A 71,192-nucleotide genomic window follows, 5' to 3' on the forward strand; every position below is an offset into this window, starting at 1 on the left:
CACTCATTTATGCACTGCAGCCTTTGTGCAGGGGCTGCAATGTCATTTAATTAGAGAAGTTGGGTGGTCGAAGTGGCTCTACACAATGACTGGCAGCCAAATGGATGTGTATTCTAATTCCACTCATTCATTTGATCTCCTGTCTAAATGAACTCAGTCCATTAAATCTATTTTTTTAATAATGCCATAAAAGCACAAGCCTTGTTTGCAAAGCAGCCACATAATTTGAATGGGGTTGCCGTTTAGAGATTCATCCTCAGGAAAAAAATGAACTTTTCTCCAATTTAATTTAATCTGCTCACTCTCTGGATTTGCAGCTGCCTCCCACCGAAGAGCAGAGAGAGTTGTGGATTCTCCCTAATCCCGCCACCATTTCAGTTTGAAGATCAGCACGTTTGTCTGGATGGCTCTTTAGACACACCTCTTTTTTAGACAAGTTGTGGCAATTGTCCCTTTCCGACGTAATAACCATAATTCTTACTCTGAGAGCAAACTACAAACACTGCCAGTTCCTGACATGTGCAGACAGTACATCTGCATCTTGGTTTGTTGGTACCAATCCCGCCTTTGACTTCATTCACCCCCCTGTCGATCGCCTCACCTTCCTCCATCCTCACCCTGTCCCCCAGCAGGAGCAGGATGGAGCCAGGAGGGTTCTTTTCCCCTCTTCCCCACCCCCAGGAAAACACCTGCCCAAACCAACAATGACCGCCGTGTTTGGCGACACAGGGGGCATAGAGATGCAGCCTCAGGAGCACGGGTGCCGGGTGGTTTAGCAGGGCTGAGCTCCAGCCCGAAGAAAGGGGAGCTGCCTGCTCTGCTGAGGGCCAGGCATGGAGGCAGTCATGAGAATTCCTGGCCTCCAGGTTCACCCACGTTCGCATGCAACATAAAGCCACATTCCAGTGACTGATGCCCCACCGGTGGGACAACTGGGCTCCATGCGGAATTCACGAGGCTCTCACTCATCTGTCATGTGTGTCAACATTCCCAAGGGATGGGACTCTCTCCCCAGCCCCAAATCATCTGGCACTGTTCTCTCCAAAGCCGGTGCCACGAACACGTGCGGTTCAGTATCTTTCCATCTCTCTCCACCCTCCTTTCTCCCCCCACTTCTCTCTTTCTCTTACACACACACACACGAAATACTGAAAACAGGTCTCCCTTACCGGAAAGAGTGGGGGAAAAAAATCCCAGCAGTACAAACTGGAATAGATAACAAATAAAGCCCAAATTTTGGAAAAGATGGGAAAAGAGATTCCATGTCGGGACAAGGAAGGAGTAGAAATTGAGTGTCCCCAAAAGTGGGAAGGAGAGGTGGGAAAGAGATGACGAAGAGGCCAGAACATGAGAAAAGTAAATAAGGAAAAGCGGCAGGCTGCTGTACTGTGGAAAACAACGGTAGTAAAAGGAAGGAGGAAACTGCAGAGGGAGAAAAAAGGATGAGAATTACAAGCGAGCCAAGTTGGGAGCCCGTCTCTCTCGTCAGTTATTAATCTGAGCTTCTCCCCCCGGGGAGTTCTCTAATCCCAAACTGTGATAGATTATTTTCTTTGGTACCCAGGCTCATTTTAACTAACATAATGATTTCAAAACGAGACAAAGACCCACAGCCTGGAGTAAACCCAATAAAAAAAATTTTTTTCCCTACTGATACAGGGCAAGAGTGTTAGAATGAATTATTGTGGCTCTTCCTTATGTGGGACCAATAGACCTCAGAATTTATCAGTGTTACAACCTCCACAAATAAAATCAATAACAGAGAATTATAAACACCAAGCAGTCCCCATGCCAAGAGACAGGAAGCTCCTTGTGGCTGAAGCAGACTGGTAACACCTGGAGGGGATTGGCCAGCCTTTTTTTTTTTTTTTTTTTTCGTCTTTTGTCTTTTTAGGGTCACACCTGAGGCATATGGAGGTTCCCAGGCCAGGGGTCTAATCAGAGCTGCAGCCGCCGGCCTACGCCAGAGCCACAGCAACGCTAGATCCAAGCAGTGTCTGTGACCTACACCACAGCTCATGGCAACACTGGATCCTCAACCCAGTGAGCCAGGCCAGGGATCAAACCCACAACCTCGTGGTTCCTAGACGGATTCATTTCCGCTGCGCCACAACAGGCACTCCCAGCCGTTGTTGTTTTTTTTTTTTTAACTTGCCGTATCTCTACAGTGACAGAACAAGGACTTGAAATAATAAAGGTTTACAGAAGCCTTTCAGTTCCAGTGACCCGAGGTGCAATTAGAAACACAGTTCAGGACTTGGGAACATAACCACTCAAATTTAATAGCTACAACAGAAAGGTCATGGTTACTTTGCCTTTTAGGTCCCATCTTCAACAATCTATAACCATTTATCTACATTTCTGGGTTAAAGAGACAGGTGTTTTACTACCATCTCTTTTGCCCTCCAGAAAGTTTCAGAACTTTCAAAATTCCTAGGAAAAATTGAATTTACATTTTCATTGAACCCAACAATTAGATGGTATCCAACAATTAGATGGTATCCATCAATTAGATGGATCCAACTATTAGATGACATTTTACAGTAAAACTACCCTCAAGGTCTTTCATCATTCTTTCTTCTGTTTTTTCCCCCGCCCCCCCCCCGCCCCCCATCTTCCAAATCCTGCTACGGGAAGCAGAGAGTAGAGAACCAAAGGTAGGAGACACACACCCAAATAAAGACATCTCACTCTTGTTAAGCTAAATCAGTGTCCTCCCAACAGCATCCTTTGGAAAAATACACTTTAGAGATGAAAAGACTTCTTATAAGCAGTCGTATAAAAAAAATCATTTACATTAAGAATAGAGCATAATTTTTCAGTATGTTAGAAATCAATAAAAACACCCAATTACTTTGACATAAGCCAATATTTTAGAGTATGTGACAAGACACAGTGAGAATCGGCTATGGAGTACATTTTCTAGCACTTATTTTCATTCAAGCAAAATTCCACAGATACAAACTGTATTCAGAGACCTCACTACTCCAAGTGTGGTCTGAGGACCACAGCCTCAGCATCCCCTGGAAGCTTGTTGGAAATGCAGAAGCTCAGGCTCTGGCCCAGACCTACAAACTCCAAATGCATTCAATCAGATTTAATCAGATCCCCGGCAGATTTGAAGGGTCACTAAAGCCTGAGACCACTGTCCTGATAGGCAGTGGCTTCTAATGACTCTTTTCTGAGAGCTAGAAACACAGAGTTTTAAATTTCAGAGAGGTGAGCCTGGTTTATACTAGCCATCCTAGTAAAAAAAGAACACAACGTAAGCGTTCGACACTAGGGCACTGGCTAAACGAATGCTGGTACACTTATCCATACAGAAATACTACACCACTGTCAAAACCAATGCTGTAGAAGAACAACATGAGAATATATTCAGAGTTTATCATTAAGAGAAAAAAGTTAACTATAGGTAAGATGAAGACGAAAGGAAATGCAGAAATCCTGATGAAAGAAAAGAAAAGGTTTAGGAAGGTTAGGCGGTGTAGGTATGATCATTTCCTCATCTTTCCTAACCACAGGTAAAAAGACATCATTTCAGGCTAGCAAACGAAGTAATAGGTTATCACTACATTTAAGGATGTAAAATCAATTCAATAACCAACAGGTCAATAGAATTGAGTATTGAGGGATGAAAAGGAGAGGGAAGAAGTGGAAATATAAACGTATTACATTCAACTTTTACAGGATATTAATATATGCTACCTGAATATATGAAGGATTAAGTATTTGACTTTGGAACAGAAATTTAACCTCAAATTTTCAAAAGAAACACACACATAAAAGGGAACAAAATAGAGAAATCATATGGTAAAAGAAGCAATATAAACAGAAAGCACAACATAACATGTGAGGAGATAAATAAGATTTCCATAAATAGGAGTTCCCGTTGTGATGCAGCGGAAACGAATCCGACTAGGAACCATGAGGTTGTGGGTTTGATCTCTGGCCTCTCTCAGTGGGTTAAGGATCCAGCGTTGCCGTGAGCTGTGGGGTAGGTCGCAGACGTGGCTCAGATCCCACGTTGCTGTGCTCTGTAGGCCAGCAACTGGTGGCTACAGCTCCGATTGGACCCCTAGCCTTGGAACCTCCATATGCCACGGGAGCAGCCCTAGAAAAGCCAAAAAGACAAAATAAATAAATAAATAAATATTCTCATAATAGATGATAAAGCAAAACCCAATTATTCTCTACATGCAAACAACACATCTATTAAAAATTAAAACCCCATTGTGGCTCAGCAGGTTAAGAACCTGACATACTGTCTATAAGGATGTGGGTTCAATCCCTGGACTTGCTCAGTGGGCTAAGGGTCTGGTGTTGCTACAAGCTGTGGCGTAGGTTTCTGATACAGCTCAGATCCAGCGTTGCTGTGGCTGTGGTGTAGGCCAGCAGCTGCAGCCCCAATTCAACCTGTCACCCAGGACCTTCCATATGTCCCTGGTGCTGCTGTAAACAAACAAACAAAATCTTGGGCTGAAAGTCAAAGTATGGACAGAAGCACATGTGGCAAATGCAAACAAAGAAGCAGGTGACCCCATCTTAATAGGAATGGATAATACAGAAGTGCTCCTCTCCACATGACCGTTCGGTGACCTTTTAATGAAATTAGGAGTTCCCCCTGTGGCTCAGTGGGTTAAGGGCCCCACATAATCTCTCTGAGGATGCGGGATGGAGCCCTGGCCTCACTCAGTGGGTTAAGGATCCAGCATTGCTGCAAGCAGTGGTGTAGGCCAGCAGCTATAGATCCTATTCAACCCCTAGCCTGAACTTCCATATGCTGCAGGTGCGGACATGGGGGGAAAAAAAAAAGAGCTTGGACCATGTCATTCTTTTACGTAAAAACTTCAACAAATGCAAGTAAACAAAACCCAATCTCCTAAAAAGGAAAGCAAAGGGCAGAATCATATGCTACCATGCGTGAGCTTAAGAAAGAAAAAAACTTGACAGTGGGAGGGAGAGCTTCTCACTGTATATCCAACTGACCTCTTGGAATTCTGGAATACACGCATATTGATACAAACATAAAGCAGTTTTTAAAATATTATTTCCAAATTTTCAAAATGAACATGGGCTTCTTTGCTTCTTTTCGTAGTTGTTCTTAAAACTTCAAAAATAAAGCATCTTTCATTATTATAGTCTTTGGAGTTAAGCCCTCATCCTTTAAAAGCCACATGTGTTTCTTTTTCTCTAGCTTTGGTTTCCAATGAACAGCGTGAAAAATGGCAACCTTGCTGCTCCCTTTCAAAATACACGCCCCTCTGTCTTTGCTTGGTTCTAATAATCGCTGTTTTCTTCCTCTTTTAACATTTATGATTTATATCACTGGCTCTTGATCTTGAGGGAGCCGAAGATTACTGCAGGGGGGCTGTTAAGATGTAAACTCCCAGGGTCCTACCCACAGTCATTTTGAGTCACAGGTCTGGGTGGGGTCCTCGAACCTGCATTTTAACGTTACCACAGGAGATGCCCAAGCAGGCGGTCCATAGACCACTTTTTCCAAACAGTTTTTGCATATAAAACTGACAGTCCTACATAGCATGGAAGTCAGATTGGAAAGTGATCTATCCTTCTGAGGACTATTCCCCAGTACAGACGTGGACACACACACATACTGCTTGTATCTTCATAAACTTGTGTCTTGTTATTCGCCTTAGAATGTGGCTCTCTGTGCACTCACTTTTCTTCTCTCTAGCATTTTGAGAGTGACTTCCATGTCTTTCCCCGATGTTGGGAAATAAAAGTATGCATGACAGAAACCAGAGTATACAGTTCAAATTTTACTTCCTTTGGCTTAGGGATCAAGTTTCTCTGCCATCTGTATAAGCCCCTCGTCTTTTTTCCTCCTACAAAACTCATATATGGACAAGCGCAGTGCTGACTGCCTCAACCGTAGTGCTGCCTGCTAAGTCCAGAGAGGGGTTGTTTTATTTAAAAATATGTGTATAAATCATTCTGGTAGCTTTCTGTGCCTTTCCCAGGACCTCTGATGAGCCCTTTCCTCTTTATCCTAATGTAAAAAGAATGCCTGAAAAAGTGGCACAAGTAGTTCAGATGAACATCCCAGTGGGTTTTCTATGCTACATAAATTATTGTGTGATGCAAAGAGACCTACGACTTAAGAGTGGCAGCTCTATGCTACCCCCTGGCGGCAAGATGTTCCACGGCACCCCCAGCCCCACCCTGAATCCTGGCTCTGAAGGTGGCGGGCACCACCTCATTTCTGTGTTCCAGCAGCGCCAGGCTCAGGTCGCCTCCAAATATTTTCTGGCAAATAGGTTAATACTGTGAGTGGTAGGAAACAAAAACACCTAGTTAGGATTTCACTTTCTTTTTTCTTTTCTTTCTTTTTTTTTTTTTTTTTTGCTTTTTAAGGCTACCCCCGAGGCATATGGAAATTCCTAGGCTAGGGGTCAAATCGGAGCCACAGCTGCTAGCCTATTTCACAGCCACAGCAATGCCAGATTCCTGACCCACTGGGCAAGGCCAGGAATCGAACAGCATTCTCATGGATACCAATTGGATTCATTTTCACTGAGCCACAGCAGGAACTCCAGGATTTTACTTTGCCCAACTGAGGATGAGTGGTTCTGCCAATTGTGCAACTTCCTAATTTTTTTTCTTAGCACAGAGGTTGTGAGCCACAGATCAGTCAAAAGGCAAATGTCAAAGCCTTGCTAGACTCAAAGCACAATTCTAACAGCATAGAATACATACACCTACATCATCATTGGCCAAACACCAGAGCATTTGAGAAATGTCCCTGGGCCTTTCACCCTCACCCACACCTGGAACCCACAGAACTGGTTGATGCTGGCTTGAAAGTGATTGGTCCAGAGCTATAACTTGCTAAGGAGTGCCTGAATCTCATACCTGGATTCTTCTTTAGGGATCACGAGGGGAAGAAAATTTTTAGGCAGGAGTAGGTGTGGCCCTGCCCAAGGTGGGGAGGGAGGGATGCATTTGATGGCACTTTGGGGTCTCTTCCATCCCTACAAACAGAGGCTCATTCACAGTCCCTGTGAATAGGCAAGATGGGATAATGTGAATAAAAGCAAAAGCCAATTTACTTGTAAGGTTCGGACAGAGACGACCTCATCTGTGCACACAGCTATCAAAGGGACGGAACGCAGCCTGGGATTTCAAGTTCCCTGATGACTGAAGCAGTGTTTAATGGAAGCTGCTTGCTGGGCTAATGGTCAGGCCCTGAATGGAAATTCTGAGATCAATGGGCCTTTCTAAATTCAGAAATCAAGGCTGCACCTAAAGTTTAATGGGCTGATAAGAACAGCAAATACATACTGTCCTTTCTTCTCTTCCCTGCCGGGCATTTAATTGGTGCACGGCCCACTTTTCCTAGAAGTTAATGCTGCCATTTCATGAAAACCTTGGGAAGAGGTGTGCAAGGACAGGTGACGAATCACTCACAAAAATCCCATGGGAGTGGGCCTAAGAAGTCCCGGTTCCACCGGGTTATAAACGGCCACATTTTCAAAGAATGCTAGTGAGGTCCACTCATAAACAGAGCCTCTTCTTTGCTTAAGAGGAGTCTCTGCTTTGCTGGGATAACTAATGGGAGCAAATGTTCCAAATTCGGAGTTACAGGCATTTTGTTTTAGGTAAAATTTCAATTATCCATTTTTTAAAACACAAATGAATTCACTCCTAGAACACTGCTTATTGCCCTGGGCTTTATAGTGACTCTTTGATTATGGAGGGATAATTCTTTTCTGTCTTTGGCTTTTATGAAATGGAAAAGCCCAAGTAAAATATCAAGGAGACGGAGAAAACCTTAAGAAAATAAATCAGGAAACAAAACCACCCATGAGTCCGAAATACAGTCGAAATGTGCGTGTTTACTAGCTATTCATCTGTTTCCTATACTTTCTAAGGTCCAGTGCAGACAAGAGTCACGGAAGAAAAGACTTCTTTGGGAGCTAAAGGGACCTTCTGCTCAGTGGATGATCCTGAGGAACAAACTACCAATCAGCAAGGAGCTAGAGGGAGAAGCAATGCACATCGGATGAATCTTCCAGAAGGGCTGAAACCCACAAGGTTAACTGTCTGCCAAGTGTGATGCATGGAACTCCCGCACTCCTTCTGCAACTAAAACTTACCCTTCGCTGTGATTGGCCTTGCTTGATTTATTGTGTCCACCGCCCTGTTCCCAGTTAGACTCTATGCTCCGAGAACTGGGAAAATGCCTGCTTTTTGTTTCATTATTTTACCTGAAGAAAATATTTTTGCCTTGTAGGAAGTTGACGTTCAATGAATAAAAATTAAGTTTAAATTAAGATTTTGCTATAAGCAAATTGAGCAAGAATGAAAAAAGACCTCCGTTATTTGTAACATCTCATAAACATTCAAGTTACTTTTACAATAGGAATTATCTGAATCCTGAAATAGAAAACCTACTGAGGAGTCATTAATTTCTTAAAATCTGAAGTTTTGGAAGAAAAAAAAAACCTACTGCTTTAGGGGAGTTCCCCAGTGGTCTAGTGGTTAGGACTCGGTGCTTTCCCTACTGTGGTCCCAGTTTAACCCCTGGTCTGAGAACTGAGATCTCACATCAAGCCGCCACACACAGCAGCCAAAAACAAACAAATAAACAAGCAAATAAAACAACTACTGCTTTAAAACTAGAGTTCTCTTACTAATCAGTGTAATTCATTTTTTTAAAATGTATTTAATGGTTTGGAGTTCCCGTTGTGGTGCAGTGGGTTAACGAATCTGACCAGGAACCATGAGGTTGCAGGTTCGATCCCTGGCCTTGCTCAGTGGGTTAAGGATCCAGCGTTGCCGTGAGCTGTGGTGTAGGTCGCAGATGCAGCTCGGATCCCAAGTTGCTGTGGCTGTGGGGTAGGCCAGCGGCTACAGCTCTGATTAGACCCCTAGCCTGGGAACCTCCGTATCCCGGGGGATTGGCCCTAGAAAAGGCAAAAAGACAAAAAAAAAAGTATTTAATGGTTTGCTTTGCCCAATTTTAATTTACATCATTTCTCACCTGAGGCCCACAGTCAAATGCACTACTGGCTCTAAGCCCATAGTATAAGAAACAATCCAAGAAGCCGAGAAATTCCACTTCCAGAGATCCCTTGTGTACACACTCAAGAGTTTTTGCTTGCTGAATTCATCACTGATAACCACTTATCAAGTCTACCAATATTGACTCTGTGGAATCTCTCTCTACACCTGCCACTTAGATTATTGTCTAAGTGGGGCCAGAGTAACTGAGGAGCGTGGAAGATGGTGATAAGCAATCAGGGTCTCCTTCCTTTTCTTTCTTTCCCTCTTTCTTTCCCCCTCTGTCTCTTCTGTCCTTCCTCCCTTTCTTTTTTATTTTGGCCAGCCCCCGGCATGTGGAGGTGCCCCGGGGACTGAACCTGAGCCACAGCAGCGGCAATGCTGGATCCTTAACCCACTGAGCCACTAGGGAACTCCTGGGGTCATGATTCTGAGAAGTAGATGTTTCAACAGCATTTAATGACCAAAAAAACAAGATTTAAGGCAGGAAGGAAAGGTTACCCACAAAGCAAAGAAAAAAAGAAAGAAAGAAAGAAAAAAAACCCAACTTGCCACTTACACTTTTCAAGGAAAATAACTGCTATAAATGATATGAAAAGACTTGAGAAGATTTACTTTTAATACACGGTCCTGATGCATGGAACCATTACTTCAAACAGCTGGATATTTTCAGCAGTTATCTCCCCGAGGCCCTTCTAGTGCTCTAAAAAATCACCTCTCTCAAAGAAACAAGTGGATCTCCTTTCTTGAGTGTGGAATTTTTATAAATTGATCAGACCCACAGTAAGTGTCTTTCAGGGAGCTTCCCCCAAACCAGGCAGAAGCTCTTTCCACCAGGGAAAGAAGGTGGAATGGTGGGGTCACAGAAGCGGCCCGCAAGCTGTCCTCGGTCTTGGGCACCTGCGATCAAACCCACAAGCGGGGGCCCTGGGAGTGGGAGGGCGGCGCGGGGCTAGCCGGCCGCCTCCATGGGTCTGAGATGCAGCTCCCGCTCCAGCTGCTCGGCCCTCAGGGTGCCCTGGATGGCCTCGCAGCCGGGGTTGAACACAGAGTAGGCGCTCTTCTCCCCCTCCGTCCTCTCCTCCGGGCCTCGCATCCCCACGTACATCCAGTAGAAGAGGGACAGGACAAAGTAGGCCAGGCCGAATTCCAGTTCCACGAACAGGCCCAGCAGGACCAGCCAGAGGAGCCCCTTCAGGAAGGCGATGTTGGTCAGGAGGGACTGGTCCTGCGGGGCCGGGGGCTGGGCTGGAGTCCGGGCTGGAGTCCGAGGCGGCCGAGTCGCTCCCTAGGACACACAAACAGACCACAGTGAGGTGGAAGGGGGATGGGACAGCGGGGCGGGGGGGGGGGGGGGGGGGGGGGGGGGCTCTCCTCCCTGGGGAAGACTTCCGGCTCATGGGTTTCTATTTTCCTGCTCTACAAAAATAAAAATAAAAATAAAAAATAAAAAAGATCAAGGAGCTCCCTCGAGTCCTGCGCCGTCTGAATCAAACGGATCAGCACTGGATGACCCTAGGAAAACCTTTCAGCCTTTGGAGGCATCCGCCTCTGAGACAGACATACCCCCGGGTGAGCCTGCGGCTAACAGATGCTAATTCGGGCCCCATATACAACCCGCCCCCCAACTAATAATTCAGCAGCCACACACAGGCTTCCCACACTGAACCAATATGTTCGTTGACTGGATTCCATGAGCTAACATTCTGTTGAGTGACATGATCCAAGATGAGGCCTACCCCGGAAAGAGGCAAGGAAAATCCCTTCGAAAATCACTGTGAGTTCCCACTGTGGCTCCGTGGGTTCCAGACCCAACTAGTATCCGTGAGGATGCGGGTTCGATCCCTGGCCTTGCTCAGTGGGTTAAGGATCCAGCGTTGCCGTGAACTCTGGTGTAGGTGGGCAGGCAGCTGCAGCTCGGATTTGACCCCTAGCCTGGGAACTTCCCCATGCCACAGGTGCGGCCCTAAAAAGCAAAAAAAAAGAAGGAAGGAAGAAAGAAAGAGGAAGGAAGGGAGGGAGGAAGGAAAAAAGAAAAGAAAGAGAAGAGAAAGAAAGAAAAGAATTCACCATGATAGTCTCTCCATCGCTGAGACCATCCTGCATGTCCCCCAGCGCAGGCAGGGTCTCTCAGCGGGACTCCCCACCCCCTGACTCTCCCTACCCCGAGGCTATCTGTACAGCTACTAAAATCTCTTAAAACACCCACCGACCTCCTGCTCACAAACTTGGACAAATTTTTATTGCCTACAGGTTAAAATTTAAACTCCTTGGGCCGGCATCCAAGGCCTTGCATTCACTCAACAGACAGAAATGCCAGTAGGCAGGTGCCCATGTGTACTAATGGGAGACACAGAGCTGTAGGAAGCTTGGTTTCCAGTCCAGTAGTTTCCAAAGTTTTCTGGGAATGACCCACAATATGACATACATTTTGTGCAGCTTATATATAAGTAACAGGGAAAAAGTCACACATCAGGAAATACCGTCTTTACATATGAAACTTTGATTTTCTATTTCGTAATGTGTTTTAACAGAGGGCGGGATTCTCTAAACGGCTTTCACCACCCACTAATGAGTCATGACTTGCAGTTTGGAAAACAGTGGTCTAAAAATTTTCCTGAACAACTCAATCCACAATCTGCTGCTCTAGAAATGAACCCTCTACTTCAGTTCAACTGGTCTCACGACCCAAAGATACTGCCCCTCTATGGCCCCAGAACAGCTTCTGCTTCCTCTTAGTCCTCAGCCCCTGGCTTCCTCCAGACGGGCTCAGCTGGTGCACTGTGTATGCCCTGACCTCTGGGGCCGTCAGGGACTGTGCCCCCACCTCTGCCTCCCAGAGCTCCAACTGGCTCTCCAGCTTACTGAGCACCAAACTATTTGTCACTCAACTGTCTCTCTCTCTCTCTTTTTTTGCTTTTTAGGGCTGCACCTGCAGCATATGGAGGTTCCCAGGCTAAAGGTCAAATAGGAGCTACAGCTGCTGGCCTGCACCAGGGCCAACAGCAACTCAGGATCCGAGCCGCGGCTGCAACCTGCACCACAGCTCATGGCAACGCCGGACCCTTAACCCACTGAGTGAGGCCAGGGATCAAACCCGCAACCTCATGATTCCTAGTCAGATTCGTTTCTGCTGTGCCACGACGGAAATGCCCCAAAGCCCTTTCAAAGGCCTTCGTTGGGAATGGTAAGGGGAAGGCTTAGCGAGCAGAAGGAGATGAGGTGAGGGTAGGAGTCTCAAATTAACTGGCAAAGGGAATGAACAAGGGAGAAGGGGGTAAGGGAAATGCCTCTGCCTCATTTTGCATTTGTTTTAGTACCATTTGTTTTCTCTGCTGTAAAAGCTGTGTGTGGAAGCATCCGTGGTCAACACAGCATCACTGCGGTTTAAAGAGGGCACTTCTGTTCCTCCAATACCAAGCTGCCTCCCACCTCAGGGCCTTTGTACCTGTGGTTCCCTCTGAGAGGAAAGGCCCTTCCCCTCACACTACCTGGCTAGCCCCCTCTTCTACAAACCTCAGCAAAAAGTCCCCACATGTGCCCTTGGCCTTGGCCCAGGTTTCTGCAAGAGTGGCTCCTTCTTAGGAAAATGGTGAAGTCACCTCCTCAATGAGCCCCCCTGCCCCCCCAGTTTAAAGTGGCACTTTGCACCCCCCCAATCCAGTATCACGACACCCTGGTTTCTCCCCCTTCTATGGCATTCATCATTCTGTTCTTTAATTTCCCCTGCCTCCCCGACTCAGAGGCAAGGTCTGTGACAGCAGGGCTTTGTCTTCATCACACTGTCTCCTGGCATATATAGGACAGTAACTGGAACACGGTAGGCATTACTGCAGCATTTTACTGAATGAACAAATGATGGTGAGGGTAAGGGAGAAATTAAAAGCTGACTCCCAGGAGTTCCCGTCGTGGCTCAGTGGAAACAAATTTGACTAGTACCCATAAGGGCGCAGGTTCAATCCCTGGCCTTGCTCAGTGGGTTAAGAATCCGGCGTTGCCCTGAGCTGTGGTGTAGGTCGCAGACGTGGCTTGGATCTGGTGTTGCTGTGGCTGTGGCACAGGCCTTCGGATACAGCTCCAATTTGACCCCAGCCTGGGAACCTCCATATGCTGCAGGTGGGGCCTTAAAAAGACAAAAAAAAAAAAAAAAAAAAAACCCTGACTTTTTGATTTATGTGGGTGTTGCAAAGGCTGTGCTTGGTCAGGTGATGTCAAGGAAGGGAGCAGTTGAGCAGTGGGCCCACCTGAGCCAGGGCTTGGAGGGGAGGAGTTGAAGGATGAGTGTGGGCAACAGACCTGGGGGCTAGATGGTGCACTGGGGGCTGGTGTGGGAGGGGCCTGGGGAGGGAAACAAGGGAGGTGGGGGTCGTGGGTTTAAAAAAAAAAAACTTACAGGCATTTTTGACCTAATGTGGTAGAAGCTTGTCACAGAAAGAAGTATTTTAGGGGATTGGTTTTCCCTGAGCTAAATTTGAGAATGAGGGGAGGAGGAGTGGATGCTTCCTTATCAATGGCGAGCAAAAAGAAGGATTTGCAAATAGATTTGCTAAAGAAGTCTCCGACAAGCCGCTGTGTGCCTCCAAAATTATGAGGTAGAGAGAGATTGTAAATTAGAAACAAAACAATTTAATGAGAATTTCACACCAGAGCAAACCTAGGAATGATAACTGAGTCAATGAAAATGAGCTTAAGATAGAGACCCTTATGAAAAAACAGAGTAATTGATAAGAAGCACTGGAAATCCAGCATTTCTTCTCATCCTCTTGGTCAGGCCATCAGCTTTTGGACTTTTAATAATGGAAACTTTCTCCAAGTTCAGCTTCTCTAGAACCAACTCAGTGATCTCATATTCCTTCGGAAATGAGACATACAGTCAAATACTTATTGTGTGGGCTAGATACTGTTTTGTAACTGCAGGAAGGAAAAGGGGTAAGGAAAAGGATTCTAAAATCTAAGACATTGTGCTCAGTGAGTTCAAATCAACAATAAAGTCAACCTGAGGCAAACTACATGCAAGGAAATGGATTGATTAAACCCTGCTGCACACTCTCTTTCTGCAAGTCAGTTGGAAACTTGCATGTCATGGAGAGTAATATCTAATCCAAACTGGGTAACAGTGAGTTGTCCTTGATTTACAAAAAAAAATTTTAAAACCTGGAGTTCCTGACGTGGCTCAGCGGAAATGAATCTGACTAGGATCCATGAGGACACAGGTTCGATCCCTGCCCTCACTCAGTGGGTTAAGGATCCGGCGTTGCCATGAGCTTTGGTGTAGGTCACAGACGAGACTCAGATCTGGTGTTGCTGTGGCTATATCGTAGGCCATCAGCTACAGCTCCGATTTGATCCCTAGCCTGGGAACCTACATGTGCTGTGGGTGTGGCCCTAAAAAGACCAAAAAAATAAATTGTTAAAACCATATGTGGTGCAATTTATCATTTAACATTATGAATGAACTTGAGAGAAGTAATTATAAGAGGAGTCAGATACACTTCTCCTCCAATACATTTTAATTTTCAAAAGGCATTTTTAGTTCTTATTGCACTTGAGGTACAAAGGCCTTGTCACACAGTGCTTCACAGCGCTGATTTCCCCTTGATGTTTTATCCTGTATTTCCACATAGATACTCCAATTTCACATGCAAGTCACCTAGCCACTTCCCTCATGAGTGAAAACAGTGAAGATACAAAGAGATGTGAAGGAGAGATTACCAAAGAATCACAAGGTGAAAAGGCTGTCATACAATCTATAAATTGTTTTTGCCTTGAACACTGGTTAAACTGGAATAGACAAGTACATGCCACCACCGGCAATTACAGTTACCGCACTTTGGCAAGTTTTCTATTCAAATGCCATTTCTAAAGCGCGGGCTATTTGGGCGACTGGTTGCATGTGGCCCAGGTGAGAAATCAAATGATGCCTTAATTAATGCCACTTTTTATCAGTATCCAATTAGACCTTTTACCCTCCATTAGCAGAGGGCTGTGTCTCAACACGGTTATGGAGAGGTTTCCCAAAGCCACCGAGTCACAACGATAACTCAACTCGCTATGAATAGCTCAAGGGCAGAGGTGCTTTCTTCCAGGTCCCTAGACCCTCGCTTCCCACCCAGGGTCGGAGCGGAGTGGGTTGCCGGCTGGAAAGAAAATGTCAAAGCCACTTATCAGCGTCATAGGAGTGGCTGGAGACGCGAGGCCACGCCCCTGAGATGGTGCGTGGTGCCGCAACCCCGCCCCGCCAGCAAAGGCGCCACAGGAAAGCAGCGGGGGCGTGGCCTGCGTACCACCACGTGGTGACGGGGGCGGGGCCTCGGCCAGAGTTGCCCCCGAGGCCAAGACAGCTGCCCTGAAGCCCGGTTCGCGGGGGGTGGGGCGAGGCTACCTTCCTCTCACCTGCGTGAGGCTGGGCTGGGCCTGGGCACTCGCAGGCCTCGGTTTCCACGCCAGGAACCGTTTGAGCCAGCCTGGGGCTGCCTTTGGAGTCGCAGCTGCTTCCGCCTTCTGTCCTGAGGTTTGTGCACTCTGACTCGAAGTGCTGGGTTCGGCCGCCAGCCCTGCTCTTTTCCGGGTCGCCCGGAACTCAGCTAACCGCTGCTCCATGGCGCGCGCCCGGTTTCCCGCGCACCCGGGAGCGCGCGCCCGCCCGCAAGGCCCCTGTCCCCGCTTTGCCCGGCGCTAGGCTGCTGTGCGCCTGCGTAGCGGTGGCTCTCTGCTGCGCGTGCGCGCTTGGGGGACCGGGACTCAGAGTGCGCTAGGTTTGTGACGTTCCTTAGGCTCTTGGGTACAGCTGGTTGTCCCCTCCAAAGGTGTAGACGCGGTGTTCGCCTCCTGAGGCTATGTCGTTAAGACTCCAAAGCATAAAGACTGTCTCATTGTTCCCCTCTCTTGCCTCAAGCTAAGCTCTGCCGTGCTCCACATCACTTTGGGGATCTGCTCCCTAACAGGGGTTGCATCCTCTAACAGTCAGGCACCAGACTGAGAAGGTGGTCCCAGGTTGTTGAAGAGGCCCATGATCTGTGGGAGGTTCTGGTGGCAGAAGAAAGGCAGGATACAGCCTAACCCTTTTCCTTTTGATGGGTATGCCACTCCTAGCTCCTTGGACTGTGGCTTTCTCGCTGCTCACTTGGCAGGCAGGCTGTGCAGATCTCTCATTGCTCTGCCTCGTTGGAAACTACTGCTAACATGACTAGGTAGGCCACAAACTTAAAGCAAAACAAAACAAAACCTTTTGAGGGTGCAGCTTAAAATACACAAACCTTAAGTGTTAGAGTCAATAGGTTTGGACTTATGTGTATACCTATATATAACTGCTACCCAGATAAAAAAACGTTTCTAGTACACTGAGGGCTCCCTTGCGCCCACTCCCAATCACTGTTCACCCAAAAGGTCACAGTCGGGGTCAGGGACTATTAGATTTTTAAAGCTCTAGGCATGGAGCTAAGTGCCATTCACATAATTGAGACTCAGAGACTTGTTGAGTTTGAGTCAAGAAACTAGATGAACTAGAATGGAGTCTTTCATTCATGTAGCGAATATTTACCAGGAGCCTGCTGTGTGTTAAGTATGGAACCAGGCACCAAAGATGGTGGGTGAAGGAAGGAAACCCTTGTTTTCATAGTGCTTAACATTCTAAATGGAAAGACAAATGCATAATTCAGTGCCAAGACCAGCTCAGCAGGATGGGGCTGAAGAATGGGTGCTATGGAACTTAAGGAAAAAAAGTTAACATAAAACAAGACACAGAGACATTTATCTTAAGTAAAGGCGGGAACCGGGGGACTCAAGGTCTCAGGGACCAAGATCCCTGCCTCAAGAAACCACACTGCTTTTATTGTGCTCTTGAGAATTATGTCAAGTGAAAAGGGGGTTGTAGGTACAGGATATAGGGGTTTTTTTTTTATTATTTTTTAAGTTCTTTTATTATTTTAAAAGTCACTTAGCTGGTAGATGGTTAAACTTTTACTCTAAACTTTAGGCATTTAAGAATCATTAGCATTTGAGTTAGCTATCTATGCATAGCATTTCAGAGAATCCTTCCTCACTGTGCTTCTGCAAACCCTGTGTGCCTAGGTTTGCACCTTGGTTCTCTTTTCTAATGCATATTCTGTTAACAACCACTCATAAACCACTTGGCCATGAGGTTCTTCTTTCTCTTATTCTTTAGAGGACATATCATGCTTGTGCAAATGGCGTGCCAATCTGCACAAGTCCAGCTTACCTAGACCAATGTATTATGTCCTCATTCAGCTGACCCCGCGAATCACCCATGCCTTTAGGTCTTTGTTCTTAAGCTTAAGTCATTTACCATCACTGTGACTGTTTCTCAAGCAGGAAGATGGGACAAAGTAAGGAAGGACAAGATGGAGTTTTCAGCAAAGAGGCTAAGACAATATTATAAAAACATGTCTCGCAACAATTCAGTATTTATATTTAATGTAATGTCAGGCACTGGTGAGCACTGTGAAGAAAAGTAAAGTAAGGAATGGAGATGGTGGAGCTGTTTAGAGCCTTTGACCAGGGAAGGTTTCTCTAAGGAGTTGCCATTTGAGCAGAAACCTAAATAAAATGAGTGGAGGGAGGCATGTAGATATCTGGAGAAGACTGATTCAATCAGAGGAAACAGCAAGTGCAAAGGTCCTGAGACCTCAAGTAGTATGTTTGACCTGCTCACAGAACATCGAGGGTCAGGTCATATAAGGCCTTACAGGTGGAGACTTTGTACTGCATCCTGAGTGTGATGGCAAGTGATTGGAGGATTTTGAGTAGGAAATGACATGATCCGACATCTTGTTAAAGGATCACACTGGCTGCCAGAGGTGGGGCCCTTGAAGAGTACAAGTATAGAAGGCAGAAAACCAGAAGTGTAAGAGAGACCGCAGTTGGGCTAGGGTGGTGATGGAGGTGGTGAGCACTGGTCAGATTCTGAATAGATTTTTGAATATCTGAACCAACATGTTACGCAGTTGGATTGGCTATGGAGCGCAAGAGAAAGGAATCAAGGATGATGGATTTCCACCAGTCCTCCTCCCCACCGTTTCACACACCCGAGCCACCAAGTGAAAGATGCTTCAGTCTTCTATTGAAATGGAGGAAGACCAGGAAGAGAGGACCATGCAATAAATGTGGAAAGTTTTGGACATGCCCAGAGTTCGAGGTGCCTATTGGATATCCAGTGTTAAGCAACTGGATAGTGAAACGTGGAATTTAGGGAAAAGTCAGGACTGGAGATGTGTATTGGGAGTCATTAACATGTGTGATATTTAAAGCCATGAACTTGGAGTTCCCATCGCGGTGCAGTGGTTAATGAACCTGACTAGGAACCATGGGTTTGAGGGTTCGATCCCTGGCCTTGCTCAGTGGGTTAAGGATCTGGCGTTGCCATGAGCTGTGGTGTAGGTCGCAGAGGCAGCTCAGATCTGGTGTTGCTGTAGCTCTGGCGTAGGCCGGCAGCTACAACTCTGATTCGACCCCTAGCCTGGGAACCTCCATATGCTGAGAGTGCAGCCCTAGAAAAGACAAAGAGACCAAAAATAAATAAATAAATAAAGCCATGAACTAGATGAGATCGACTAGGAAGTTAGTGTGGATAAGGAGAGAAGATATTTGAGGACTGAGCCCTGGATCATTAGAGATGGCCTATAAGACGGAAAAGAATGGGGATGTTATACCACAATGACCTGTCATTGAGAAACTGCAGAAAATTTCTTGCCCATCATGGGTGTCTGGAGTAGTTCTGCTTCTCTTGAGGGACTGGAGATTCTATTGGTTATGTTTCCCACTTGATCATCACACTAAGACCTTAGAGCTGCATTTATGATCTACTTCTAGGAGGCGTTTAGACTTAAGGCATACCCTCTGTAAGCTATTGCAGTCAGGGTCTCTGGCAGGAAACATGGCACCTTCAAAAGGGAAGGGAAGTAAAGGGAGCCGTCCTGCACTGTTGGTGGGAATGTAAATTGGTAAAACCACTATGGGAAACAGTCTGGAGGTTTCTCAGAAAACTAAATATAGAACTAGCCTAGTGTACTGAGTGTGTGAATTTACATTTTATTGTGGAATACTTTGCACATACCAAATTTTATACACACACATATATATACACACAGAGATAATAAACATACACATAATGTGTGTACTTGTAACCACTATAAGTAATAAAGTACTCATATACCCTGTGATATAGTAACTCTTTGGCCTCAATTCTTCACTCTACCTAGTATCCAGGCCATGGAGAGTAGACGTGCCCATTCCTTGATTTTGAACTCAACTATGCAGTTGTTTTTGCCCAATAGATGATGGCAGACATGGTACAAGGACAGGGCTTGAAGTGTGCTTGTCCTGTTGAGTCGCCCTCTTAATACTCTGTGCTGCCAGGAGATGAACTTGCAACAACCAGCCGGCTGTTCCAAGAATAATGAGAGTCCTGTGGATGTGGTCACCCAGCTGACTCACTGACCAGCTAAGCCCAGCCTTAAATAGCTGCCCCTGGCTTACCTGAGATGTATGAAAAAAAAAATGCTTATTTTGTATCACAGAAATTTTGTGGGTTTTGTTACACAGAAAAAAATTACTCAAAAAAACCCCCCAAAAAACAAAAAAAACCAGAAAATTTCTCTGTGTGCCTGTGATCCATTCCTAACTCCTACCCACCTCTTCAATCTATTAATGTACTAAGTTACATTAATAGACTTTCGGTAAAACCATCCTACATTTCTTGGAATAAATACAACTCAGCTGCTTTATAAAACAAAAATTCAAAGCTAGATCCGGTTTCATAATCTTTAAGGAATTTTGTATCTATATTCATTAAGGAGGTGTTCCTATAATTTTTTTTTTCATGTACTCTTTTTGAGAGGTTTTGGTTTTAGGATAATTCTAGCTTTTCAAAATAAGCTGAAGTCTCCATCTCCTCCCCTGACCCCCCATTTTCTCGAACAGTTTGAGTAAAATAGGAATTGACTGGTTCTTGAGTATTTGATAAACCTTAACAGTAAAACCATCTAGACCTGGTGTTTTCTTAGATCAAATAAATATGTGTAAGCTACAGTTAAGTGGATTCATAGCTGGTCAGCACAGCCTTACCCAAAAAGTGTTAAGAAATGGATCACCCTCAGTCTGCCCTGTCTGATGGGTTTAAGAGTAGCATGGATGAAAAAATAAAAGATAATTTATCATCTTTCAGGTAACAAAAATTTGATAATCTCTAGTTGTGTCTTTAACATAAAAAAAAATTATACTAAAACAAATTTGCTTTAGTCTCTCATGATTAAAGGGCTGTGTAGATGCCCAGAGGGAACTCTGCCTCCCAGATTTGCATTGATGTTTCGGTATCATTGTTTTCATCCCCTCATTGTTTGCTCGAGAGCAGTTTGTTTCAATAGGACTTAGAGCTTTTCCCTGACCCCAGACTGGGGAAGAGGGGCCTGTGTGGGGGATGTTGCAGCTGCTGCAGTCAATCCCATTGGCAGCGTCGGGGAGGACCCCATGCTTTCATGCTGTCTTTGGTCCTGTCCCTGCAGGTACCACATGGAAAGATCTGAGCACCAGATGCCATAGGAATGTCCAGGGGAGAGTGGCCTGGATAATGATGTTTCTCGGCCCTGATACTTTAGACGTTTTGGGGCCAGATAATTCTTTGTTGTGGGGGCTGTCCTGTATCTTGTGGGATTCTTTGCAGCATTTCTGGCCACAGCCAGTACTTGCTAGTAGCACCCCCTGGTAGTTGTAGCAGCCAAAAATGTCTTCAGACAGTGCCAGATGTACCCCCGGACACAGATAGGCCCCCAGTTGAGAACAACCAGCCTAAAGACCATGTTTTAGTAAGAGTAGTAAAGGCACTGGATGGTTTAGGCCTGAGAAGAAGAGTCGTAGTGAAAACGTACCAGTTGGCTTTCACAACGATTAAAAGGGCTGTTGCGAATGGGGGAGCCGAATCATTTTGTGGGGCTCTGAAAGGCAGAACTAAGGCCAACAGTTGGAAATGACAAAGTGGCCAATGTGGAAACTCTTTTTTTAAAAAGGAATTTTTCAACAGGTCAGTTATTCCAGGAATAGCAAGTTGCTGGAATAATTTCAGTGCAACGAGTTCCCTGACATTAGCAGTATTCAAGCTGAGGCTGACAAACCACTTGTCAGGAATGCTGTGGAGGGGATTCTGGACTGAAGAGAGGGCTTGGTTCGTGTAGATGATGACCAAGTCTCTTCCAACTGGAGAACTTTACGGTTTAAGTAGAGCACACGGGGCTGAGAAAATGGAAGACTTTGGGGCATCGGTCCAGACATGTTGTGTGAGGCATTGGTGCCTCTGCCCAGACCCCCTCAGATCTCACTATTGCTGTGTACACGGATGGCTTGTTTCTGCAGCCCCCCGGGGGCTTCCTCTGGCTGCAGGAGAGTATTCACTAGTGCAAGAGGCAGACTAGCAGTGGGATGGGGGATTCTTCCCCCCAGTGCTCAGATTGCCTTCTACCAATGGTGGATGGGAGTTGGTGCCTAAATGCCCCAGCTCCCTCACTTCTCCTCAGGATCGTGCTGAGGTGTGTTCCCCAGGGGTCTTCAAGGAGGAATGAGCCGCAGTTGCTCATAGCAGAACCTGCTCAGTAAAGCATCCTGTGTCACCTCTCCTCCCTTTCCTGTCTCACATCCTTGCTCCCCCATCAGTGGTCCCAATAAGCCTCTTCCATCAGGTTGTTGTCTCAGAATTTTCTTCCAGGAGAATCTAGGGTTAAGATCTAAGCCAGGTCTGTAGAACTGGCTGCAGAAAGGGAAGTAAATAGGAGGACTGGTCAGTATTTCACATTCACAAGACCCCCCCCCCCCCCCCAGTCTTGATGTTTGAGGCAGGCCAGTTGATTTGAGGATGGCACAGCCCCAGGAGAGTGATATTTGAAGGTAGGAATAAAGAAGTTAAGAAAAAGAGTTCCACTGTGGCTTGGGTTAATGAACCCAATAGTATCCATGAGGATATGAGTTTGATCCCTGGCCTCGCTCAATGGGTCCAGGATCCAGCATTGCTGTGAGCTGTGGTGTAGGTCACAGATGTGGCTCAGATCTGGCATTGCTGTGGCTGTGGTGTAGGCTGGCAACTGCAGCTCCAATTTGACCCCCAGCCTAGGAACTTCCATATGCTGCACGTGTGGCCCTAAAAAGAAGAAGAAGAAGAAGAAATTAAGAAAAGAGAAAGGAAGGGGAGGGGAAGGCCATGGGGCCTCAGCTGAAGCAGCCAGATCAGGACAGCTCCTGGGGAGGCGATTTGGCCCATACTCTATATGGAGGATGGAGTCAGAGCCGCTGATCCAGTCATTCTCTGCTTCTGTTCCCTAAGGACTTTAGGGACCATTCAGTCAGTAAATGTTGATTGAGCACCTGCTAAAAGCCAGGCTCTGTGCCAGGCCTTGGGGATGCAAAGAGGAGTCAAATGCAGTCGCAGCCTTAGGAGTTTTAGGTCTAGTTGGGAAGGCAGACTCCTTGACAAACAATCACACACGGAGGTCTGAGGGAGCGGAGGGTCACAAACTCACATTGGGAAGTAGTATGACTTCTTCGGATTTAAATATGGGGAGACCGAGGCCAGAGAAGGAAAGCTGATGGGGTTGTAATTCCTGGGCATTGCTGCAGACAGTAAATATTTCTGTTGGTAGTTCATTTCTTTCTAGCTCTTATCTTTTACATTTGCCTTGGAAAGTATGGCCCGGTGACCCCCTGGCCTCCACCTACTCTTAGCTTGACAGTCAGGGCTTGCTTTGGCCTGACAGCCACTGCTGGATTGAGTTTTGCCTTTTTGTGCCCTCTACCCCTTGCCCAACTACAGGGATCTTATTGCCCCCAAGAGCCCAGCAGCCTCTGCTGTTTTTCCTGCTCTGTCCTGCCTGGTCCCATTATCTGAAGCTTCCTCATTAGACTTATGAGGAAGTCATTCCTTTAACTCCCTTTAGGTTCCAAAACCTCAGGTTATGACAGTACCCCACCCACCTGATGTGCCTTACCTTTTCCTCTTTTGAGTTCATTAGTGTTTTTCGATGATGCCCAGAGAAATGCCTCCTGCGACTTGCAGGATGATGCTTGGACCAAAGCCCACAGAGTCACAGCAAAGATCATCTGTAGGTAAATCCCATCCCACAACTTCACTTTTTTTCCCTGAAACTATTTAGAGAAGAATCCCTTTGCAAGTTGAGAATGGGCATAAAGAAAGCCAGAAGTGTTGTGTTTCAGATGAATTTGCACAGTTACAGATGGGAGTTGAGTTGGAAGGAAGGCAAGCTTTTGCCCTTTAAAGTCCTTTGAGGAAATGGGCTCTTGTTAAAATATGCAAACACACCCAGAGTGGCATATTTCCTGATTCTTGGCAGCTGCTCAGCCTCTACCCTGGAGACTCTTGCTTCAGGCCTTGCATTTTCTCCCCAGCCACTGAGCTTCTGGAGTGCCTGAACATGAAAGTTTGGGGCCCAAATGGACCCATCCTTCATCCTAACAGCGAGAGCTGCTACTGAGGCTCTGAGGTGAGACTGGTCTCTTCTGCGTGACTTAGTGGCAGGAACACAGCCAGGGCCCCTGACTCTGCTAGGTTGTCGCCTGCTCGGCTGTTAGTCACTTCAGTGCTCTGCACACTGGGGAGCCGTTGCAGCTTCTGTACTAAGGTGGACGTGATGGAGGGGAAGTGAGGCAATTCCTCCCCAATATTTGGCCTCCTTCCAATTAGTGTGCTGCTTTTCTAGACATGTGTCCTATGAAAAGGAGATTTTCTTAGTTCGTTCTTAAAAAAATATTTTTTAACCTTGAGGTGACTAATTCACTATCAACAGTAAATATTTGTTGGGTTCCAATAATAGTTGACCTTTGCAGAATGATTAGTGTGTACACGATGCTACACCCCCAAAATCCTTATGGACTTTAATTTTCTCAGCAACCCTTCACACAGGAAGGCATTTGGACAGAGATAAAGTAGTTCAATGTCACACAGCAGGCCACTAGCAGGACCATGATTTGAACCTGAGTCTGACTCCAGAGGCCAGGAATCCACTTATTCTGCCTCCTTCTCTGTGCAGACCACTTTCAAGGGTCTGTGACTACAAGCAAGTGTAAGTTGTGATCCCTGGCCTCCAAAGAATTCGAAACTCACAGGGAAGATGAAACATGAATGTGAAATGCTGCGGGAGTTCCCTGGTGGTCTAGTGGTTAAGATTTGGTGCTTTTACTGCTATGGTCCTGGTTTCAGTCCCTGGTCTGGGAACTGAGATCCTACATCAAGCCACTGCAAAAAAAAAAAAAAAAAAAAAAAGGCAATGCTAAATAATGCCAAAAAGTATCTGCTAAGTGTCCTATCAGTAGAACAGACAGTCAAGGAACTTACCAGACAGAGGAAAGATCCGTGAGGATGGGGTGTTCTAAAAGGCCCTGTGGAGGAGTGTGGCATCTGATTGATCTTGAAAGATGGAAAGTACTGAGGTAAGCCGAGAGGAGGAAATCAATCAAGCCAAAGAGAACTTCAAACATCTGGGTTCATGTCCCAGCTCTGACATAGAAGGGAAAGTCCTTTCCAGTCATAGGAAAGTCCCTCATTCTCTTTATTGCTCCATGAAGCTAAGGGAGGTGGTGTGGAGTCAGGGAGAGAGCAGAAGTTTGGAGCCAAAAGAGGCTTCACAGAAGCAGGGAGGGAGGAGGTAGTTATTTGAGGAGGAAGGGATATTGACAGAGTTCTCTCTTGACTTTAGAGGTGGTTCCACAGGTAATTACTGTGATAGTCCATTGAGCTGTGGAAGGAAAACAAACCAAACCCCTTATCTTCTGATTTTTATTTGCCTTGGGCAAGGTACTTTCCCTCTATTTCTTCCCCTGTAAATGGGGATATCTCACAGACAGATATCAGGATGCGGTAAGCTGATAGGGAGTGCCTACCAGGACCCAGCTCATCATAGACCTTTGGCTAACCTGAGCAACCAGGAAGGTGAATCCAGCGTGGTCCATGCTCAGTGGGTAACCAAAGACCTGAGAAGAAAGAGAAAAGATTTCCTCTCCGATCTTTATGATTTCCTTCCTTCTGCTGACTTTAGGTTTTGTTTGTCCTTCTTTTTCTAATTCATTTAGGTGTGGGTTAAGTTGTTGATTTGAGATTTTTCTATTATTGAGGAAGGCCTGTATCCAGGCCTGTATCCTATGAATTTCCCTCTAAGCACTGCTTTTGCAGCATCCCGTAGATTTTGAATGGTTGCGTCTAAGAAACAGGAAAGGGAGTTCCCGTTGTGGCGCAACGGAAATGAATCCGACTAAGAACTATGAGGTTGCAGGTTTGATCCCTGGCCTTGCTCAATCGGTTGGGGATCTGGCGTTGCTGTGAGCTGTGGTGTAGGTCGCAGACGAGGCTTGGATCTGGCATTGCTGTGGCTGTGGTGTAGGCTGGTAGCAATAGCTCTGATTAGACCCCTAGCCTGGGAACCTCTGTGTGCTGCAGGGGCAGCTGTAAAAAGACAAAAGACAAAAGACAAAAAAAAGAAAAGAAAAGAAAAGAAAAGAGTATTGTCCTAACCCAGACAAATTAGAATGTGTGTGGAGAATTTGTACCTTGGTAGGTTTTTTTTTGTTTTTTGTTTTTTGTTTTTTTTTAATTAAAGTATAGGGATTTCCCCTTGTGTCTCAGCCGAAATGAATCTGACTAGCATCCATGAGGACACTGGTTTGATCCCTGGCCTTGCTCAGTGGGTTAAGGATCTGGTGTTGCCGTAAGGTGTGGTGTGGTTCACAGACACGGCTTGGATCCTGGGTTGCTGTGGTGTTGGCTAGCAGCGGTAGCTCTGATTCGACCCCTAGCCCAGGAACCTCCATATGCTGCTGGTGTGGCCCTAAAAAGACAAAAAAAGAAAAAAAGAAAAAGAAAGTATAGTTGATTTACAATGTTTTGCCTATTTCTGCTGTGCAGCAAAGTGACTCAGTCATTCATATATATATATACATATATATATGTATATATATATACGCATTATTTTTATATTATTTTTCATTATGGTCTATAATGGAGATTGGATATGGTTGCCTGTGCTATACAGTAGGACAATATTGTCTATCTACTTATTGGTAGGTTTTTAAACTAAAAACCATCTGAGATGACTGAAGCGAAATTGTTTCCATATCAAAAAACTGTCATACAAGTTTTGCTCCTGCCTTCTTCCTGATTCCTGTTACTCTCCAGAGCTTGTGTGAACCAAAATAAACCTCTTGCTCCCATTACCTTGATAGGCTTGGGTGAAATTTACTCAGCCATTGACCTCTTGAGGCGGCATTGATAGGCCTTTCAATCAGCCAGCCTCCCACAGTGTGTTTGTAGGAGCCACTGGGGATGCCTGTCTGCCTCACAAGAAATCCAGTTGGTAGGAACAACAGACTGAGCCTGTCTCTGTATCTGAGATCTCAGTTATGAAGTTAATAATAGGAGAAACCGGAGTTCCCGTCGTGGCGCAGTGGTTAACGAATCTGACTAGGAACCATGAGGTTGCGGGTTCGGTCCCTGCCCTTGCTCAGTGGGTTAACGATCCGGCGTTGCTGTGAGCTGTGGTGTAGGTTGCAGACGAGGCTCGGATCCCGCGTTGCTGTGGCTCTGGCGTAGGCCGGTGGCTACAGCTCCGATTTGACCCCTAGCCTGGGAACCTCCCTATGCCACAGTGTGGCCCTAAGGAGCAAAAAAAAAAAAAAAAAAAAAAGAATTTTCATCATGCCACCAGCCATCTTTTTTTTTCCCATACAAAACTCACTCTCAAGCTCCAGCCTCATTACCTCCCATTGCCCATTCAGACCCTACTCTAGCTATGTTAACCTACAATTTTCTAAACATCCTGTCTTGTTTCCTGCCTCTGTAATTTTGCTCACACCTTTTCCTTTCACCTGAGGCATCCTTTCCTCCCCTTCCTTGCCCACCTAAATGCCTCTCATCTTACATACTTGACTTAAATATCTCCTTTTCTAGGAGGCTTTGCCTGCCAGGTAGGGTTTGGTTCCCTCAGGCATGCTTTTGAAGCACCAGGTGCATACCCTATGGCAACCCTTATCATCTGTATTAAGTGGTAGGATGCAGTACAAGGTTTTTGAACAATGACCAAAAGTGGTAGTGGTTTGAACAAAATGAAAGTTTATGTTTTCCTTCTAAGCATCACTTGAGAGTGCCCTTGAGCAGTGACCCAGGCCCCTTCTATCTTGTTGCAAGATGTAAATCATTAGATCTCAAAATCTCCAATGGCCCCTGATAGAGATTTTTTTTTCCCCCTTACATGTGGCCATCCATATGCCATTATTCTCACCTCATTGATCCTCTGGACCAAACTTTCTGTTTTTAGAAAATTACCTGGGCAGAAACTGAGCCCAATGTTGATAATAGAACCGTTCTTTAGTGCATCATGAGCCATGCGCTTAATAGACCCCATCTCATGTTAACCCCCTTGACAAGCCGGGCGTATTAGCATTATCAGTTCCAATTTATAGGTGAAGACTCCAAGCCTCAGAAAAGAAGCAGAGCTGGAATTGAAACCTGGATCTCTTTGAGTCTAAATTCTGAGTTACTTAACTACTCCTCCCCATGGTGTTCATGCGGGGTGGGGGCAGGAGAGAGGAAGAGGACAAGGAATAGAGGTGGGGAGACAGCTTTTTCTCGTTGAGACCTGCTGTCTGTTGTCCTTTGCTGCCCTCACCCCTCTCCTTCATGTTCTCATGCCAGTAGCAGCCAATGCAGGAACAGCCTTTGATGCTCCAAGGCAGACTTTAGCAAAGAAAGTTGAGCTGTTCCTGCAGAAACAAGCTACCCCTCTGCATCATTTCAGAGCCTCAGTGGACCCACAAATATCATTTCCAGCTAATCACATATGCACCAGGCAGTTATGATATACAATAAATGATTAACACATTCAGCTGGTTCCCTTGAAGACAATTCGTTAGATTTATTGGAAGGCACTTTTATTCAAGATGATACACCGATTCTTTTTTTTCTCCCCCTACATTTCCTCCCTTTGCTGATTCACTGTGTATTGTGTCTGAATCATTTGGCTTTTCTAAGTCAACAGAGCTGAATGGAAGGAATCCAGGCATTGTGATGACTGCTGGGAAAATGGTAGACTTGCCTCTTGAGAGGTATGATGGGGGCACTCTTTGGGATCAAGAGCATTCTAAATCTGAGCTGCTTAAAGAGGGAGATAACCATCACTTTTGGTCCAAAGCTTCCCTTGGAGATTGAGGTCATCTCCCCCAAATGCTCTTATTTGCCCATGGGAGGAAAATTACACTGGATCCCCTCAGTTTGTAGCAATTAGAACGAATTCTCCTGTGGCAGGCTAGGCCCTCCAGAGCTTTAATTGCTTCTAATGTTGAGTGACTTAAAATAATTCACTCTTCCACGGGCTAATCTCTCATTTCCCGGAGCAGATTGAATTGTTCAGAAATGAGCCCTTTGAGAGAATCCTTGCTTCTCATTCAGCCCTAGATTTGTGGCGTATATTTTTAGGAAAAAAAAAAAAGTAAGGAAGCTGATATGGGGGCTGGGTAAGGGTAGGAGGACACTGGCTGGGCCTATTCTGTGACTCCAGAATTGGCTTCTCCATTCTGAACAGTCTCGCCCTTGTCCCTCAAATCTAACTGATGAACCGTGGATAATGTGCATTAAGAAAACCATTCTAGGAGTTCCTGTCGTGGCACAGTGGAAATGAATCCGACTAGGAACCATGAGGTTTGGGATTTGATCCCAGTCCTTGTTGAGTGGGTTAAGGATCCAGCATTACCATGAGCTGTGGTGTAGGTCACAGATGAGGCTCAGATCCAGCATTGCTGTGGTAGTGGCATAGGCCAGCAGCTGCAGCTCTAATTCACCCCCTAGCCTGGGAACCTCCATATGCCATGGGTGCAGCCCTAAAAAGCAAAAAGAAAGAGAGGAAGGAAAGGAGGGAAGGAGAGGAGAGGAGGGAGAGAGGGAAGGAAGAAAAAGAAAGAAAAAGAGAAAGAAAGAGAGAGAAAGAAAGGAAGGAAAAAGAAAGGGAGGGAGATTGATTCTATCCTTTCACCACTCAGAGTACTAGATGGCTGAAAAATAGCCAGGTGCAACAGTATGGAAAGACAAGTTCTTGCCCTGACCCTTCGACCAACTAGCTCAGTGTTTCATCTGTAAAATGAGCCAGTTGTGTCTCTGCTCTCTGAGGACTCTTAAATTTATTAAAGAAGAGTTTGATTAAATACATTTTATTATTCAAAAATAGGGTTTCCCAACCTCAGTAAAAATAGCATGTGGGGTCAGATCAGCCTTTATTGTGGGGGATGTCCTGGGCATACTAGGATGCTGGGAAGCATCCACCGTCTCTACCTACTGTATGCCAGGAGCACCCCCCACCCTCAGTTGCAACAACAAAAATTATTTCCAGACATGGCCAAATGTCCTTTGGAGGGCAAAATTGTTGATAACCACCTTCAGTAGCTCCCTACTGCCAACAGAAAACGCACTCATTTATTAAATATTTAGCATTTATTAAATATTTGTAAGACCAATGGTAACCGAGACACAGTCCCTGTCCTTGAGGAACTCATAGTTAGGAGGACAAACAATTATACTTAGTGTGACCTAAGTAATGACCAAGAGAGATGCAGAGGAAAACAGGGGGGAATTTCTTTTATTGTTTTTTAGGGCCACACCTGAGACATATGGAAGTTCCCAGGCTAGGGGTCGAATCAGAGCTGCAGCTGCCAGCCTAAACCACAGCCACAGCAATGCGGGTGGGATCTGAGCTGGACCCACACCACAGCTCATGGCAACACTGGATTCTTAATCTACTGAGCGAGGCCAGGGATCAGACCCATATCCTCACGAATACTAGTCAGGTTCGTAACCCCCTGAGCCACAATGGGAAATCTGAAAGGGGGAATTTTTTGAGAGGGAAGGCAGAGAGAGTTCAGAAAGCTTTTTGTAGAACTTAACGATTAAATGAAATATCAAAGCATGTGTAGAAAATAGCCAGGCATTCACAGCTGCAGAGACAGCCTGAGAAAAGGCATAGTGGTGAGAATAATGACATCGAACTGGGGAGACGTGAGGATGACCGAGACCAAGAGACCACACCTCCCCCCATCCCAGCTGTGTATGGGCTCTTTTTTTTTTTAATTATAGTGTAATCGATTTACAATGTACCAATTTCTGCTGTACAGCAAAGTGATGTAGTCTCTTTTAACATTCCATTTTTGGGAAGGCATTCAAAACCCCAAAGAACTCCCAGCCATTGTTTTGCTGGGTCTCCAATAGACGTTGCTGCCACAGAGCTCTCCAGGGTACTGAACTATATCAATCTGAACAGCAACTCACTAGCTAGGAATCCGCTACAACCCTTCCCCTTCCAGACCCTGATTCTTGCCTGTGCCCACTGCCTGTGGCTGATGCCACATAGTAGAAGGAGAACAGGTTTACCAACCCAAATGATTCAAATTAAGAGACAGACAAATACATGATAAATTACGGTTGTAAATTATAAATTAGGGTTGAATCCCTACAAATAGTACACAGTATTTTGGTGGCCTTTTCAAATGTTTTTAATTTGGAATTTTATGTTTTCTAAGATATGACAGTGCACGTATTTTTTACTCTGAAAAATATTTAAAATAGGAGTCTCCAGAATTCCCGTCAAGACTCAGGGGAAACAAACCTAACTAGTATCCATGAGGACACAGGTTTGATCCCTGGCCTTGCTCAGTGGGTTAAGATCTGGCATTGCCCTGAGTTGTGATGTAGGTCCCAGATGTGGCTCGGATCTGGCATTGCATAGGCCGGCAGCAACAGCTTTGATTAGACCCCTAGCCTGGGAACCTCCATATGCTGTGGGTGCAGACCTAAAAAGCCATAAAAAAAAAAAGGAGTTCCTGTGGTGGTGCAGCGGTAATGAACCTGACTTGTATCCATGAGGATGCTGGTTCAGTCCCTGGCCCCACTCAGTAGGTTAAGGATCCAGCATTTCCATGAGCTGCGTTGTAGGTTGCAGACTCAGCTCAGATCCCACATTGCTGTGGCTGTAGCATAGGATACAATTCAACTCCTAGCCTGGGAACTTCCATATGCTGTGGGTGTGGTCCTAAAAAGCTAAATGAATGAATGAATGAATGAATGAATGAATAATAAAACAATAGGAGTTCCCGTTGTGTCTCAGTGGAAATGAACCTGACTAGTATCTGTGAGGATGTGGGTTCCATCTCTGGCCTTGCTCAGTGGGTTAAAGATCCGGCATTTCTGTGAGCTGCAGTGTAGGTCTCAGACACGGCTTGGATCTGGCGTTGCTGTGGCTGTGGTGTAGGCTGGCAGGTGCAGCTCTGAATCAGTCCCTAGCCTGAGAACTTCCATATGCTGCAGGTGCAGCCATAAAAAAATAATAATAAAATCAAATAATAGTGTTTTGGAATTAAAGGACTGGGGTGTGAATCCTAACTCTGCCACTTAAGAGTGTCTGACCTCAGGTCAGGTAATTTAATCTTCAGTGGTCATTACTTACTCGTCTGAAAAAGTGAAGGGAAAAAAAGGGACAAACCTTCAGTAATTCCTCAGTGCCTACAACACAGGCTTCTTATGGTCTTAAATGAGCTCAAGCACATGCATCTACTACTGTGTTGCTTAAATAAGAGAAACACTTAGCAAATTCTTATTTATTTCCTGCACTATCACTTGGTGCTTAGTTTTCTACTACAGCAAGGGCAAGCCTGGTGTATAACAGGTGGCAATAGGTTTTGTAGGTATGGACATCCTTCCCATTCTTGAAGCCTTCATTAAAAGCAGGATGTTGAGGAGTTCCCGTCGTGGCGCAGGGGTTAATGAATCTGACTAGGAACCATGAGGTTTCAGGTTCGATCCCTGGCCTTGCTCAGTGGGTTAAGGATCTGGCATTGCCGCGAGCTGCGGTGTAGGTTGCGAACGTGGCTCGGATCTTGCGTTGCTGTGGCTCTGGCGTACCTCCATATGCGTCGGGAGTGGCCCTAGAAAAGGCAAAAAGGCAAAAAAAAAAGCAGGATGTTGAAATATGATTAACTCTGAGGGTAATTATGTGTTATTTTCATACCTGGCTCCCAGTACATTAGCATCTAGACCCTCACCCTCGCGGCAGGATGCTGAAACACCATTCCCTGGGGTGATGTAACCATTGGAAAAGTAAGCACCTAAAGAATTTGGTGTTCTCCCAACAAACAATTAAGCCAGATCATCCTACTTCAAAGCTTAAAGTTGTCATGTCCCTTCCAATTAGTTTTTCTTAACCTTCCTTCATTATCATGAACATACAGGCAATTTCTACATCTAAGAAAAGGGATCCATCTCCTTTTGGAGAGATTAAAAAAAAAAAAAACAGAAAAAAGGCAATTTGGAGAAAGCAAATACTATACACAGGAGGAAAATATTCCAAATAAATTCAACACTTAATATACTTTGAGAAATAAAGAAGAACTTTCATGAAACAAGATAGGGATACAATTTTAAGAAAAAAATCCGAGGAACTCTTAAAAAGCTCTTGGAAATGAGGAGTTCCCATCATGGCTCAGTGGTTAATGAATCCGACTAGGAACCATGAGGTTTCGGGTTCGATCCCTGACCTTGCTCAGTGGGTTAAGGATCCAGTGTTGCCTTGAGCTGTGGTGTAGGTTGCAGATGTGGCTCAGATCCCACATTGCTGTGGCTCTGGCGTAGGCCAGCAGCTACAGCTCCGATTCGACCCCTAGCCTGGGAACTTCCATATGCTGAGGGAGCAGCCCAAGAACTGGCAAAAAAAAAAAAAAAAAAAACAACACAACTCTTAGAAATGAGAAACGTGAGAAGAGAAATGAAAAACTATAACTGGGTAAGAAGATAGTATTGAGGAAACTTCATCTCACTCTCACTTCCCCCTCAAAAAGAGAAAAAGGAAAATAAGAGAAAAGAGACTAAAAAGAAATGGGACCATCATGAATGTCCAGCATTAGAATAATGGCAGTTCTAAAAACAACAGAAAAAAATCAGAAAGAGTAGGAAATTCTCATAGAAATAATGCAAAGAATTTCCCAGAACAGATAGAAAGGACCCACTAAGTATACAGCCTAATTAATGAAAGAAGAAACACACAAGGCACATGCATCATTGTAAAATTTCAGATCAGTGGGGACAAAGAAAAAATTTACAAACTACCAAGGGGAAAATATATGTACATAACAAGGATCTAGAGTCAGAATGGCTTTAGATTTCTCAATAGAAACATGTGAAGCAAGAAGACAAAGGAGAAATGCCCTCATAATAGTGAAGGTAAAATTATCCCCATCTGGAATTCTATACCCAGCCCAACTATAAATCAAGTACTATTGAATAAAAACACTTCTAAATGTATACAGTCTCAATAAATCTCTTCCTGTGCATCCTTCCTCAGGGAATTACTAAAGTATAAGCACCACAATAAACAAACAAACAAATAAATTGATAGGTAGGGAACATCTTTTGTGGCTCTGTGGGTTAAGAACCCGACTAGGAGTTTCCGTCATGGCGCAGTGGTTAACGAATCCGATTAGGAACCATGAGGTTGCGGGTTCGGTCCCTGCCCTTGCTCAGTGGGTTAACGATCCGGCGTTGCCGTGAGCTGTGGTGTAGGTTGCAGACGCGGCTCAGATCCCGTAGGCTGGTGGCTACAGCTCCGATTGGACCCCTAGCCTGGGAACCTCCATATGCCGTGGGATCGGCCCAAAGAAATAGCAAAAAGAAAAAAATAAATAAATAAAATAAAACAGATTTATTAAAGATGTCTTATTTGTCACAACACACTGGAAAAAAAAAAAAAGAACCCAACTAATATCCACAAGGATGCAGATTCAATCCCTGGCCTTGATTGGTGGGTTAAAGTTCTGGCATTGATGTGAGCTGTGGTGTAGGTCACATATGTAGCTCAGATCCCATGCTGCTGTGGCTGTGGCTGTAGCTGTGGTGTAGGCTGGCAGCTACAGCTCTGATTCACCCCCTAGCCTGGGAACTTCCATATGCCACAGGTGCAGCCCTAAACACATGCACACACACACACACACACACACACACACACACACACACACACACACACACACACACACACACACACACAAAGATGGATGGATGGATGGATATATAGATAGATAGTAAACCAAAAGAGAGAAAGACATTGAATACAAGGGACATGAGCTTCAACACTGGAGAGGAGTGAAAGAAATACCCAAGAAACAGTGAACAGTGATCTCAGATTGACAGCTGTGTACCAGACATAGAGGACAACCAGGCCAGATTGGAATAAAATAGAATGCCTTAAAACACAGATATGCAGAGTTCCCATCACCCAGATCCCTACTTCTATTGATCCTTTTTTTTTTTTTTTTTGGCTGAGGACAGAATTCCTGGGAGGGTCCAGCCAAGCTGATCTGTTCCTGACTGGCCTTCATCACTTCCGATGAGGTCATTTCTCTTCCTGCTGCATAACCTGTTTTGGGGATCCGAGGAGGAGGTTCCTTTCACCCCAAGGAAGAACTCCGAATGGATCTACTGCAGGAGCTGGAGGTAGGGGCTATGGTGAAGCAGAAAGCCCAGAGCAGTGCACGCTCTGGACCACACTCCTGGATACCTGGTGTCTGGCCCCCATGCAGCCCCTCCCAGATGCCCAGCTTTGGTCTCTTCAGACTCACCCATGACCTTGTCCACCTACTTCCCCACAAGGGGCTCTTGTAAACTCTTGGGGAAACCGAAACCAGGGGCTCTGGTTTAGCTTCCCTCTCTCCCAGACACCATCAAACAGGGCTGACATTGCCCTTTCATGCTCAGCTAAATCTGGGCTTCTGCTCAGTATGCACTGTTTAGGAATATATGCCTAGATAGTAACACTCTGAAGAAAATCAGTAGAGTGATTGGCACAAAAGTCAATGGGGAGGTGGGGGTGACTTCCGAGGAAGAGGTTGGAGGATTTAATTAGGCAGGAGCATTTGGAGAACGTGTAAGATTCCAGTTAATGTTACTGTCTCTCAGGTTTTGTTGTTTTGTTTTGTTTTGTTGTCTCTCAGTTTTTGTGGTAAATACATAGGTGTTTGTTAAATGTGCGATAGTTTCAACTCTACATATATTTAAAATACTCCTCTATACATATAATAAACTTGTTAGTAAGAATTTACATAGCAAGCAGAGCCATCCTGTGAAGTCATGAAATCATGTACCTTCAGTTCACTGGTAACCTGCAGTTACCAGTTAAAGGTCAACCTTTTTTTTTTTTTTTTTTGGTTGTTGTTGTTGTTGATATTTCTTGGGCCGCTCCTGCGGCATATGGAGGTTCCCAGGCTAGGGGTCAAATCGGAGCTGTAGCCACCGGCCTACGCCAGAGCCACAGCAACGCAGGATCCGAGCCTCGTCTGCAACCTACACCACAGCTCACAGCAACGCCGGATCGTTAACCCACTGAGCAAGGGCAGGGACCGAACCTGCAACCTCATGGTTCCTAGTCGGATTCGTTAACCACTGCGCCACGACGGGAACTCATTTATTTATTTATTTATTTATTTATTTATTTGTCTTTTCCGACCGATATTTTAATATTTAGATTACATTTTCGGGTTAATATGGATTTGGAGGATCAAAAAGCCCTCAGGAGCCCAAAGAAATAGCTGTCTAATGGGGTGGTGTTTCAGGCAGTGTTGCAGAGGCGCTTCCTCTCCGGTTCTCAAATCTGACCGTATGGAGGGTTGTTTTTACGAGCAGCCTTTTCCAAAGGAAGGGGCACATCTAAGAACATCTCCCCCCAATGGGGGGCCTGCAGCTGTGGCTTTTCAGGGGACAGGTTGTACACCGGTTTATTAGTCGATGAGCCCTACTGCTGGCTCAGGGCAGAAAGGCCTGGGGGAATTTACTTCTGACTTGTGGAATTTTTATCCCTCTTCCAACCGTCCCAGAGAAAAGGAAGGCCTCCATCCAGGGCCTGGCAGAGCTGGGCAGCTCTCACCAGCATCCTCAAGCTACTTGAAGAGAGGGCTCCCCCCGCCCCCAGCCAGAATGAGTCAGATGCTGACAGACTCCTAGCATCTCTTGCGGCCGTCTTCCTGCTGCCCCTTCCCCTCTGGAGATCAAAGCTCACCCCCAGAGAACCTCCAGAGGGAAGCAACACCAGCGGAACCCCCAGGGTCAGGCAGGAAAAGCAAGTAAACAAGTGATTGACGCACTTTGCAAGACAAGCTGGAGGGGCCTCCACGCAGTCTCTGCTGGGGTCAGGCGTGCACAGGGGAAGCTGAGGAAGCCGTCCAGGATGGGGGCGGGGCTCCGGACGGCTCGGCTGCGCTCATTGTTCCCCCAGGTTCCCAGGGAATAAGGCAGGCCTCCGACAAAACAAACGTGCCAGGAGGACAGGCTATTTGTGTTGATAAACAAGAAAAGAAGGGAAGTGACTGGTTGGGGGGGGAAGGTGAGCTTAAGTGGAATGCGCCTTATCCCAGGCTCCTGGGGGACCGAAGAGGAAGAGCGTGAGGGAGCTGGGACAAAAGGAGGCGGTTGTTTAAACGCATGGGTTCTGGAGGTGGGCAGACCTGGGTTCAAATCCTGGAGCCTCTATTTCCTAATTCTATGGCATGGCCCTACTATTTAATTTCTCTGGGCCTTGGTTTACTATCTGGGAAATGGGAAGGCTACATCTCACCTATAAGCTTTCCTTGAAGGCTCGAGAAGATAATGCACTTTCAGCATCCAACACAGAATGGTTTTGTGTGTGTGTGTGTGGTGTTTTTTTTTAATGGCTGCCTCAGGGCATATGGCAGTTCTGGGCCAGGGACTGAATCCAAGCTGCAGCTGCGACCTTTACCACATCTGCAGCAACTCCAGATCCTTTACCCCACTGCGCTGGGCTGGAGATTGAACCTGCACCTCTGCAGTGGGATTCTTAACCCACTGCACCATAGCGGGAACTCCAGAAAGTTTCTTGGTGTGTGTGTGTGTGTGTGTGTGTGTGTGTGTGTCTGTGTTTAAATGTTAACTATTGTTGTTAGGGAGCTTTACCAGAGGGGAGCAAGCAGTGTGCTGCGGGGAGGCAGCTCTGCCTTCTCAAGCACTTGGGTGTTAGTCAAGGCTCTGCCTAAATTCACCTTGTGAACTTGAGCAAGTAACTCCCCATCTCCGAAGCCGAGCTTCACCTGCCTGGAGTGAGGGTGCTGACAAAGATCTTTCGGGTCCAAACTGGTGCCAGAATCATATCCAGGGAGTTCCCGTCATTGCTCAGTGGAAATGAACCCTACTAGTACCTATGAGGACACGGGTTCAATCCCTGGCCTCACTCATTGGGTTAAAGATCCAGTGTTGCCATGAGCTATGATGTAGTAGGTCGAAGACGCGGTTTGGATCCCATGTTGCTGTGACTGTGGTGTAACCCAGCAGCTCTAGCTCTGGTTTGACCCCTAGCCTGGGAACCTCCACATGCTGCGGGTGTGCACACCTGCCCCCCGCCAAAAGAATCATATCTGAGATGCAACTAGGACATTCTCTGCCTTCAAACAAAAATAATGCAAAGGCTGGCAAGTGAGGTATTTGTTCCCATCATGCTGATCTCCTTGGGAACTTTAGTTTTATTATGATGCTGCTGCCATTTCTCAAAACATTTTCAGATTCATGGGTTTAAAATTACCTGCAGGGCCAGTTCTTGGAGCCGTATTAGAAAATCATCTCCTTGCTTTGCAGCAGTCACGTGCATCTTTCTTTGTGTGTCTTTTAAGTTTTGACCCAAGAAAGCTCTCATTAGATTCCAGTTCCAGTTTTGCCACTAACTAGTGGAGGAGTTTTCTCTCTTCTGACCTTGGTTTCCTCCCCTGGAAAAGGATGATAAGAGCATCTGCCTGTAATGTGGCCATAGACGAGCTGGGGACCTGGGCAGCAGTCCCAGGTGGGGTACTGGGCTCAGGGTGGGCAGTAGAAGACATGAATACATCCATGTATTCATACCTTTCTTCTGTCATTCCTTCCCCACCCTGACTACCCACTTCACCACCTTATCCACTAAATAAATCCACAGCCCATGAAACCAGAGCATACAAATGCTCTGTATTGGAGAAACTGAGTCTTTTTTTTTTTTTCCTGTCTTTATCCTTTACTGTCACACAGACTGCTTCACGTCTGACCCATCTGGTCACCAAGCAATTCTCTGACAGCAGCTGGGTGTCCTGCAGTTTAACTCCGTTCTGAGACTGTCTACTGGAAATAGCATCCGATCCCTCAGGTGAAGGGCTCAGTCCCACGAGACTGCCCCCCTGCCCCACGTCCGAGGCCAATCACAAGGCCAGGTCCCCGGTGACCCACACCTTCTGTCTAACTTGGCCACGAATCGGAGGTTCCTGCATTCCCTCCTTGGGTTGGGATAATTTACTAGAGCAGCTCACAGTGCTCAGGGGAACATTCGCTTCCACTCACCAGCTCATTAAGGATATGGTAAAGGCTGCAGATGAACAGCCAGAGGAAGAGGTACGCGGGGCAAAGCCTGGGAGAGTCCGGAGCCCAGGAGCTTCTGTTTCTGGGGACTTGGGGTGCCTCCTCCTCCTGGTATGCGGATGTGTCCATATGCCTGGAAGCTCTCTGAATCCCATGCCATGGGCATTTTATGGCAGTTGCCCTGCGGAGGCGCGATCAAGCATGAACTCCATTTCTAGCCCCTCTCCCCTCGCTGGAGAAGCGGGAGGGGACTGCACATTCCAAGCTTCTAAGTATGGCGTGGTCTTCCTGTTGACCAGCTCCATCCACGACCCCCTCCAGAGTCTCCTCATTAGAACAAAGCTGCTCCTAGTGCTCTTGTTACTTAGGAATTTACAGGGGTTTTAGGAGCCTTGGGTCAGGGACCAGGAATGAGACCGGACATAGATCTCTTCTTATGCCTCACAATGTCACAGACTCCACATGCTTTCCATTCATCTCTAAAAATCAAATATACTTTCAGAAAGATTTGCTACTGTGAAGGATATCCAGAGGGATGTGCTCAGATCCTACAGAGTTTTCTCTGGACTATAGACTACGCGTCTGTGTGTGTATGAATGTGTGTGTGTACCTTTGGAATTTGGTAGAATCCTCAACCCCCATGCGACCAGCAGCGAGACCTGCAGCCAACACGACGGTGCTGGACCCGTATGTGGTTTCAGAAAGCCAGGGCTCAGGGGGATGCCCAGAGGCAGGGAAATACTGAGGCGAGGACATGCTTTGCAGCCAGCCAGCCCGGCCTCCAAGCTCAGGGAAGCCCACTCTGGCTGCATGGCCTGTGTCCCTCACATCATCCTTACAGATTTATTCACCAGAAACGTGAGGCAAATAATATAAGTGTCATAAAGATGCACAAAGGGAGTTCCCATGGTGGTGCGGCAGAAATGAATCCAACTAGTATTCATAAGGATGCGGGTTTGATCTGTGACCTCACTCAGTGGATTAAGGATCCGGCATTGCCATGAGTTGGAGTGTAGGTCACAGACTCGGCTCAGATCCCTTGTTGCTGTGACTGTGGTGTAGGCTTGCAGCTGTAGCTCTGAATCGACCCCGCGCCTGGGAACTTCCATATGCCACAGGTGCAGCCCTAAAAAGCAAAAATAAAAATAAATAAAGATGTATAAAATGAAATTAATTTTAAGGCGGGACAAAAATTTAACATAAAATTTTCTCTGTTGTTTGAGCCACTTTCCACTCCTCTTCAGTGTGCATATACATTAACTAGATCCCCTTAGAAGACAGAGGGGTGCCTGCTTGCAAAAAAAGGAAAGAAAAAGAAAAGAAAAAGAAAGAAAAAAAGGCAATTTTCAGAGTTCCTATCGTGGTGCAGTGGTTAACGTATCTGAGTAGGAACCATGAGGTTGCAGGTTCGATCCCTGGCCTCGATCAGTGGGTTAAGGATCTGGTGTTTCTGTGAGCTGTGGTGTAGGTCCAAGACACTCAGTGGGTTAAGGATCCTGCATTGCTGTGACTGTAGTATAGCCTGGCAGCTGCAGCTCTGATTCAACCCCTAGCCTGGGAACGACCCTGTGGATGCGACCCTAAAAGACCAAAGAAAAAAGAAGTAGCTGCCCATGGCCAACCCCTTGGTGAAACATCGTGATGCAGACGTCCAGAACTTGATCGGCTTTGTTTCTAGACACTACATCCAGAAGCTTCTGTAGAGACGCTTAGAAAAGCTCTGACAAAGAACGCCTGAGAACTGGGCTGCCCATTGGGGTTTTTAGCCTCATGAGCCCTTCTGAGGCCCTCTAATTCCCAGGGTTTTTTTTTTTTTTAAACACAAGCTATTTTTCAATTTTTTTTTTTTTTTTAAAGGAGAACAGTCATCCGAGGGCTCTGGGTCCTCAGCCAAGGAGGAGTGGAAACAACGACAGAAAAGGTGAGGGATCCTTCACCACAGAGGGGCCTCGGCCCCACCATCCCCACCACAGACGCAGCCAGGAGGGGTGCAAGATCTCTCCTTGGCAGACAGCTCCAACAGGGCAGCTGGGGCCTTCACACCAAAACCAGGTCTGAGTGGGGAGTTCCTGCTGTGGCGCAGTGGGAGCGCTGGGACCCAGGTTTGATCCCCGGCTGGGCACAGTGGGCTAAGGATCTAGTGTTGCCGAAGCTGTGGCATAAATTGTCACTGAAGCTCAGATCTCATCCCTGGCCCGGGAACGCCATGTGCCATAGGGCGGCCGAAAAAAAGAAAAAAAAAGGGAAAAAAATGTCTGAGTAGAGGCAGCAGAAAGAGAACGCCAAGCCGAAAGAGACAATCCTGCCACCCAGGACCCTCAGCAGCCTGCACAGGTGCTCAGATGTTGGAGGTTGGTCAACAGGGTGCTCCCAGCTGACCAGATGGCAGCCGGGCTTGAGAGGCTGGAAGCAGGTTTAGTAAACATAGCCCAGCATCTCATGTCTCCCTGAAGTGGTGGCCAAGCCACCCCAACCCTGTCCCAGGGCGGCCTCTGGAAAGACCAGGCGCTCCCGGGCTGATGGCCAGTTCCCTTGCCCCCCGGGTTTGTCCTTTCCCAGGGCAGCTGTTCCTCAGCCTCCTGTGCAGTCCATTCAGCACTGAAGCTGCCACGAAAGTGGATGAAAGGCCTTCCCCTGAAGCCCCTCCGATTGGTTTCTCAGCCCCGACACTGGAAACATTTCCTTACAATGAGCAGTGACATTTACGGCTTCCAGGAGTACAAAGGAAACATTTTTCTTGCTGACGCCGCTCTCTCTCTCTCTCTAATGAAGTGGGCATTATTGCCTTTCAAAGGTGGACTCTGTCGGTCAAAAAGGTGCCATAACGTCCCCCAGGAGGGAGTGTAAATGTCAGAACCCTGATAGTTCTGTCTGAGGTGCGTACAATCAGCGGCTTGAACATCGTAAAACACAAGCATTTCTTCTGGTTCTGCAGCCGAAGCTGGCTTCTCCGGTCCACCACCTGCACAGTCACAGGGTCCTGAGCTCAGAAGAGGCTTGCTGGTGCTTTCACAGCCTGCCTTTAAACCTGGTGTTGCACAATATAAAGAACGGTGAAATCCGTGCTTACAGTTTAAACCCTTTGTTTGTCTTTATTGAGAGGATGTTAAATAGCAAATGTTGAGAAACCACGGGAAAAAAAAAAAAAAAACCTCTCTATTTTTGTGCATTTACCAGCATTTTTTGCCCTGCTTTTTGGACAAGGAGCCCTACGTTTTCATTTGGCTTTGGGCTCTCTGCAAATTATGTAGCCAGCTCTGTCTGCAGCAGGATAAAAAATAGCAGATGTTTCTATCATAAGGAAGAGGAAATAAAAATAAACACAATTACAAGCACTTTGGCGTAATTCACCTAATGAAACCACTTGAGTCAAGATGTCTCTTCCCAGCGTGTGGTCTGTTCCCTGTGTGTACTTGTTTATTCTTCCCTGCACTGAGATGCTGTCCACTGCTGGACACACAAATTTCTCTCCATTTCAATTGCATGATATTTTGTCTGGGATTGGATATAGAATGCTTTTTTTAAGTAATTGCAATTATGTTGAGCTCTCTGTGAACGTGCGAAAACAAGACTCTTTCTTCTTCCTCCGGGGCCATCTCTCAAAGGTCTATCTCTCCATCAGTTACAATAGCACGTTAAAGCCTTTGATAAGTCCTGCAATGGAAACAGACAAAACATCCAGCCTATTTTGTTTTGATTAGCCCAGAATTTTCTGAACTTGTGTTTCTCCAAACCGGTTTCAATCCCCTTCTTTGGTATATAGCACCTCTCAGCATCCTCAGAGTCAGTAGGGTAGCACAGTATTCATAAACCTTGCTCTGAGCTCGGACTCTGGATTTGAATCATGCTTCCCCCCAAGGTCCCGGAGGAAGTCTCTTCATCTCTCTGAACCTCAGTTTTTATTTTGTTTTGGCTGCACCCGTGGTTTGCAGAAGTCCCGGGCAGGGATCGAACCCACACCACAGCAGTGACAACCCCAGATCCTTAACCTATTGAGCCACCAGGGAGCTCGTAAACCTCAGGTTTTAATTGGGATTAATCATCCTACCTCAGGATGGTGAGGATTAAATAAGATCATAACTGAAATGTATACAGTAGGCACTTGGTAAAGGTAAAAGCTATTTTTATTAAAAACCTTCAGGCAGTGTTTCCCTTCTGTAAGTCCCCCCTGCCCTCAGCAGTCACAGCCTGTCTTCCTGTCCCCTGGCCCTCTGTCTCTCCCTATTTTCTTAAACTTCAACTCTGGGTTCATTGTGAAGTCAGCATCCACCAGCTCATGGTGCGTCTGTGCGCCTCAGCCAGCTCAGTAGGGGCGGTTTTAGAAATTCCTCTTTTATATCACCCTCCTGACTGGGCTGCCGAGGGGCATAGGGTAGGGGAGGTTACGAGGCCACTTTGGCCACCCCATGACGAAGGGTCTGTGGGCTGTGTCCTTATTTGGGGCGTGTGCGTGGTTTGCGGGGAAGGAGATGTTTCTTTAAATATCCCTGAGTGTTTCTAGCTCTAAATACCACAATGCAATAAAATCTTGCTGCTGAGGACAAATGCCCAGTCCTGGGCTGAGCGACATCCTGAGGCAGAACATCGTGTTCATGGAAGATTCCAGTTAGTGGAACCGTCCTTCCCTGAAACTTTGATCCAGAGCTAGAGCACTGTTGCAGCTGATAAAATGCTCTGGCTTAGGCTGGCCGTTAGGGATGCTTTCTCGGATTCTTCCAGCATCATGACAGCACTGAGAACAGGGCCTTGTCTCCCTCTGTTGAAGAGGCTCCAGGGCAGCTTCCTGGACCTGGTGGATAGAGTACCAGCCCGTGGAGCCTCCAGGACGCAGGGAGGAGGGCATCATGAAGTAACCCTCAGTGAAGTCTTCTAGAACTGTCGGGATTCAGGATGGAAAGAGAAACAACTCTAGTGTTTCAAGCCCAAAGCAAGTAGACTCAATATCAGCAATTAAATGCTTGCAGGAGGAGTAAGAGTCAGGGGTCGGTTCAAGGTCATACCTTCTCAGCTGAGACCAGAAGTCAGGCAACTGGTGTTGCTATTGCTGCCAGCATGGTGTGAACCCCTGAAGCTGGTGACCAGTACCTGGAACTTGGCATCTGGCAGCAACGGGCACATCTGCCCGGTCCTGCTTGCTTCCTCCTTCTGAATCATTCTTGAGTTTCTCTCAGTCTAAACTCTCTGGCTGCAAAGGAGTCCAGCAAAGCATGTTTTGAAACTTCCTTATAATACGATGGAGGTGGGAGGACATGAAGGAGAGTGGACCACGTTCCAACAGATCATGTGGGGCTTGTCTTTGACCTACAGCAAGAGCATCTTTCATTTATGAAGCGCCTACGATTTGCCAGATGCTATGTTAGGTGACTTACATAGTCAATTTTATTTTCATGGAGGTCCTCCAAGAAAGATATAATAATGGCTCCATTTTACAGATGAGATAAGTGAAGATCAATGAGATTAAATGTTACTCAGGTCTGTGGTGGTTAATTTTACATCCAATGTGGCTAGGCTAGGGTGCCAAGTCATCTGGTCAAACACCAGTCTAGATGCTGCTGTGAAGGTATTTTTATTTTTTAGGGCTGCACCCACTGCAAATGGAGGTTCCCAGGCTAGGGGTGGCATCAGAGTTATAGCTGCCAGCCTACACCACAGCCACAGCAATGCCAGATCCGAGCCACATCTGCGACCTACACCACAGCTCACGGCAACGCTGGATTCTTAACCCACTGATCGAGGCCAGGGGTCGAACCCGCAACCTCATGGTTCCTGGTTGGATTCGTTAACTGCTGTGCCACCACCGCACCTCCTACATCAGTAGACTTTGAGTCAAGCGTATTACCCTCCCTAATGTGTCTGGGTGTCATCCAATCAGCTGAAGGCCTAAGAGAAAAGTCTGAGGTCATCTTCTCCCTCCCTCCCACCACCACCAGGAAGCAGGATTCTGCCTGTAGACCACCCTAAAACTCAAGCCTGCAACATCAATTGCTGCCTGAATTTCCAGCCTGCCAGCCTGCCCTGAAGATTCTAGACTTGCCAGTCCCCACAAACACACGAGCCAATTTCTTGAAATCCCTCTCCTGGAGTTCCCTGGTAGCTTAGTGGGTTAAGGATCCAGCCTTGTCACTGCCGTGGCTTGGTCATTGCTGTGGCACGAGTTTGATCCCTGGCCAGGGACTTATGCGTGCCATGGGTGCGGCCAAAAAATAAATAAATAAAACCCAAATCCTTTACTTATAAGAATGAGAATTGGATGTCCAGACCAGGAACCAGGCCAGGACCAAACTAGATTCCCTGGATCTAGTTTGGTCCTGAGGAAGGAAGGAGAAGGGGAGCTATGAAGAATCACACAGTCGAGCCACGTTGCCGGACGCTCATGAGCGTGAGCGAGGTTTTACTTTAGTGCCAGGCCAGCGTCTGTGTCGATGGTCTGAGGAGACGTGGACGCACACTCACGTTCCTGGGTTATAGGGAAAATTCCTGCGGGTCTGGAACCTAACTTCCTGCATAAACTCCTGCAAATGTGAAGGAACAATGCTCCTCATTCAAAGCTTATTCATCAGAACTTTACAAAATGGCGACTTCTGCTTCTGAACGAGTCGGAGTAACAAAGACTGGATTTACCCTCTGTTTGAAGAAAAGAAAAGAAAAAAGCAGACAAAGCATTTGAAGCAAAGATGTTTGAACTATTGGATATCTTTCCGTTATGTTCAGCGGTCCCCGAGAGATGGGAAATAAATGAGGCAAGCCCGATAGTTGTCCCGGGTTCCCGCAGAGAGAGAGATTTTAGATCCTGCCATGCAGCCCGGGAGACCCCATCAGAGCCTGGAGGTCTCTCAGTTCAGTAGACCTGAGAGGCTCAGGGAACTGAAGTTTTCAGGGGAAACATTCAGAAAGAAATGAGCTTCTGGAGTCCCTGTCATGGCTAAGTGGTAGTGAACCTGACTGGTATCCATGAGGACATGGGTTCAGTCCCTGGCCTCCCTCTCTGGGTTGAGGATCTGGCGTTGTCTTGAGCTGTGGTGTAGGTTGCAGATGCGGCTGGGATCCTGCGTTGCTGTGACTCTGGCGTAGGCTGGCAGCTGCAGCTCTGATTCGACCCCTAGCCTGGGAACTTCCATATGCCGTGGGTGCAGCTGAAAAATAAAATAAAACAATGAAATGAAATGAAATAGATAAATCAGGCAATTGGAAGCAAGGGGTTCCAATGGAGCAGAAAACCCCTGGCCAGGGGAGTTCCTGTCGTGGTGCAGTGGAAACAAATCCCCCTAGGAACCATGAGGTTGCGGGTTCGATCCCTGGCCTCGCTCATTGGGCTAAGGATCTGCCATTGCAGTGAGCTGTGGTGTAGGTCACAGATGCGGCTCAGATCCCGCATTGCTGTGGCTATGGCATAGGCTGAAGGCTACAGCTGCAATTAGACCCCTAGCCTGGGAACCTCCATATGCCACGGGAGCGGCCCTAGAAAAAGGCAAAAAGACAAAAAAAAAAACAAAAACCCTGGCCAGGCTGCTCTAGTAGCCGCGATGGGGCTCCAGAGGAGCACCTCCTCTGTGAGCCATCTCTCACTTCTGGTCTCAGCATCCCACCCTCACCCCTCCTGCTTCAGCGCATGGCTGAGGCTCTGTGCCCTCCCCAGGCATCAAGGTCGCTTTGATCCAGTTTTCTAATTGCTTATTGCTGCTCCTGTGGGCTGCTGGCACGTCGATCGTAAAATCAGCCACCGCCCCTCATAGGGTCAGGGGTTGGGCGAGAGAAGTTCATTTATCTCCACGGCTGGGGTTATATTTTATGTCGAACAGTGGGGGTGCGGACCGTGCGCGCCACAGCCTCTGCGTGCAGCCCGGCTTACTGGCTCTCTGAGGATCTGAGGGCTGCTCTCTGGAGTGGGATGGGTAATACCTGGACTCTCAGATGGGAGGGAAACATGCCCTCGAGATCATGAGAGTACACTTGGCTGGCATTGATGAAATTTAATCAATAGGCAATCAGTGAAAGAAGTGGGCAGTTTTATTCGTGCCAGCTTTCCGGAGTATAACCCAGGAACAGCAACTCAAAGCTCTGAGAACTGTTCCACCCATTAGAAGTCAAGGAATGGTTAGAGAAGATTTTTGAGACAGAGGGCTGGACATTAAAAGGCGTATTTTCAGAGTTCCTGTTGTGGCTCAGAGGTAACAAACCCAACTAGTATCCATGAGGACTTGGGTTTGATCCCTGGCCCTGCTCAGTGAGTCAAGGATCCAGGGTTGCCGTAAGCTGTGGTGTAAGTTGCAGACGTGGCTCGGATCTGGCATTGCTGTGGCTGTGGCGTAGGCTGGCAGCTGCAGTTGCAATTTGACCCCTAGCCTGGGAACTTCCATATGCCGCGGGTGTTGCCCTAAAAAAGAAAAAGACGTATTACTGATGGTTTACACATCCCTGTCTAAGCCCCATCATGACCCTTTATGAGATCAAGAAGGAATATTACCTTTGAGGAGTTGTTATTATCATTATTATTTTTTGGGCTTAACCCTCAACATGCGGAAGTTCCCGGGCCAGTGATCAAACCCCAGTCACTGCAGTGACAATGCCAGATCCTTAACCTGCTGAACCACCAGGGAACTCTAGGCATTGTCTTATTGATGCTAGGAGGATGTTACTCTCAGTGGTTGAGCAGGTATGTCTGCAATGGGGAAGTTTTGGTCAATGCACACGGAGGGGAGAGAGGAGGCCAAAGGGCAGAGAACATTTTTTATTTTTAAATATTTCTTGGAGATCCCATCGTGGCACAGCAGAAGCAAATCCAACTAGGTACCACGAGGTTGCAGGTTCGATCCCTGGCCTCCTTCAGTGGGTTAAGGATCCTGTGTTGCTGTGGCTGTGGCGTAGGCCAGCAGCTATAGCTCTGACTGGACCCCTAGCCTGGGAACATCCATATACTGTAGGTGTGGCCTTAACAAGCAAAATAAATAAATAAATAAATATTTCTTATAAGTTCCCTGGTGGCCTACCAGGTTAAGGATCTGGCATTGTCACTGGCTTGGGTCACTGCTATGGCATGAGTTTGACCCCTGGCCTGGGAACTTTCACATGCCCTGGGAACAGAAAAAAGAATTCTTGTCTTGTTATAAAATATGCATTTTATTTCACACTGGAGACGGTCTCACCCAGTCACCTGTCATTCCTACACTAGGCATTCCTCCCTCCCCTGATGTCTTTATTCTTGAAACGGATGGAGTGAATAAACGGCCGATGGATGGAATCTGTTTCGTTAGACCTGACAAGTATGAGTGCCAGAGGGTTCGAAGTGAAAGGGCCCCCACCGACCTTTGAGTCCAACACCCTCATTATACAGATGAGGAAATTGAGGCTCAGCGAGAAGGATGACACCTGAGTTTCCAGACCCCCCCATCAGGGGTCCGGGATGCTAACATGGCTTCAGTCTAGTCAATAACAACGGTTACTAGGGGCAGGGCTGCTCCTGGCCCCGATGGTGCCTCTTTGCTGGTAAGAAAAGGCATTCCTTCCCCCCTGACAGACACAGCTCTGTTCTGGAGTGGGTGACTCAACAGGCAGCGTGGCAGCCGGACTTTAGCCCCATGGGCTCCTCGGCCAGGTGCCCTTGTACCATGAATGACCTTCATGATTCTCACTGGCAGCTCTGCCTCAGAAGTGCAAAGTTTGTCCCTGAGGACAGGGCCTGAGCCATGTTTACCCCAGTAAATCCCACCTCATTGAGCGCCGTGCCTGTCCCAGTGCAGGAGGAAGAGAAATGTTTACTGAAGGAGACGAGGGTCGGGGGGGTGGGGAGGAGGGGGGGAAGGAGGAGCGATGTACTAATTTCCTTGGGAATCTGGCACGTGACACTTTGGAGCAGAACGAGTCGAACCCAATGAGCCGATTGCTAGGTCGAGCACAGGAAAATAAAGCAAAGTGAAATAGAGTCCAATTAGTTTGCTTAAACAATATTAAACTCCAGAGGAAAACGGAAAGATAGCCCTGCTGACATTCCTTCGAGCTGCGTAGAGGGGCCAGGCAATTCTATTAGGGAAAACAGATAAGTACGTGAGTTGCCAAATAAAGAAGCAATCACAGCGATAAAAGCAGGCGCTTTTCCCCCAAAAGGAAAACATAACTAAATCATCTATCAACTTCCTGTGCAGAGCTCAGGCACCTGATCTGGAGACAAATAAGGGTTTTGTTTTTGGCTTTTTTTTTTTTTTAATGATGATATCTTGAATTGGCTGATTCCTTTGCCTCAAGCTAATTTGGGTTAATCTGTCTCCCCAGGAGGCTATAAAATTCTTCTGTTCCTCCATAAACCTTTGGAAGGACAGATGATCACTCATTTGCAAGTGAAGTTTATTTGTTTGTTTTGCTTTTTTTAGAGCCACACCCTCGGCATATGGTGGTTCCCAGGTTAGGGGTCTAATTGGAGCTGTAGCCTTCGGCCTGCGCTACAGCCACAGCCATGCCCAACCTGAGCCGCATCTGCGACCTGCACCACAGCTCACTGCAATGGCAGATCCTTAGCCCAATGAGTGAGGCCAGGGATCGAACCAGCAACCTCATGGTTCCTAGGGGGATTTGTTTCCACTGCACCACGACAGGAACTCCACAAGCGAAATTTGAACCCCTTCCTTACTCCCCACGGTGGAAGGTTAGAGAGGAGGAGTGGGGGGGGGGTGTCAAGAGCAGACAGAGAAGCATCAACTCTTTCAGTATGTTCAGTAGTTCAGTAGTGTCTTGTTTTCTGTCTCGTTTATTTAGACAACAAGTCCCTGTCCTCCTTTCAAGATAAATTTGGCCTATGTCACCCCAGAGCAGGGATTTTGTAATTTTTCTGGAGTCACAGATCCTGAGGACTATCTGGTCAAAGGATATGCCCCCCCCCTTCAGAAAAGACACACATAGGCTTACACAACTTGACAAATAATTTCAAAGGATTCGTTCATCCCTTGAAGCCCATCCTTGGATCCCAAGTTAAAAGCACCTGTCTTATCGCCTGGACAGGAAACTTTTCTGGAGGGGATCCTTGACATTTAATGATAAAGCCTAATGCTGTCCACTTTGCTTTTAAATGAGTTTGAATTCCTCAATTGCATTATGAGGAGCAAGTTGGAAATGGCCCATCTTAGAATCTTCAGTGGGGGCCCTGCTAATTGAGACCTTGGGGAGAGGGGAGAAACTGGCAGGGAAACGCTAGCACAATCTTTGTAGGACACCTCAGCATTCAGGATGTTAGGTCTGTGTGGAAGTTTAGCCTGTAATTTATGAATGCTACCACAAGGTGGAAGTGCTGCAGTCATATGGCCCTTCCAAGTCCACTTCTGTGTGCATGTTCCAGGGTTCCAAAATCCAATCAATGATTTTTCATTCACCTTTTTTGATAACTCAAGAACAAATGCAGAGAGCCAAATACTCGCCTGTCAAGTGCCCACTGCTAATCTAGGTATTGAGGGTGCAAAGATAAAGAAGACACATCAGTGTCTTTACATTCTACTCTTTCTAGAGTTCTCGTCATGGCTCAGCAGTTAACAAACCCAACTAGTATCTATGAGGATGCGGGTTCAATTCCTGGCCTTGCTCAGTGGGTTAAGGATCTGGCGTTGCTGTGGCTGTGGTGTAGGCCGGCACCTGCAGCTCTGATTTGACCCCGAGCCTAGGAACCTCCATACGCCACGAGTGCAGCCCTAAAAAGACAAAAAATTTTTAAAAATATATACATTCTACTTTTTATTTCCTGCAGCAATAATAGGCCATTCTGGGGCTAGATTTGCATTCCTGAAACTCTTTCAACCATTTTCCTTTTCAGAGTCAAATAGTGATTACCTGTACCTCTTTCCAGCTCATTTCACAAAATCTTTTTGGGCTATGCCCGGCACTTTTTTCTCTCTAAATTTCTTGAACTCTGAGACAATGTGGTCTCTTTTCTCTGAATGATGAAACAGGAATTATTTATTAAGCCAGCTAACTATTATATGGATGAAGAAGAATCCCTAGTCACCAAGGAGCTCACTAAGCTCTCTTTATAACCTACAGGTGTTGTTCCTAGATGCCCCCACCCACCCACCTCTAACACATACACACGCGAGTGTACTCACACACACACAGATACACACGAACATACACACACACACAAATACACATATACAAACACATGCGTGCGTGCACATGCACACAAACACACACACTCTTTAGGCTGTTGGGAGGTAGGTCTGTGAGGAAGTTGAGTTCCGCTTAGCCCTTGAGGGAAGTTTCTCTGATTATCTCTTTCCTTCTCTGAATTCCCAAGTCTTTATGACCTGGCATTTATCCTAAATTCCCTATCATTTCAGCTACTTGTGTACCTGTCATGTCCTGTAGGATGTGTTTCCATCTGCCAGAGCATCTTTGGTAAAATGCTCAGGAAGTGACAGTGGTTGAATATACCAGTCAGCAGGATATGAATGGTCAGAGAAAAGTAGTGAGGGAGGGAGCAGGCTGAGCAGGATGCCCAGGTAGGAAAGCTTAAGGCCAGAGTTCCCATCGTGGCTCAGTGGTTAATAAACCTGGCTAGTATCTGTGAGGACGTGGGTTCGATCCCTGGCCTCCCTCAGTGGGTTAAGGATCCAGCGTTGCCATGAGCTGTGGTGTAGGTCACAGTTGTGGCTCGGATCCGGCGTTGCTGTGACTGTGGTGTAGGCTGGCAGCTATAGCTCTTATTAGACCCCTAGCCTGAGAACTTCCATATGCTTCAAGTGCGGCCCCAAAAATGCAAAAAAAAAAAAAAAAGAATAAAAGAAAAGAAAAACTTTAGGCCCTCACAGGAGAGGGTGACTCCTCCCAGTGTGGCCAGGAAGAAAGTATCACAAAGGTGAGAGGAGACGGGGAGGTGGGGTGCAGACACAAGGAACGTGAATATCAGCCTAAAGAATCTGGCTTGGTTCAGTAGGCAGCGGGGAGCCAGGGAGACCTTCCAGGTAAAGACGGTCTCAGCAAGGTGCAGAAAGGACAGTGAGGGCCAAGCAGGGGCCAGTAGGAACCCGCTACACCCCTTCAGGGATGAGAACATAATGGAGCTGGATCCTGTTAATGCCCTTGACGGTGACAATGAAGGATGACTCGAGTCCACCTCAGAGACTTCATGAAAGAGTGAATTAACAGAACCTGGCGACTGTACGTGGAGTTGCCAAAGACGGTGACCCGGGGTCAGAGGGAGAGAACGAAGGGCCAAGACTCGCATTCAAAAGGGTATCAGGGAGTTCTCTCAGGGCTCAGTGGGTCAAGGATCAGCATTGTCATTGCCCCGGCTCAGTGGCTTAGGTCACTGCTGTGGGGCGGGTTCAGTTCCTGGCCCAGGACCTTGTGCATGCCAAGGGTGTGGTCCCCCCCCAAAAAAAAAAAAAAAAGAGGATCGAATGTAAATGTTTGATGTTATCGCCAAATGAATGTGGATATATAATTACAAAGACACACGCAAACAAGATTCTTTGTAGATATAGACGAGCTGATTCCGAGACTTATATGAGAAGGAAAAGAAACTTGAATAGGCCAAACAATTTTGAAATAGAAAATCAAAATCAAGAGTTCCTACTGTGGCAAAGTGGAAATGAATCCAACTAATATCCATGAGGATTCGGGTTCAATCCCTGGCCTCACTCAGTGGGTCAGGGATCTGGCATTGCCATGAGCTGTGGTGTAAGTTGCAGATGCAGCTCGGATCCTACATTGCTGTGACTGTGATGCAGACCAGCAGCTACAGCTCTGATTGAACCCTGGTCTGGGAACTTCCATATGCTAAAGGTGCAGCTGTAAAAACAAAGAAACAAAATAAAAAAAACCAAGCAAACAAAAACAGACAAGTATCATCTCCCGCTTCTGGGGGTCAGGTGTCTGAGAGCAGGCGGGGTTGAGGGTCGTGAGGGAGAATCTGCCTGTGCCTCTCTCCTCGCTCTGGGGGTTGTGGGGTGGGGGGCAGCTGCTGCTGTAACAAGTACCCCAACTGTGGCCACAGCTTCAGAATTGGATAACGAGTGGGCAAAGGCTGGAGCTGTTTGAAGAGAACCCAGAGTGCCGTGAAAGGGCCTTGCTGGGAATGTGGACGTCCACGGTGACTGTGAGTGAATGTCACTGGAAATGGGAGGAAAGGCCGTCCTTGTTCTCTGTGCCTCGGGGCTGGGGAGGAAAGACCTGATGGTTGTTCTGCAAACATGAGGGCTCTGAGGCCCCAGGACAGTGCCCTGCTGTGGGGTCAGCACGAGGTGCCCCCCAGGGAGGGCTAGAGGGACAGGCCTCAGCTCCAGGTGGGACTTGGGGGTGTGAGAAACTGCAGACCCGATGAGTTTCTTTCTTTCTTTTTTTTTTTTTTTTTTTGCTTTTTAGGGCTGCACCCACACCATATGGAGGTTCCCCGGCTAGGGGTCAGATTGGAGCTATAGCTGCCGGCCTACACCAGAGCCACAGCAACTCGGGATATGAGCTGCTTCTGTGACCTACACCACAGCTCACGGCAACGTCGGTTCCCCGACCCACCGAGTGAGGTCAGGGGTCGAACCCACGTCCCCATGGATACTAGTCGGAATCATTTCCACTGAGCCACAACAGGAACACCCTGAGATGAGTTTCTTAAAGGCAAAGGGGTGGGGAATCCTGGGGGCCTGTGTCTGGGGACCCAGGTTGAATTCCTCCCTCCCCTCTCCTTTTCACAGTTGCCTCCTGCAAACTCCCCAGCACGGCTTTCTCCAGGCTGGTTCCTCCCAACCCCACCCCTTTCTGCTCCCCTCTTGACAGTGACTCTGTGTTCTGGACCCTTGGTACCTGCCCTTGAGGTTGGCAGGACAGGAACTGTTATTCTCACTTTATAAATGAGGATGCAGAGGCTCAGAGAGGTTATCCCACTTTGGCAGGACACACAGCATTTTGGAGGCAGTGGTCTTCCAGCCCCCTGTCTTGTCTCTAGACTCCATGTCTTTGATTTCCTACATTGCTTGTTCCGGGAGGCTTGGCCTGAAGGAGGAAGCCAGGCCAGAGGCAGAGATACTCTGAGTTCCCCAGACCTGACCCCTGCCAAGAGAATCCAGCTCTGGGGAGCTCTTCACCCCGAGGCGCTAAAGCCGTCCCGCGGGACAGACGCCTCAGCTGTGCTGGGTGTGACCACAAGGGGGCAGTGGCGCCCGTGTGATGATCTGCCGGCAGGTCCGCACTTGAGGGCGGCAGAGGTGGGGGAGGGACTCTGCTTCCAGGGACCTATCAGGGCTCCCGGCTGCCAGGCCCCTTCCCAGACCCCTCCTGCACGGAGAGGCCCATCACCTTTTAGGATGTGTAACTCTGACTCAAATTGATCGGTTTCAGGGTGTCGTGAGCTGGGGCCGGGCTTGATGCTGGAGGAACCCGGGTCTCCCATGGCAGACACCCACATTCAGGCCCAGCTCAGCATCCCTGGAGCCCCTCACCCCCGCCTCCCTGGTCTCTGTGGGCAGAGAGGGTTGGCTCCATCCTTTTGTGTTTCATCTCCCCTAGCTCAGGATGGTAGAATTCTGTGAGAACGGTCCCCGGGGGCTTCTCAACCTGGGTTCAGCAGGGCTTGTTGGATCGCTAGAGGGGCTCCAGGGAACCCATGAGGAGAAGGAGGCAGGGGACTGAATCCAGCCCTTCTTTCCCCTCCCCCTTTAGTCAGAGACCCTCTAGAATCAGCTATTTTATATTTTGAGCTTTCTCTTAAGATTTCTTTTGAAGAAAGGCTCCACTGCTTGAGGCGGGAGAGGTGAGGTCTTTGAGAGTCACTGAACCAATCTGTTCTCCTCATTTCACAGCTGGAAAACCTGAGACCCGGGAGCAGAGACCTGCCTGATGACATGCCTCGAGGGGAACAGAGTCAACCCTGGAACCCAGGCCCACCCCACCCAGCACCCCTGTGGGTGCCTGGCCTGTGTGCGTGAGGTGGGAGTGGAGAGCGGAGGAAACTCTTGAATGGTCAGAAACAAGAGTCTAGAGTCCATGAAACCACACCAGCCGACAATCAGTCAACAAACATTAATTGAGCAGCTACTCTGTGCCAGGCTTCTAGGTACATGGGATGCAACGGTCAAGCAAACGAACACCTCGGTTTTTAAGAAGCTTACATTCAAGGGAGAGTTCTCATTGTCCTGTGATAAAACGTGGGGAGACAGATGATGAAAAGCCCACCTGACCTCATCCAGGTTCGTAGCTGCTGTGCTCACACACCACGCTCGTCATGCTGTGCTCTGTTTTCTTTGTACCCCTGTCTTTTGCACCCATGTCTTCCCTGGTTCCTGGCATCGTGACAGGCAAGAAGGGGCCTGCCCTTCTGCATCCACCCAGGCCAAGGGATGAGCACAGAGAGGGCTATTCACGTGGGTGGCCCGGCAGGAAGGGAGGAAGCTGAGGGTTCGGTTGTGCCAAGCCTAGAGCAGCCCGCCCTTCGGCCCATGACTGGGGCCCAGGTGTTGGGTTTGCTGACACCCCAGGAGAAGGACTTCTCTGTCAGGGGCTGTCTCGGGCCGCAGGCCTCAAATTCCATCCCCGTCTGCCTGCAGCAGGGGGAGGGGCAGGGCCCAAGGCTTAGGAGGGAGCGCAGGATTCAGGGCCCAGGCAGCCCTGGGGGGGTCCCAGGCCTAGAGTCCATCCAAACTGTCTCTGTTAATGAGGCCCTCTGGGCTGGGCCTCCCTAAACTCCAGGCTGGAACAGTGCATTCCCTGGACGTTTCTACAGAAGCTCCGAAGACGGGAAAATAGGCTGGCCACATACTCAGAGTATCTGCACAGCGAGTGCTGTGGTTCCTCATTCCTGGGTGGGTCAGCTGCTCAGGGAGCCCCCGACTGAGGGGAGACACAGCCCTGCCTCAGGGACCTCAGTCTGAGGGGGACACTGCCCTGTTAAGGGGAGACATGCAGTCTGAGGGGAGAAAGTCTCCAAAGGTCTCTGTTGGGGTGTCCTTCTGTGTCCCTGCCACTGTCTTGCTCCCTCTGTTCCTTTCTGTCCCTCTTTGCATCTTTCTCTCTCTCTCATGTGCATGCATGTGCAGAAACACACAGGCCTACACCCATGTGCCTTCAGAAGAAGTCTTAAAAACACTCAAGACCAAATCACAATAAATGCCAAGAACGCAGTCCAAAGTCCAAGAACTATGGCGCCCCAGACTCAGTGATGAGCCAGGAAGATCTTGGGGGTGAGCTGCAGGGGGGTAAGCTCCAGACCTCGCCTGAACTCAGGCCTGTGGCCTCTGAGGCTCTGAGCGGGACAGCATCCCCAGAGGATGCGTCCTCCATGGTGACTAGGACGGAAGTGACCCCGCCCCCTTGATGCGGTGGCTTCCAGCCTCATAGCCTGCCCTGGTCCACGGTCTGAGTGCCCAGGAAGCGGGACCTGGAGGGCCCAGGGGCACGGAGCATCTGAGGGGTGGGGTAGGATGGGAGAAGTGGGGCTGCCTGCCAACTGTCCAAGCTCCCGCACAGGAGGCCAGGCCAAGAAGCCGAGGACCATCCCCTCACCCCCCGCCACACACACCGGCCTTGACTCCCGGCACCCACGGGAGAGAGTACAGGCCATGGCGTGTCCCTTTGTCTGGGCCTCCACGCTGGGGGTGGGGGCGAGGGATGGGCCAGAAGGGACCCTGAATGGGGTTCCATTCCAATTAGGTTTGGAAAACATTCTCTGTCTCTTGCGTGACCTTTGTCACTTTCCGTCCCTAGGAAAGGGTCTCCTCCAGTTCGTTCATAAACATGGAAACTGGAGGCTGTGCCCGAGAATTAACATTGTTCGCATGAGAGGCTGAGGGGAGGAAGTCCCCAGTGACCGGGAGATGCAGAGAAGCTTTGAGGTGACTTTTCTGGAATGCTTTAAACTTAGGGACCAATCGTTTTCTTGCAGTTCAGCCAGCCTGGAGGCCAAGGGATGAAGCATTTGACATCTGTAGGAGTTCCTGTTGTGGCTCAGTGGGTTAAGGAACCCGACATTGTCTCTGTCGAGGATATAGGTTCGATTCCTGGCCTCACTCAGTGGATTTAAGGGTCTGGCATTGCAGAGCCTCAGATCCCGTGTGATGGTGGCTGTGGTGTAGGCCTCAGCTGGAACACTCATTTGACCCCTGACCTGGGAACTTCTATATGCTGCAGGTGCAGGAGTAAAAAGAAGAAAAGAAAAATTTGACACCTGTAACCTCAGAAGCTCAAAGCAACAGGTCCCATCTCTAGTGAGAGGGCGCCCACTCTCTTTTACCTTCGCCTTGGTTCCAAGCTTGTGAAGCTGCTGGGTCCCCTGCCTGCCACCTGCTTGCTGCAGACCCCAGCAAAGAGGAGAACGGGCGCTGGAGCTCAGATCCATTTTACAGGGAGCCCCAGAGCCTTCTGGGCTGAGTCTGGGCCCTCGTCCTGGGAAGACAGATTCCACGAATGGGATTTTACTCTGCAATGGCTCCATTGTGCTCCCAGTGGCGCCAGGGAGGTTGGGTGGCGCGGCAAGGAGGCTGCGCTCTTAGCCGGTGTGAAGAAGGTACCTCTGGCCTCGGCACCGCCTGGACCCATCAACAGGCCTGGCGTGGAGCCTTCTGCTGGCATTTTCCACGCCGGATTGTGCTTCAGCCAGACTTCCTGTGCAGAGCTGGCCCGTCGTGAGGCCTGTGGGGGAGGGCAGGAGGAGGGTGAGCCCTGGGGCTGCTGCCTGGTGGACAAACAAGATGTTTATTCAGGGGAGAAGGAGGAGGAGGCCCGGGAACGAAGCTGCTGGTGCCCGGGTCTTTCCTTCCTGCCTTCCCCGCCTTGCTCCGCACACACACACAGTGCTGCACCGGCGGCAGCGCCCAGGACATCAACCCTGAAGGACTTGAGGACAGACAGACGGACACATATACCCACACCATACAACAAGGGGATCCCGCGGACAAGCCTGTGTTCACATTTCTGACATGACCTTCCTAAACACACACACACACATACACACACACACTACCTTTGCATTTTAAAGTCAATTAACCCTGGCAAAACAGAGCTAAAGGGGTGGCACTTGTCCAAGGGCGTCACAGCAGCCACCAATGCCAAGATGGAGAATCAGTCCAGAGACGGAAGGAGGTGGTGGCTGGCATGGGGGTGGGGTTGCCAGGTTTGTGATGTGGCGCCTCTGGGGTGAACAGATTGGGCCTTGATCTTGGATACTGTCCTGGGAGGCTGCAGGGATGAAGGTGCCTCCCTGGACTAAGGAGCTGGGCTCTGGGGCCCCGTGCAGAGACAGAACCTGAGAGTGGACAGATGGACAGATGGACTCCTAGAGGGAAGCTGAGGTGCCCCAGGGCCTCGGCCCTCAAAGTGGATCACAGCTGGCAGCACGGCATGGGAGCTTCTTAGAAATGCAGCATCTCGGGTCCAACAGAGACTTACTGAGTCAGAGCCTGGTTATCCATTTACATATTCAAGTTCTGGAGGCTTTTCTCTAGATGCTTCCTGGACCCTAAATGAGGGTTTCCTTGTGGACAAGGCATGAATGACAACATCGCTCTTAGCAGATTCCCTTCTCGGAGTCTGCAAGTCGCCTTGTGAGGTCAGCCCAGCCATCTCCCAGACTGCAGGTACGGCTGGCTCCGCCTGTGGTCTGCCAGATGTATTTATTCATTCATTTCACAGTTGTTTGCTGTGCACCATATCATATCATTTGAGATATGATAAGCCAAAACCAGACGTGGTTCCTACTCTTGTGAAGTTTTCAGGCTTGAGGGACTGGCTGATAAGGCTTTCCTGAAGAAGTGGTGCTTGAGCTTTTGAAGAGGCGACTTTGGTGAAGAGGCGAGAGAAATGTATTCCAGGCAGAGAGAACAGCACAAGCAAAGGCCCTGGGTTAAGATGGAGCATGGCTGGTCTGAGGAACTAAAGAGCAATACAGCTGGAGAGGGCAGAGAGCAAGAAAGACCATTGTATTAGTGAGACTGGGTGTAACAATTTCCAGGAAGCCAGAGTTCCCTGGAGCCTGCCATAGCCCTTGGTGGTTTCAGAGAATCCTAGAATGTCAGAGATGGAAAGAACTTTGGGCTTCATCCAGGCCAGTGCTTGAACCTGGCTTCAAGCCTTAGCTCCATCATAAATTAACTGTAAATGTGACCCTGGGTCATGGGTTTCTCATGTGAAAAGTGTTAGGGGTGCAAGAAATGACACCACTTTGCCTAGGCTGGGAGTAGCTCATGTAAGACTTCTCTGAAGAGTTATTTTAGTTAGGATGCATGTTAGGCTGCTATTAAAAAGAGACCCCAAAATATAGTGGCTTAAACAAGAAACAGCTTCATTTCTCTCTCCTGTCAAAAGTCTGAGTAGGTGGTATATAGTTAGTATGGAGCTCAATGATGGCGGAAAGCTAGGTGTCTTCGGCCTTGGTGCTCTGTCACCATCAGCACATGGTTTCATGTGGTCCAAAAAGGATGCTTCAGCTCCTGCCATCACATTTGCTCCCTTCTTTTAAAGATCCAGATATTCAGAGTTCCTGTGGTGGCTCAGTGGTTAACGAATCCAACTAGGAACCATGAGGTTGAGGGTTCAGTCCCTGGCCTTGCTCAGTGGGTTAAGGATCCAGTGTTGCCGTGAGCTGTGGGGTAGGTCACAGACGTGGCTCGGATCCCATGTTGATGTGGCTCTGGCGCAGGGCGGCGGCTACAGCTCTGATTTGACCCCTAGCCTGGGAACCTCCATAAGCCACGGGAGCAGCCCTAGAAAAGGCAAAAAGACCAATAAATAAATAAATAAATAAATAAATAAATAAATAAATAAATAAAAAATCCAGATCCATGATCCAGATGCTACCCCTGGCACTTCTGCTCATATCTCATTGGCCAGAAATTAGTCATGTGGACTCATCTAGATGCAAGAGTCTAGGAAATGTAGTCATGGGCTGGGCAGCCATGTGCCAGCTAAAAATTCTATTACTGTGTAGAATGGGAGAAGGAATATTGAAGGGCCACAGAGTCTAAAATAGAGTTGGAGCCAGGGAACCCCACCAGATCTCTCCAGTATTCTCCTCTTGGCCTTAAGCTGCCCTGGCCTCCTTCACTGAGTTCATCAAAGCCAGGATCCAACCTGCCCCACAATTTTCCTCCATTTCTACCAAGTTCGGGAAGTCAGTGCAGCCTGTGGAGGCTTTGATAGTGGAGAGTTATAGGCATGGAAGGCAGGCCAGCCCTTGTCTGGCCCACTATCCCACCTCACACTGATTCTAGGAGGGCTTCGGGCAGGCTGTTAGGACAGATTCAGGAAGAGGTAGGTTTCCATTGCTCACATACATCAGAAGCTACTCCTCAGCCCTCACGGCGGCAGGAGAGGCCAGTCTGAGATGGGCAGTGGGCAGGCTGTATTTTCATTACCTGCTTTGAGCCAGCACCAGGGGTAGTTCCACAGTCAGGTAAACAGCTGGCAGCAGCAGCTAAAGTGGCTAAGGAGAGCTTTCCCACCAGATTGTCTGACCCCAAGAAAGCCAAAAGCAATACTGGCAGATTCCTGAGGCTGCATCCCGCCCACTGCCTGGGCTACACAGCACAGCTGGCTGCTGGCAATGGCTTCCTCTCTGGGCCTCTGCTCTCCACACACATCTCCTCTGAGAGGGACAGGAGACGGTATGTGAGGTAGGGGTTACAGGAGACTGGAGTTTCTCATCCTCAGTGCTATTGACATATTGGGCTGGAGGATTCTTTGTCGTGGGGCTTCCCTGCACGTTGTAGGATGTTTGGCAGCATCCTTGGCCTCTACCCACTAGGTACCAATAGCACCATCCCCTTCCCCAGTTGCAGATGTTTCTTGGGGGAGCAGTGCACCCTCAACCCTGGTTGAGAATCACTGGTGTAGATTGACAAGGTCCTGATTTACCAAAGGAAGAAGTCAGGGGTTGATGGAGAAAGAGGGAGAGAAAAAGAATGGGAGGGAAAGAAAAGAGAAAAACAGGGTGAGGGGGAAAAGAGGGAAGAAGAGATACCAAAAATAAGAAAATGATATTAAAAAGGAAAAGAAATAAAGTCTCTGGCCATGCTGCTTTCTTAGTGGGGTTGGAATTCGGTGTGGTGTCTCTTCCAGGTTTCTCTGAGCCTCAGTTTTTACCCCCAGAGAATGGGCTATTGCTTAAGAGAAAGTATGTAAGACTATACACTTTCATCTCTTTGATCTCCTAAACCCCAACAAGATGATCATGATGAGGCACAAGGACAAGAAGTAGTTGGCAAGATTCTGGAAGCTAAGAAGGGATGGAAAGTTACTTAGCATGGCAGAAGCTGCACCCTAGCTGCCTGGGGTAGAGGGTGGGGGCTGGGGAAAATGACAATAAGAAGCTGCTGCTTCAAGCTCTGGGCGCCTTGAACGTATTAGCACTTGGGAATGCCAGATCCCTCTAAGGGGTGGGGGGTCCTGGGATGGGGCTGAGGACGACTGGTGGGAAGTGAGTTAAGGAGCAGTGATAATCCCAGATCCCCTCCTCCTTATACAGCTGGATACTGCCTTCCCCACTCTGGCAGAAAATGGTCTGGCTTACCAACAGAGAGGATTACACAGCTGAGGCAAGGGATTAAGTGCAAGTCTGAACACTGAACAGTAAGTTTCCATGAGCCCTTCACCATTCAACATCAGAACATTGGAAACAGGTTTATATCCCCCAGCAAATTCCAGGGATTCTCTTTAGGGAAATTGTCCCAAGAGAAGAGTCCTACAGATATTGACATTTTAAGGTTTCTCAATGAAAAATTCAGCTGCCATCAAATCCACTAGGCACAAGTCCTGTTTATATAATCAGAGCCTTAATCTTAAAAATGAGGAGTTCCCGTCGTGGTGCAGTGGTTAACGAATCCGACTAGGAACCATGAGGTTGCGGGTTCAGTCCCTGCCCTTGCTCAGTGGGTTAACGATCAGCGTTGCCGTGAGCTGTGGTGTAGGTTACAGACACGGCTTGGATCCCGTGTTGCTGTGGCTCTGGTGTAGGCCGGTGGCTACAGCTCCGATTCGACCCCTAGCCTGGGAACCTCCATATGCCATGGGAGTGGCCCAAGAAATAGCAAAAAGACAAAAAAAAAAAATGAATAGGCAATCCATTGTAGCTCAGTGAGCTAGGGACCGGATGTTGCCTCTGTGAAGATGCTGGTTCGATCCCTGGCCTCAATCAGTAGAATAAGGATCTGCTCTTGCTGCAGGCTACAGCATAGCTCACAGATGTGGCTTAGATCTGGTGGTGCCATGACTGTAGCATAGGCTACTAGAGAGTTTAGAGTTACATATGTGGTTCACATTACATTTCAGTCGAACATCATTGACCTAGATGGTAGGGAAAAGAATGTTAGATATATTTGTTTTTCAACTTTTCTATATATTTGCAATTTCTCTTAATAGAAATTTAGAAAGAAAAAGAAACCAAATAAAAATAAAGTAGAAGAATTTAGAAGATTTTTTTTAAATAAATAGGATTGGAGATAACATTTAGAAAATCCTCTTTGAAGGTAGAATAAGATGACAACAAGTAGAGATTAGAAAATGAGAGAACTGGAGTTTCTGTCATGGCTCAGCAGAAATGAATCTGACTAGCATCCATGAGGATGCTGGTTCAATCCCTGGCCTCACTTAGTGGGTTAAGGATTTGACATAGACGTGAGCTGTGGTATGGGTCACAGATTCTTCTCAGACCTAATGTTGCTATGGCTATGGTGTAGGCCAGTGGCCACAGCTCTGATTCAACCCCTAGCCTGGGAAACTTCATATGCCATGGGTGTGTCCCTAAAAAGACAAAAGAAAAGAAAGAAAGGAAGATCAGAGAACTAATCTCAGAGGCCTAACTCAAAAAGATAAAGCATAATAAGAAAGGAACCAGACAGGTCCTTGGAACCAGAATATCTAGATTAAAGAGGAACCTGAGGACTCAGCGTTGGGAATGACAAAACACACCATTCAGGGAGATCCCTGGTAGTCTAGTGGTTAGAATTTGGCACTTTCACCACAGGTAAAATTCCTGGTCTGGGAACTGAGATCCCACATCAAGCCACTGCATGTGATGGCCAGGAAAAAAAAAAGTCACATACAAAGGCCCCCAAATTAGAATGTCACTAAACTTCACAACCTCCTAGGAAGCTGGAAGACAAAGGGACAAAACTCTCAAAATTCTGAAGGAAAAAATTTCCAACCTAGAATTAGATACCCAGCCAAACTATCAATCAAGATGAAGGTAGAATAAATATATCTTTAGACATAGATGGCCTCAAAAATGTTGCCACCTATGCATTTACCAGAAAGCTATGGAAGGAAGTGCTCTGTCAAACAAGAAAATAAACAAAGACAGATGGCATTGTCCATAGGAAAACAGGGAGTCTGATGGAGGCAGAAGACAAAAGGAGCTCTCAGTCAGTGGTGAAAGGACTTTTTGGGAGTTATGCTGCAGTCCTAGAGAGGAGTAGAAAATGTTTGGTTCTGAAAGCAGCTCACCAAGAAAAAAACAAATAGAGCAGCTAGATTATTCTTCTGAGAGAAGTTTACAGTTGTAGCAGAGAGTTTGGGAATTCATTAGTGATATGAACATATGAAATTAAGTCAACAAACAAAAAACATGACAAACAAAATGTCGTGCAAGGAAAAAAGTATACCCAGGTACATTATGAGTTGCACAGTTATAATAATGTTAACATTGAGTTGAAATCTAACTATTTGAGGAGGATTGAAAAAGAAATATATGTGTTGGGGATGGAATGGAGCTTATCCTCATCTTTCTAAAATTTTTAAAATCTTTTTGCTTTTTAGGGCCACACCTGTGGCATATGGAGGTTCCCAGGCTAGGGGTTGATTCAGAGCTGTAGCTGCCAGCCTACACCACAGCCACAGCAATGCCAGACCCAAGCTGCATCTGCAACCTACACCACAGCTCACAGCTAGGCCAGATCCTTAACCTGAGTGATGCCAGGGATCGAACTTGCGTCCTCATGGATACTAGTCCGATTCGCCTCTGCTGTGCCATGACGGGAATGCCTATCCTCATCTTTTGTAGGAGGAAGATGATCTGTATTAACTAAAGTCAAATAACAAAATAATAATGGGATTAAACATTGTTATATGTTATTTAAAGAAGTAGAAAGAAATGGCTGGAAAGTCTAAAAGAAGTTGCCTCTGGGGACTGGGAATGGGGAAGGGTGAGGCAGGCAATTGCTGCTTTCCGTTACAATCTCTGTAGTATTATGTGACTTTCGTAAAGTATTTATATACATATAGCACTCTGCTAAAAATAAAAGTTGAATTAAAAGATAAAAAGAAAACCCAGGTCATCCAGGGCAGGGCAAATGACTGCCCAGAACTGAGGGTCACTCCAGGTGTCACTGCCTGGCAGCTGCCTACGTCAGCAACTCCGGACATGGCCAGAGGGAGCCTTTTTGGAGAAACATTATCCTGCTTACCCCCGTGACTCATAGGTTCCCATTGTTTCCACACCCCTGCCTCTCTCCCACCACAGGGATGTGTGCTGATGTGGGGGGCGGGGACTGGAGGAACTTTCTTGGGCTCTTTGTTTACTGTGTGCCCCACTCCCATCCCCAGGGGTACAGGCTTCCTTGCCAGGGACCAGGTGTCAGGCATGGGGCACTGGATGCAGAGAAGGAGACCAAACACTCTTAAAATACCTCTCTGCCTGTCCACTGTGGAATTTCAAAATCACGTGGTTGAGCAGGGCCTAGGAGATCAACTTGTCAACAACTCCAAGAGGTAGACTGCGACCCTTTGCCTGAGCTCTTTGGATGACAAGGAACTCAGTGTCTCAGTGGGTCACTGTTAGGGGTTGGGGGCAAAGTAAGGGTCTTTGGTGCCTAAAGGCTTTTGCATGAGCCATTCCTTGTGCTTATATTGGCCAGGGGCCTTTAAGTGTCGGGGGAACCCACTGGATATAAAAGGTGAGGTTCAATGAAAGATAACAGCTCTCAGGACAAACAGGACCTGCCCAGTCCCCATCTCTGCCTCTCTTACCAGGTGTGTGTGCTTCATCCTCCTATTTTTTTTTTGTCTTTTTGCCTTTTTTCTAGGGCCACTCCCATGGCATTTGGAGGTTCCCATGCCAGGGGTATAATCGGAGCTGTGGTTGCCAGCCTACACCAGAGCCACAGCAACGTGGAATCCGAGCCATGTCTGCAATCTACACCACAGCTCATGGCAATGCCGGATCCTTAACCCACTGAGCAAGGCCAGGGATCGAACCTGCAACCTCATAGTTCCTAGTCGGATTCGTTAACCACTGCACCACGACGGGCCCTCCTCCATCCTCCTACTTCTGCACCCCTTCCTCTCGCTACCCACTGGCTCACGCTGGACCCAAATGTCTGCCACCACTCCCAAGCCTCCATGACTTCAGAGTTCAGCACCCCACAGCTCCTGGTGTCTGTCCTCTGCTGTCCTAATTTCACATGCCTCGGCCAGCCATCTCACTGGTTCACCTTGGTTCACGTTTCCTCTCCTCGTCCGATCAGCTTTACCAAGGCGAGTCACGTGGTTCAAAGATGGCTACCTAGGCCTTCCATCTTCAGGAAGAACTTCGTCTTCAGGAAGAATACATCAATTGGATCCACCACCCTCACCGCCTTTCTCTCCCTCCCACTCGCGTGCACCTCTGTGTAAACCGAAGGTTGGCACTTAGCCCTCAACCTCTACACCAGGTAAAACACGAGCCACTGCAGCTGTCGGCCCGCAGTGGCGCTCAGGGTGGAGACCAGGAGTGAGACACTCTGTGCTCTGGGAAAACTGGAAGAACAGGTCTTCAGACAGTTGGATAGTTTTAGGAGAAGATTTTATGAGCCCAATTGTTGCATCTCCTCCTATCTAGAAACACACTAAAATCCTTCCATGATGACTGATGTCTGTGACTAGTAATAACCTTCACGAGACCAGCAGCAAACTTCTGTAAAATGGATGCATGGCTGCAGGTACCTCCCCCTTGACCTTTATGACTTGTGTCTTGATATCCGCCCCCCCCCATCCTCTTTTTTTTTTTTTTTCCTGCCTTTTTAGGGCCGCATCCGCGGCCTATGGAAGTTCCCAGGCTAGGGGTTGAATCAGAGCTACAGCTGCCAGCCTGCACCACAGCCACAGCAATGCAGGATCCAAGCCACATCTGCAATCTACACCACAGGTCACAGCAACACCAGATCCTTAACCACTGAGCGAGGCCAGGGATCAGAACCTGCATCCTCAGGGATCCTAGTCGGGTTTGTTAACCACCGAGCCACCAAGGGAACTGCCCGCCTTTCCTTTTTGGGGAGGGGTATCTGAAATACTGCCTCCTAGGCTGTAGTTAAGTGGACAAAAGATGTCAGGGTCCCCGTGAGAACAGCCACTCCCAAGGGGGGGGCCAGTGAGCCCTGAGGGAACTCAGCAAAGAAACAAAGACTGGTCCGTGGCTGAGGTGCATATCAAAGGAGGGATTCCAGTAAGCCCAGAATTTTACATCTTCCCATAGAAACCGGCTTTCTGGTAAAGCTTTTTCTGTGAAAATCTGGTTATCTGTAAACCTTTTGTTCCTACCACCTTCCCTTTGTTGCAAAAACTCCTGTCCCAGCTCCCTGCCTGGCCTCCTCTGAGTGCTTTCTCAGGGCTGCCTGAGATGCTGTCTTCAGGGTTTAAGTCCTAATTTCCCCCCAAATAGAACTTAACTCTCAACTTCCAGGTTGTGCATTTTTTTTTCAGTTGACATATGGAGGCCTTCAGCAAATTCTTAACAAGTAACTTCAGAAAGAGCACCAGGGGTTTGAAGGCGGAGGACCCGGGCTCAGATTTGTGATTCTGGGCAAGGCCTTGCCCATCTATGTGTCTCATATGTCTATACGGTCCCTCCTCAGTAACATGACGGGGTCTATGTGTCAACTAGATTGGAGGTTATCAACCCTGGGAGATTAGAATCATTTAGGGTATTTCTTTTCGTTAAAAAAATTTTTTTTAATTAGGAGTTCCCGTCGTGGCGCAGTGGTTAACGAATCCGACTAGGAACCATGAGGTTGAGGGTTCAGTCCCTGCCCTTGCTCAGTGGGTTAATGATCCGGCGTTGCCGTGAGCTGTGGTGTAGGTTGCAGACGCAGATTGGATCCTGCGTTGCTGTGGCTCTGGCGTAGGCCGGTGGCTACAGCTCCGATTCAACCCCTAGCCTGGGAACCTCCATATGCCGTGGGAGCGGCCCAAAGAAATAGCAAAAAGACAAAAAAAAAATTTTTTTAAATTAAAGTACAGTTGATTTACAATATTCTGTCAATTTCTGCTGTACAATAAAATGACCCAGTCCTACATATATATATATATTCTTTTTCTCATAGGGAGTTTTAAAAATAAAATTCTGGGGAGTTCCCTGGTGGCCTAGTAGTTAAGGATCCGGCATTGTCACTGCTGTGGTGCGGGTTCGATCCCTGGCCCAAAAGCTTCCACATGCCCTGGGCACAGCCAAAAAAAAATTTCTGATAGCTGGCCTCGCCCGCTCCCCCATGCAAAGATTTTGATTTCATTGTTTGGCGTAAGATCTGGAAAACACTTTGAAAAGGCCCCGGGAGTTCCTAACACGCAGCCAGGATTGAGAACTGCTGGCTTAGAATCTAATTACTAGACTATCACTAATATTCAAGGACTAAAATGGTACCTGGCTTACACCAGATGCTCGATAGATTCTTCTTGAAGGAATGAATTCTCTTTAGCTGTAACGTTCTGCTCTGAGTTGAGAGGTAGGTTTGGGGGTTGCTGGGGAGATCTGGCGGGACTAAAATAACGTTTGCTGGAGTTCTCCATGTGGCTCAGTGGGTTAAGAACTGACGAGTGTCCTTAAGGATGCAGGTTCAATCCCTGGCCTCGTTCAGTGGGTTAAGGGTCTGGCATTGCCATGAGCTGGCGTGGCTGTGGCTGTGGCGTAGACTGGCAGCTCCAGCTCTGATCCAACCCCTAGCCTGGGAACTTCCATAGGCCTCACCTGTGGCCATAAAAAAAGAAAAAGAAAAGAAAAAAAGAGTTTGCTTGGAGCTGAACGAGGGGCAGAGAGACCCAGGAGAGGAGGGTCCCTGCCAGTTAACGAGGAATCAATGTCAGGAGTGGCCCTTTGGAGTCAGACCAAGCTGGATCCTCGGACTGGGTTGCTGCCTCCTGCGGGTGGAGGCCCAGAGGCTGGAGGGCTGCCCGGGGGTGAGGATCCTCCTCTCGCCAGCTCTGCGGTCTCGCCCAGGCACTGATTTCCACAGGCGAGGCGGGAACACGGAGTCCACCTGCACCAGGCGGAGGAGAGGATTAAGGGAGACAAAGGATCGGAATGTAAACAGTTATTCACAGGCGGCCTAATCTCAGGTAAATCTCAGGTTATCGCTGCCTAAAACCTCCTGGAGGGAGTAGAGAAGGGGGCACTTGATTGTCAGGCTCTGACCTGGAAAATAACAGCTGTCCAGGCTCAGGGCTCCCTGGAACTTCAATGAGTCGCTGCGGCGTTTCCTAGGGTCAAAGAGGAGGGTAACCCACCTGCTCGCCCTGGGGCCATTGGCCTCACGTGCTAACTTTTCAGGCGGGTTACCCTTCCCAGTTTTCCTGAGAAACTACAGAGGCCCAGACAGGTTAAGTGACTTGCTGGAGGTCAAGCAGCCAGGAAAAGTCTGAGCCTGGAATTTGAGGTCACCCCAGAACAGTCTCTGTCCTACCCTCTCATTGGGAAGATGGGGCTGATACCTGTGAAACCTCTAGAAAACAAGCCAGCAGCCACACAAGGAATGTTACCTGCCAGGTAGAGAAGAGCAGAGTGGAAAACCCAGGAGAGGCAGGGACTGCTGAGAGAATCTTTCCAGAAGGTTAATGTAGGACCAGGGCAGCCCCTGGTGGAGAGGCATGAAGAAATGACTTCTCATCAATTACCATCTTGGGGGGCTTCTCCTGGGATGGTGGGAGGTCAGGGTCTCTGGGGTTGAGAACTGAGGATGTTACAGAGAGGGCTGTCCCCATGGTGAGAACCAGAGACTGCTTTAGCTAGCTCATGGTACCAAGAGTTTGTGGTCAGGATTCAAATGTTCAATAAAACGTGGTTGTTAGGGGAGCTCCCACTGTGGCTCAGAGGAAACGAATCTGACTAGTATCTGTGAGGACGTGGGTTCGATCCCTGGCCTCCATCAGTGGGTTAAGGATCCGGCATTGCCCTGAGCTGTGGTGTACGTCACAGATGCGGCTCGGATCTGGCGTTGCTGTGGCTGTGGTGTAGGCCGGCAGCTGCAGCTCCCATTTGACCCCTAGCCTGGGAACTTCTATATGCCGCAGGTGTGGTCCTAAAAAGAAAAAGAAAAAGTGGTTTTGGGGAGATGGCCCCACAAGTGGGCTGTACCGAGGCTGGCTTGGAGAACAGCTGCTGGACAGATTCTGAGGGTGGGGCTGGGGGTGCGGGACCCCTGCAGCTGCCACTTCTGACGGGGCATCCTAGACTCCTATGTGGAGTCACCCCCTTCCCTACACTGGGGTGGGGAATTTCTGGAAGCCCTTAGCCTCCTTCCTGTGTTGGCTTAAATCAGGCACAGGAGCCTGTGTGTCAGTGTTGTTTTTGCTCAGCACTACGAGCAAAAACCCTTGCAGCCTTAGTCTGGATCCCAACCTACCCAATAGCCCTGGTCCAGTTACCAGACCTAGTGTTTGCAAGAGGGTCTCCCCTTTCGTTACAAGGATGCCCAGGGGATGTTTGCGAGAGTGTAAGCACCTCTGGACTAGGCTTTGGGCAGCCTGGGAACTCAGGCTGAAGGCAGAAATACCTTCCACACCAAGCCCATGTGCCCCTTTCTGCCTCCAGTTTGGAGCGAGACCCCATGTGTACATACACAGGGCAGGTACCCGTGTCACCTGCCCACCCATTGCCCTCACCGTCAGCTTCTATGGCCCTGAGTCCTCACCTCCACTCAGCGGTGGTCTGCAGGGCCCACATGGCATTGCAAGGGACGCTTTAGGGATGATGTTCCCCCTGAAACCCAGACTCTGCTTGCTCCTCTCCAAGGTGGGCAAAAGTTCACTGCCTCCCACCCCACCCAGTCCACACGGCCCATCCAGGTCGGCACTCTCCCAACCATCCCTTGGTAAATAAATGTTTAACAACCGGGTCTCGGCGGCGAGGAGAACCCTAATTTACAGTGTTTGCTCATTTCCATGGTGTAAATACTTCCGCTATGGCTATTTTAAGCTACAGCATGAAGTCACAAAACGTGAGGCTGGGAAGAGAAGCCCAGTAATTTACCATTATGTAATATTTCCACCGGACACCTCCAAGGGATGTCAATAACTTCATGTCAAAAGCATGCAGAACAGGAACGCACAAAGTAATTAGAAAACGATGAGGGTATTAGTACCATTTTTTTGGGCCACACTTGTGGGATCTCAATTTCCAGACCAGGGATTGAGCCCAGGGCTGCCGTGGTGAAACCCCCGAATCCTAACCACTAGGCCACCAGGGAACTCCCAGGAAATGATGAGCTTTGAGTGTTTATTCCCTCTGTTTAATACAGTTTAATGGCATGGTGATATAATTTGATTTTTAATATAGCCGGCTTGTAAAATTTTCTGAAACTTTAACCACTGGCTCTCCTAAGCCGGACTGAATGGGCTCCAGACCGTTCTGAGTCAGAACCCTTGCCCTGGAGTGAACTACTGAGTGTGGAAATGTGAGTGGACAGAGAGGTGGAGAGAGAGGGCCTGACTGCCCGGTGGGGACAAGCCGTCTGCCCTGGTGTCTGTTCCTCCTCGGTCACCACCTCAGGTGATCTAGGCGGCAGAGACTCAACAAGGCCAGGTCATTGGAATTGAATGGACTGTGGTGTCAACACCGAAGATGGAGCCGCTCAGCTGGCCAGAGGCGCAGGTGAAGGGATCTAAGAACGAGGGGGGCGTTTTCAGTTACTGGAGGTAAACACAGATTTCAATGCAGAATGAAAACACAGGCAGGAGATGCCAGAAACACAGAGCCGACCCGCCCTTGGAGATGTGCAGCCAGGCACTTCCAGAACCTGGGGATTTCTGGGCTTTACCCCAGATCAGCTGAGTCAGAATCTCCTGAGACAGAACTCCAGAATCCCCAGGGGACTGCTGGGGAGTCACCGAGGACTGGCATCCGCTGATTGGCTCACCTCTCTGGTCCTGCAGAGGAAGAGTGGCTGGGAGCTGCAGCGGGGCCCTGGAGCAGGAGAGCCCTGTCTGGCAGGCTTGTAATGGTAGTTGGGAGCACAGGCTCTGAGGCCTCAGGTTTGAAGCCAGGCTCTGCTTCCAGCGGTGTGACTTCAGGCAAGTGACATGACCACTCTGTGCCTCAGCTGCCCAGGGGAGATAATAATACTGGCCTCGCAGGGTGGTGGGGATCAAGTGAGATGCGAGGTCGTGGGTGTGAAGTAGCCTGTGTGCTGGATGCAGTAAGCATTCTATGAATGGCCAAGGTGGCTGTTTAGGGAGCATGGCTCAATGGCAGCTGAGCCCAGGCCTCTCAGTACTGTTCAAACATAGCAGAAAGGACTAGAGACCCCAAGGTAGAGGGACTTCCATTTCTTTTCTTTCTTTCTTTTTTTTTTTTTTTTTTTTTGGTCTTTTTGGGTCTGCACCTGTGACACATGGAAGCGCCCAGGCTAGGGGTGGAATCAGAGTTGCAGCCGCTGGCCTACACCACAGCCACAGCAATGCAGGATCTGAGCTGCATCTGTGACCTACACCACAGCTCACGGCAACGCCAGATCCTTAACCTACTGAGTGAGGCCAAGGGTTGAACCTATCCTCACAGAGACAACGTTGGGTCCTTAACCCCTTGAGCCACCACAGGAACTCGGACTTTGATACC

At 47.8% G+C, this 71,192-nt stretch overlaps 1 protein-coding gene and 1 long non-coding RNA gene across 2 annotated transcripts; one reads left to right on the plus strand and one right to left on the minus strand.

Annotated features, from left to right (window-relative positions):
• Positions 1 to 9,614: 9,614 nt before the first annotated feature.
• Positions 9,615 to 15,729, minus strand: SAYSD1 (SAYSVFN motif domain containing 1). Its single transcript, XM_047796620.1, has 2 exons — positions 15,421 to 15,729; positions 9,615 to 10,315 (listed from the first exon to the last, which is right to left on the minus strand). Exons 1-2 carry the CDS (start codon positions 15,625 to 15,627, stop codon positions 9,980 to 9,982), a joined length of 543 nt encoding a protein of 180 aa, XP_047652576.1. The 5' UTR covers positions 15,628 to 15,729; the 3' UTR covers positions 9,615 to 9,979.
• On the plus strand, positions 15,442 to 56,409 carry LOC125136027 (uncharacterized). Its single transcript, XR_007137094.1, has 5 exons — positions 15,442 to 15,538; positions 34,388 to 34,552; positions 40,298 to 40,361; positions 54,211 to 54,597; positions 56,289 to 56,409. It is a non-coding gene; the product is annotated as an uncharacterized LOC125136027 (long non-coding RNA).
• Positions 56,410 to 71,192: the final 14,783 nt, after the last annotated feature.

Source organism: Phacochoerus africanus, chromosome 9 (assembly GCF_016906955.1).
Source record: "Phacochoerus africanus isolate WHEZ1 chromosome 9, ROS_Pafr_v1, whole genome shotgun sequence".
NCBI classification, from domain to species: domain Eukaryota; kingdom Metazoa; phylum Chordata; class Mammalia; order Artiodactyla; family Suidae; genus Phacochoerus; species Phacochoerus africanus.

Excerpts from the sequence above, each read along its gene's own strand:
- SAYSD1 (XM_047796620.1), bottom strand. The coding sequence starts at position 15,627 with ATGGAGCAGCGGTTAGCTGAGTTCCGGGCGACCCGGAAAAGAGCAGGG. Across the intron at positions 10,316-15,420 it reads CCCAGCCCAGCCTCACGCAG|GGAGCGACTCGGCCGCCTCG; the intron begins GTGAGAGGAAGG and ends TGTGTGTCCTAG.